The following is a 71,601-nucleotide window of genomic DNA, read 5'->3' as shown; positions in this document are numbered from 1 at the left end:
ACACCTGGCGACGAAAACTCGCTAATGATAAATAAACGAGCTGTTTGGGAGGAGGAGTCCAGTTGCCGTATAATGAAGACTGCACCTGGTCTTTCTCTCTGATTTCTGGCTTTAAAAACGGTGGGAATTTCTTGAGCGATGGGGCCTGCCTGTTATGCTAATTAGGTGCCTCCTGGTGACACCCCCTTGGCTTCATGATAGCAGCCATCCTTAGAGAGCCAGGCATAGGACTAGTGGGTGGAACCCTGGGCTGTCTAACTTCTGGGAAGCTAGTCCAGTCCCATGGCCAAAGATGGGAGACATCATGGAGGTGCCTCAGGACTTCCTGATTGGCAGGCGTGATGGTTTATATTGATCGTCAGCCTGACAGGATCTAGGGTGCCCTAAGAGATGGGCCTCTGGGTGTGTCTCTGGGGAAGTGTCCAGATTGGGTTAATTGAGGTAGGAAGATACAGCCAAGCACGGGGGCTCCGTGATCTGGGGTCCAGCACTGAATAAAAAAGGAGAAAATAAGCTGAGCGACAGCATTCCCTTCTCTGTGCTTCCAGACTGCGGACACGGTCCTGCCGCCATGCCTTCCCCACGTAGCATAAACCAGAGAAGCCCTTCGTTCCTTCATCGGACTTTGTCACAGTGCTGACAAAGTAACTAATGTAACAGATGACACTCCAGGGGCCAGGAGGCTCTGTCTTCCACTCCTGAGTTCCCACTGTGTCTCTCCAGTCACCTGATCCTGAGCTGTGGCCACTGTGGTAAGATGGTTGCAGAGAGATCAACTTGACACAAGCCTAGACACACATGGAAAGAGAGAACCTCAGCCGAGGAACCGCCTCCTTCAGATTGGCTTACAGTCCAGTCTGTGGGGGCATTTTCTTGATTAATGATTAACGTGGGAGGGCCCAGTCCACTGTGGGAAGCGCCACCCCTGCACAGGTGGTCCCAGCTTGTGTAAGCAAGCAGGCTGAGCAGGTTCCTCCACAGTCTCTGCTTCAGCTCTTGAGCCTAGGTTCCTGCCTAGGTTTTCTTTAATGCTAAACTATAGGAACCTGCCAGCTGAGATAAACCCTTTCCTCCTCAAGTTCCTTTGGCTCAGTGTTTGCCTCGGTGTGGCACTTTGAATAAGAATGGCCCCCAGGCTCATATATTTGAATGTTTGCCCTGTAGCTGGCCAAACTGGGAAGGACTGCAAGTGGCCTGGTCGGAGGAGGTGGGTGTGTCACTTGGGGTTGGGCCTTGAGGTTTCAGAAGTCCCACGTTGTTTTATAATATCTCTCTCTGCCTCCTGCCTGTGGATCAGATACGAGCTTTCAGCTCCGTCTCCAATGCCACGCCTTCCCGCCTGCTGCCGTACTCCCCAACAAGACGATAATGCTCTCACCCTCTGAACCGAAGCAAGTCCCCAATTAAATGCTTGCTTCTCTAAGCTGCCTTGGTCATGGTGCCTCTTCACAGCCATAGAACAGTAACTAAGATACATAGCAAACTGAGAATCAAAGTAGAGACAGAGCCTTCCTGATATCCCGGCGAAGTGGGCCCCGAGTAGGGAAGTGTGGGAGACTCTGAGCTCACAGCTCACTGGTCAGAACCACAGGGGTTCTGAGACCCAGCGGCCAGGGTATGAGGTACGGACAGCCTTAAGGAGAGTTTGAACAACTGAGCAACCTGACACCAAGGCAGAGGAAGGCAGGGTCAGAGCTGTGCTATAGATCATGGGACAAGTCATTCAAGTGGAGAAATGATATGACTTGAGGAAAAATACGACCCTAGATCAGTGTGAGAGGACATGATTTCAAAGGGCTGAGATCTTGAAACCCCAGACACTGTGACACAGGGAAGAAATTTTAGTGTCATTTCCTGGCATACCAAAATTTGTAGACTCTCCAAACCCATGAATGTCTGTCTGTATGTTAATGAACTAACTGGTGGTGGGGCTGATACATAGCCTTAAAATAGGGCTGGTGCTCCGTCTTAGAAGGTGGAATTTTCAGCTCAATACTGACCACTACTCTCATTGTTCTCTGTAGACTTTTCCTGCTCTCTAAAGGCTCCTTGTTGAAAACTTGGTCCCCTGTGTGAGGTGAGGTGAGGGAGGGAGGAACCTTGGAGAGGTGGAGCCTAGTAGGAGTTCTTCATGTCATTGGGAGCCCTGCACTCAAAGGGGATTATGGGAAGCAAGTCTCTCCCTCTTTCTCTCTTGCTTTCCCTTCCCAGCTGTGAGGTGAGGGAAGTGGGCAGCCCTGCTTCCCACGTGTTCCACTGTGCTGTGCTAGCTCACCACAGGCCTAAAGCAATGGGCGAACCGATCGCAGATGGACACCTTTAAGACTGTGAACCGAAATCCAAACTGGCTTAGCCCCAGGGCATATTTGTTACTTAGTAACAGCTGACTAACACATGTGCCTAAAGCTAGACTGCACCAGCCCTGTAGGGGCAGAAGCTCCCGTGCTGGGAGCCCTCCTCGCACCTTATCTCGGAAAGTACTTTATAATAAGGCAGAACCAGTAAAGTCCTTGACTGCCGCTCCTGTAATGACGTCACCTGGGAAGCATAGTGTGGTCCCGATGTTAGAAGCCACAGCGTAGCCTGAGCTGCAGTAGGCCTCTGCAATGCAGAGGGGACACTCTTTGGAACAAGGTCTCTAGCCTGCAGTGTCTGACACAGTCACCACATCAGCAGTGTGAGACTGGAGCTGCACTGTAGGATGCCAGGCTAATGCCTGCTGGATACCAGGTTGTCATGGGGGAGGCAGATGTGTCGACAGACAGGCTTAAGAAGGTGAGAGTGCGGAGTAAGAATTCAGCAGAGGAGAAAATGGTGCTTTTCCTCAGAGCTGAGCAGTCAATACGATAAAAGTGGAGGGGCCCCGTCAGCAGTGTAGACATTGACGTTATGGGAGATAGCTGCTATGGTCTGGGAATGGGGGGGGGCTGGTTTTATGGAGGACGAACATATGTAATAAAGTACACGCTCCGCTCTGTGTGTGGGTCTTGAAGTGCTGAAAAGCTGGAGAGTCTCATTCAAAATACAAATGATCAACATGGATGAAGAAAAGACTGGAAGGCAGGCCAGACTCATGAGCTGTGAAAGAACTCCATGCATTTGTCCAGCAGCTAAAATGGCCTGTGACAGCTCTGAAGTTTCGGCTGGTAGTACTGTCATCCAGTAATTCTGAGCGGCTATGTTTGTGAACCCCTCTCTGGCCAGGAGAGTCTGGATTCATTGTCTGTTGGTGGCCAGACCATCATTTTCGTTCTCTCCAAAGGTGTGGGAGACACACTAGAACGCACCCTCACTATAAAAAAGCAAAGGGGGCAGTACCACGTTAGAGAACTTGGAGCCTGATTCTAAGGTGAGGAGAGGGGGGGGGGGCGGGGAGAGGGAGAGGGGGGGGGTGTCTTAGTTCGGCCACAGAAATAGAACATGGAAGTTCATGAGTTGCACACTGGAAGAAGTAACTTGCGTGGGGGACGAAAAAGTTTTTCCTCCAAGAAATAAAAAGTACTAGTCTAGAATAAAAAACAAAACCTGATTATTTTTAAAGATGAGGTGGGGCTGGGGGTTGGATAAGAAAGAATAAAGGCCAACACAGCCCTGCCCTTCAGCGGAGCTTCCTCTGAAAGGTGGGGCAGCCATCGCTGTGGCTTTGTTATCAGAGCTGCTCCGTGCTCCCGAAGCTCCTGAGCTGAGGCCTCTGCGCAGTGGATTTCTTGGCTTAAACCTCAGCTCTGTGGTCATTATCTCATTTTGCTTGCATTTCCTTTTGATAAACAGCAATGTTGTGGGAGATTTTTGCCTACTGATATCCCAACTAAGGTTTAAAAATATTTTTGATTAGATGTTAACTCTTTTCATCCCGGAAGAGGAGGAGACAGAGATGATACCAGCCAGAGAATGTGGCATGTTGGCCTCTGTGTGGGAAGCCTTGGCCGTGATTCTAGAAACAGCCTTGGGTGTCTTTGTCTCTCACACTTGGGGACAGGTCATAAGCGCAGATCTTTGGTGAATCTCATCTTCTAGAAAGCAGCTGTTTCTCTCGGTAAGAAGTCAGCTTGGTATTCAAACAGATCTGACAGGGAAACCACCCCAGGGCCTTCCTGAGGCTACGGCCAGCTTACCTTCTCTGTACAAGTTACTGTCAGCATCTTAGCACTCTGCCTATGTATATGGAGGTCTGCCGGACCCCTCTAAGACAACACTGGGTCTTCTTTGGCACTCAGGTGGCCAACATGACACCTGAGAGGAGAAGAGCCCCACCACCCCCCCATTCCTGGTCCATCCCACTGTCTGTCCTTTTCTGTTTCTTGCTTGAATATTCACAGGGAAGATGGAGTCTGAGGTCTTGGGACGTGGTAGGGAAAGCAGGTGGCATCTCCAGGCATATTCTCACAGGAGCCATCGTCTCAACCCTGGGATTTCCCACCTCCGGGTTTGAACTGGTTAAGAAGAGAGTCATCTTTGTGTGCGACACCTCTGTCTGGATGATGACAAGAGCAAACATCTACTCGCCCCAGACAGTGGCGGACCAAAGTAGCACCAGTAGTGTTCACGTGAGCTTTAAGCCTCACACAATGAAGGAGTGGGTGGTGTCGGGAGCTCGCATTTCACTTAACAATATTTGTGAGCATATTTCCATATAAGAGTCTACATCTTAATTGCCAGTGCCTAATTGAGTAATTAATTTAATTCCCTATGCAAAATCAGGTATTCTTTTTTTTTTAATCCAGCCTGGAAAAGCAACCTCAAGTCAGCAGCCATCATGTTAAAATCCAGCGGAACAAGGAATAAAATACAATCTTGGTTTCCATCATTCTTATTTAACATTTTCCAACCACCTCAACTACATATGCACCAGTGATAAGAGGTATAATTCTTCTAAGTGAAGATACAAAATCATAATTATTATAAACGATATGTTTATATGTCTATATTTCCCAAGAGTATCGAAGAAAAATAGCTGGAATTAATTAAGAGGCTTCAATCTGAGAGAGTTTTCCTCAAGTACCTGGCTTCCCTATGCAGTGCCGGCATCCGCTACCATCGAGAAAGATCTCATTTGCACAGGGACAGAAAATATTAAATCCTCAGAAAGTGCTCTCACAGAAAATTGTGAACAATGCTGTAAGGAAATGTACTATGTGTTTTGCTGGAGAAGATAAACGGAGGACTTTAATTCCGGCTATATTAAAAGAGGTATTGTGACAGCTAAGCCTAGGAAAAGATCTCAACAGCGTTTGTCATTGGGAATGCAAACTGAAACAGTGTAATTCGCAGGTGGGTTAGACTGGCTACAATCCAGAACACTGGCACTGGCGCACAGGGAGTGGAAAGGAGGTGGAAGAGGGTGGGGGGCAGGTAGGGGGTGGAACTGAAATGAATGGGCCTTAGCTGCTAGTGGGACTCGAAGTGGTGTGCGCACTCTCAAGTCAGTTTGGCCATTTCGGGCAAAGGCTAAGTATATTGTCACTATACAGGCTGCAGTTTGTACTCCCAGGGATCTGCCCAAATTACCGGAAGGCTTCCACACACACAAACTTGCTCATAGATGTTCATAGCGTCCTTATTCTTAATCAGCAAACCTTAGGACCATCTGAGAGCCCTTCAATGGATGAAAGGGTGAAGTGAGGTTCAAATGATACTGTGGTATATTATTATTAATTATTATTAATATTAATCATGTGCACAGGAGAGAGGGAGGGAGGGAGAGACAGGGAGAGGAGGGGAGAGGAGAGGAGAGGAAACAGAGAATTCTACATGCACTTGTGTCAATGGCTTGCTCAGCTTGCTTTCTTATAAAGCCCACGTCCCCCTGCCCAGGGATTGGCACCGCCCACAGTGGGCTGGGCCCTCCTACATCAATCAGACAGCCCCACTGACTTACCCAATGACAAGCTGGTAGAGGCACTTCCTCAACTGAGGTTCCTTCTTCCCAGGTGACTCTAGTTTGTGTCAAGTTGACAAACACTAACCTGTGTGGCCCTATTGTGAAATATTATTAAAAAGTAAAAAGAAATTAACTATCAAGCCACAAAAAGGCATTAAGAGCTGGATGTCATGGCACGTGGGAAGGTGGCCAGTTTAAGGCCAGCCTACGCAGCAAGAGCTTGCTTCTAAGTAAACAAATAACTTCAGTCACCATGTAACTCACTAACAACATAGGAATTAATATTTTAACTACTTCTTATTCTTATTGCACGTGTGTTGGTGGTTTTCCTGCAAGTATGTCTACACGTCATGAGCATGCAGTACCTGTGGAGGCCATGAGAGGGTCTGGGTTTTCTAGAACAGGAGTCATGTGTTGTAAGCCACCATGTGGGTGCTAGGAACTAAACTCAAGTCCTCTGGAAGAACAGTCAGTGCTCTTAACCACCGGGCCATCTCTCTAGTGCCTCAAAAACTGTCTTAAATGTTGAAATGAAAGTGAAAGAACTTAGTCTGAAAAGACATGATTCACAGGACTCCAGCCCTATGACAAGCATGCAGAGGGAAGAATGCAGAAGCTCCTTAGGGCAGTGACAGTATTCCATCTGACACGTCAGTGGTGCACACTACAGAATGTACAGGACAAGAGACTGTTGATGTCAACCATGAGCTTTCATTAGATATAAAGTGTGCAGCTTCAATCACTCATTACAGTGGAGGTACATAATGCTACAAGGTATTGATGATAGGGGAATCATAAGAATGGGGCTTCTGTGCAAATGCTATCTGCTCTGTCCAGTTTTTCTGTAATCTTAAAACTAATAACACACACACATACACAAACACTTGCATAAAAAGTAAAATCCATTAATTAAGAGGGGGAAAAAAGAGACCATATCAAGCCAAGCCACCAAAAGCTGTGGATAAATTTTAATTGTTAGGTGAAAGAGCCAGACAAGAAAAAGTTACACACTATCTGAGTCCAATTATGCAACATTCTGAAAAAGGCAAAGCCGCAGAGATGTTTGAAAATCAAGCCTCAGGGGCAGGTTGAACAGATGAAGCATGGCACCGTGGTGGAGCTCTCTTGTGTGCTTCCGTAGGGGGACACGTGACACTCTCACTTGTTCAAACCCATGCAGCTTGACAGCAGCGGGAGAGAACGTTAACATATTCAAACTTAAAAATTATTCAGGAGGTAGAAGGATTCCAATGCAGAAGGCAAAAGGGGGCCAAAGAGCCCACCTGTTTTATACAGATGTGAGCAACTCCACAGCAGGGTGTAGAGGGCACAAGGCCCTCAGGACACAGTGTAAGGGCAAAGAAATGCCCCAGCCCAAGGGGCTGTTCCTGAAGCATTGTGTTCTGAGGGAGAGATCTCCTGTATGGCATGGCTGAACATGTGTCTTGAGAATCACAAACCATGTTAACAAAATGTGCATGGCAGGGTGCCAGGTTTCTCATGGAAGCAGGAGGAAGAGGTGCTGACACAGCAGGCCATGGACCAGGGCTGGAGCCATCAGTGTGGGCTCATGTGCAGCAAGACGTAGATAGTCATGGACGGAAGTTACACACATGCAACTAGGTAAAGAGTGAATCGGTAGATTGGATGGTAGGATGGCAGGATGGATGAACAAGGTGAGAAGATAGAAATATAAAAGGTGATGGATATATATGATTGATAAAGATGGTAGGTAAATGGATGCCACATAATAGATGATTGACAGATGACAGGTGGTAGATAATAGAAGAACTGGTTGAATAGATCAGTAAATGGGTACATGGTGAGTTAGGTAAATACTAGAGAGCAAGTATAGATGGTGGCACACACACACACACACACACACAGAGAGAGAGAGAGAGAGAGAGAGAGAGAGAGAGAGAGAGAGAGAGAGAGAGAGAATTTAAAAATAAACAAAATAGATATCAATGCCTTGGCCAATTGACTAATTTTAACTTAAATCACCAGTATGTCATTTTTCCCGTACCTTGATGAAGGAGCAACTAAGGAAGGAAGGACAGCTTTTATAGCTTATGTCAAAGCACAGCCTTGAGCTCATGGTTCTGACGCAAAAGTGGACTGAGGGGTGGAGCCTTTGACCGAGCACTTACTCAAATGACCTCGGCAAAGGTGACCACTCTGAAAGGCCAAGAGAGGAAGAGAATGCCATGTCTGCAGACATGCTCATCCTCATCCTCAGTCTGTGGCTGGCTCGCCTTATCGCTGTGCAAGGCTCTTTCTGATGGTGTTTTATGCCCCTATTCCCTCCCTCTCTCTCTCTCCATTGCTGTGACAAAATGCTTGAGTATAGCATCTTAAGGAGACAGGGTATATTTAGGCTCATGGCTTGAGGGTACAGTCCAGCATGTCGGCGGGAGCATGAGGCAGCCAGTCTCGTGGCATCCTCACTCAGGAGGCAGAGAGAGATGAACGCTGGTGCTCGGCCTGGGGTTCCAGCCCATGGGAGTTGCTGCCCACATGCAGGATGAGTCTTCCCATCTGAATTAACATAACTTAGAAACTCCCTCACAGATATACCCAAAGGCTTGTTTCCATGGTGATTTCCGGCCTCATCTATTTTGCAATCAAGATTAATCATCACAGTTACCTTCTGCAAATACATCGATGTATTGCCAAGCAATTGGGAACACTTTCTGAGATACGCTTTTGTCGACGTGGAAACATCATGGAATGACAGCTACAAGGTCACCAGGAGGCAGACTCTCATGACAGTCCTTTGGTCTGTTGTTGACTGACATGCTGAATTAAGCTTGCATAAATATATGACTAGGTGGATTGTGCTTCTTCCCTTCCCCCACTAGGATGTGCCTCACCACCACCCCACCCAGCCACACACTGTTGTGCTTACTCTGTGTCAGATGCTCTGGCTTCATGGCCGCCATGTTTATCCCTCCATTCCTCTGATAAAGAATATATAGCCTTCTTGGTTCCCAAAATAGCAAGATGTCAGGCCCTGCTTGGCTGTGTTTCTGTGAAAACCTGACTTCCCCTGGGACTGGTTAGCACTGGAGTAGCTGCTGGGCCACTGGACCACTGGGCCGCTGGACCACTGGGCACATGCTATGCTTTGACTCATCACTGGCTTGTTCTTCAGCATGCCTAGAGTCATACTCCAGCTGGAAGAGCCCAGGACATCCCCTCCCCCTTCCCCTGTATCTCCCTAACACTGGTTGTAGTTACATTTCTGTTATTGTGATAAAATACCATGACCAAGACAGTTCTAGAGGGGTTCAGCTTACAATTCCAGAACATGATATACCATAATGGCAGGCAGGGACAGTATGTCATCAGGTGGCAGGTATGGTGGCTAGAACCACGATCATAAAGCAGAGAGAGCAAACCGGAAGTGGCATGAATTTTTAACCTTGGGTACTTCCTGTACCATAGCTGAACCTCCCCAATCCCTCTAAACAGAGCCACCAATTGGGGACCAAGTATTCAAACACCTGAGTGAATGGGCGTTCTTGCTGTTCTGACGGATTTGTAGGGCACACTTCAGTGTCATTGCTGGGAAGTCTGACATCATTTCATGCTCACAGTTCTGGCTGCCCTCTCAGTGGACTCCCATTCAATTCTGCTGCCTCTTGCTCATTCCTCATTGGCTTTTGAGAGTCCTCGTGCATTCCACAGACCTATTGGCCTCACCGTGTTAAGTCACAGGTTGTGGCTTGCTTAAGATAATTTGAGATAGCTACAGCTACCCTCAAAAGCATCCCTCCTTAGCCTCTCTTCCATGGTCTTGTCACCATCTGCTTAGGACATGCATTCTCAGGTCTGCAAGCACCACCAGTTGCTCCTGGAGTCTCCTCTGCTTTCAGTGTGGGCGTTATAGCCCTTTTCCCCTCACTTTCTCTCTCTCTGGAACCTCATGGATGCTCTCTTGGGAAGCCATGGTCCCATGCTAATTTGACATCTTACCTAGAGCCAGAAGACAGCATGCAACATACCAATTTTCCAAAGAAGAAAAATTTTGGAGAAAACATTTAAATACTTTTTATGTGTATGTGTTGAAAGTATATTAAAGCCTTTTCCAGGGAAAACATGTAATTATTGTGTTTGCCACATCTAGCAGCTGAAAGCTGCTCTTCCTGCTTTCTCCAAGTCCTCATCATTTTCTTGGTTGGGGGCAGACCAAATTACCACTCAGCAGCCCTCACATGATGTTTGTAACACTAAATAGAATGCAGAGTCGCAGCAACAGCTCGATAGCATTTCACCACAGGCTTGGAATGAGATTTGAATCTGAGTGGAAGGAAGCTCAACCAGCTCCCACACGCCCTGACCTGCGGCTCATTCCTTTGGGGAGGACATCTGCCCACCATGGCCACACTCCAGCGGGAGCCATGGAGGAAAGGGGCTAGTGCCCGTGCTTTGTTGTTTTATCTATCTATCTTTCTATCTATCTATCTATCTATCTATCTATCTATCTATCTATCTATCATCTATCTATGTCTGTGTGTGCATCTATTTAGATATATACACACATGTAGTTGCAGTGCCTGTGGTGGCCAGAAGAGGGCAACAGATCAGATTCCTCAGAGCTTGAGTTACATGGCATTTGTGAGCCCACTGATGTAGGAGCTCCTATCTATTCTTGTGATAGAATACCATGTGCTCCTAACTACTGAGCCATCCCTCCAGCCCTGCAACTATGGTTTTGATTGTTATGGTTGTGAGTCTAGCCTTTAACAGCTGAGGCATCTCTCCAGCTCTTGTCTATGTTTTTAATGCCTCAGGTGGTGCTAAGGGCAGCCCAGATGACTGAACCCCAGCATACCCCCCCCCCAATTATAGTGTTCCACTTCCTGGCTCTGTTTGCAAAGCTTCTGGTTAAATGTTGTGGAGCACTGCCTGGTCACAAGGTACCTAAACTGGTTGTTCATTCATGGACTTCCATGCCTTCCTTTAGAACGAAGGGCTCTTTACTTTCTTTCTTTTTTAAAAATTTATTTATTTATTGTATATGAGTACTTTATCTGCAGAAGAGGACATCCGATCACATTACAGATGGTTGTGAGCCACCATTTGGTTGCTGGGAATTGAACACAGGACCTTTGGAAGAGCAAGCAGCACTCTTAACCACTGAGCCATCTCTCCAGCCCCCTTTCTTTCTAAAGATGTATTTATTTTGTGTATATGAGTGTTCTGTCTTCATGCACACTAGAAGAGGGATTTAGATTCTATTACAGATGGTTGTGAGCCACCGTGTGGTTGCTGGGAATTGAACTCAGGACCTCTGGAAGAGCAGCCAGTGCTCTTAACCACTGAGCCATCTCTCCAGCCCCATCTTTGCTTTCTTTAAGACAATGTTTTAAAGTTCTTTTTTGAGGAGTTAGATGGAGCTCTACTTTTTCTGCAGAGTTTAAAAAATAAATTCTTGCCTTCAGCTTCTCTCCCGAGCCTCAGCTGGCACAGAACTCCCACTGACACTGTCTTCTCTACACACACTGAAGATCTGTTGACACGGCCAATAAGAAATCTCTGTCAACTGATTAACTGTTTTCAGACAATATATCTCTCTGCCATGGCTGCTTTTTGCTGGTTCTCGCTGCCTCCTGTGTTTGGCAGGTTCACCCACACAAGCTTGGGTGTGAAGTTATTTATTTTTATCCTTTCTGCAAATTTCCATTCTTCTCCGTGCACTCTTGCTTTCTCTCAGTTCCAGAGGGTTTTCACTGCGTTCTGTGAATGGTGCCTCTCCACCCACTAAGTGTGTATGGGACCCTCCTGGCTGCTCCCCTACACCACAGCCTCCTTTCTGTCACCTCTTCTCTGTCTAGCCGTCTGTCTTGCATTAGAATTCTTTATGTTTAAGCTGTTTTTTTTTTATTTAAACTTCAATCATACTGAACTTTCCATGCCACAAGAAGTTTGTAGTGGAAGGGTGCTCTGTAGCGCTAGCCATTTGATTGACACAAACACACACACAACATGCACACAGAGAGACACACACACATAGAAGGGCATTTATCTATGTGTGCCTGTATGTTCATTGTATATGTACATGCATAGATCCATGTACTTGTAGGGGCCAGAGACAGTTAATGATAGGTGCCCTCAAAAGCATCCTTCCCTAGCTCTCTTCTGTGCCCTTGCCGCCATCTGCCTAGGACATGCATTCTCGGGTTTACAAGCACCATCAGTTGCTCCTGGAGTCTCCACTGCTTTTAGTGTGGGTGTTATAGCCCCCCCCCCCGACTCCCTACTGCCTGTGGATCAGGCCTCAGAGCTCCCAGCTACCCGTGCCTGCTGCACACTCCCTACCATGGTGACCATGGACTCACCCTCTGAAGCTGTGAGCAACCCTCCTGTTAAATGCTTTCTTTTATAAGAGTTGCCGTGGCCATGGCGTCTCTTCACAGCAACAGAGCAGTGGCTAAAACAGAGAGGATTGTGGGGCTCTGTTCTGACTCTCTGCCTTTCTGTCTGGCTATGTGAGCTTTTCTTAAAGATTTGACACCAACAATAAGAAGTCTCTGTCAATTGTACAGCTGTTTTCAGATATGTCTCTAGGCTCCTGTTCCTGCCACTGCGTGCGCACGTGCACATGCGTGCGTGCACACACACACACACTCACAGGCACATATGCGCGCACACACACCACAATGTGGTCACTTGCCCTGATTCCTGCACTCACGGTTCCAGCCATGACAAGCCCCTAGTTAGGGACAAAGCTGGCACCATGTTCTTTGGACTTTCAACCTACAATAGTGTGAGCTATGAAAACTTTTTCTCTTTATAATGTTAGCTGACCAAAGTACTGTGTTGTAGTAATTAATACAAAGCTAGCTAATACAGGGTGAGGAAGACTTTTCAGAGGACTAAAGCAATAATGAAACAGTTATGAATAAAACTGTAAGCAAATAATATTAATTACAGTTTTAATTCAAGTAATGTTGTCATGAATGTGAAAACAAAAAGGCCTTAGTTTATTGGAAAACAATAGGTATTAATTATAATTTTATAAGTATATTCAAGTGATATTGTCATGAATAAGATGACTAAGAAGGGTTGGAGAGGTGGCTCAGCCACTGGGAGCACTTGTTCTTACAGAGGACCAGGATTTGAGTGTGGCTCAAAACCATCATTAACCCCAGTGTCCTGGCCACACTAAATAAAGAAATGTGAGCAAATACATTAATTAAATGATATAAAAATGAGAAAGAAGACTGAAAAAAGTTTGGTTTCTAATTGAATCCAAATGTTCCCTCAGGTTGGTGTCTCACTCTTTCATGGGTAATAGGAAATGAGGTGCGCTGGATTCTGGGGTCTGAAGTAAGAGTGGGGTGCACATCCTGGTTCTGCCTCACAGTCTATGGGCACTTGATTACCCAAAGTCCTCAGATGCTTTAGCTGAAGAATGAGAATGTTGACGGAAATGCTGGGAAAATGGAATGTGTGAATGCAGGGTTAGGACTGAGAGGCCATGTCTGGCACACACAGGGCTGGCAGCGAGCAAACCAGAGTCACTGTGAGCTGCGAGAGGCCTCTGGCCTGCTTCTCTGCCTAACCCACCTGTTGCTCTGTCAAAACCATACTCTTTGTTTGTTTCTTTGAGACAGAATTTCTCTATGTAGCTTTGGCTGTCCTCAACTAGATCTGTAGACCAGGCTGGCCTCGAACTCACAGAGATCCACCTGCCTCTGCCTCCCTGAGGGCTGGGATCACAGGTGTGAACCACTGAGACCTGCGAAAACCGTACTCTTGCCTTCTGGAATTGGTCTGCGGTGGTCTGAATGAGAACTTCCCCCACAGGCCCATGTGTTTGAATACTTTGTGCCCAGTTGGTGGCGCTGTTTGGGAGGATTGGCCTGGAGGGAGTGCCACTACTAGTAGGCTTTAGAAGTTTAAAGAATCTAAGCTACCCCCGCAACAGCAGCAATGTCGGTGACGCACGCCTTTAATCCCAGCACTCCAGAGGCAGAGGCAGGTGGATCTCTGTGAGTTTGAGGTCAGCCTGGTCTACAGAGTGAGTTCCAGGAAAGCCAAGGCTACATCAGAGAAATCCTTGAGGCGGGTGGGGAGAGGAGAGAGAGAAAGACACTTAAAGAATCTGCGACATTTCCAGTTCCCTTTCTTGACTTCAGGCTCGTGGTTCAAAACATGAGTTCTCAGTCTCCTGTTCCTGTCGCCATGCCCATCACTTCCCTGAGAGCAGAGCTTAAAGTAAAAGGCAATTAAGATGGGCGCTGGAGAGATGGCTCAGCGGCCCAGAGCACGTGTTGCTCTTGCAGAGGACTTGGGTTCAGTTCCCAGAACACGCATGGTGGCTCACAACTACCATGTGGAACTCCAGTTTCAGGAGCTCTAACGCCCTCTGTAGACCTGCAAGGGCACCAGGCATGCAACATGGTACACATACGTGCATCAGGCAAAACACTAATACACACAAAATAAATCTAAACGTTTTATTTATATTTTCATTAAAGAAATCTTTTTTATTACTAAATATTTTTACACATACATTTATGTTATTACACACATATACAATAAACTACCTACAGAAAATCTAAATATTTTAAAGGGGGCAGCGCGTTAAGAAAGTAGCGCTGAGAAGGATGCAGACTGTAGAAGCTCCACTCAAGAGGTTTCAGGGGCAACAATAACTTTTATCCCTCGGGAATCATAAAGCCCAAACAAACCCTTCCTTCTGTAAGTGGCCTTGGTCATGGGTGTTTCATCACAGCAACGGAAAAGTGACTAACTCAAGGTCCAACCCAGTAGTGTAAAGTGGTCTACCTTACATGGATTGATTTTGAAAAGTGGACTTAATTTTTCATGTAAAATTTAAAAACAATTTCATGAAAAAGAATAAAGTAGCATTGGTTTCAACGAATGGTGTTAGAATAAATTAGAAGAAGTCTGTGGGGTTTTTTGTTTGTTTGTTTGTTTGTTTGTTTTTGTTTTGTTTTATGTCAAACGATCGCTGAGCTAAAGGTAACACTTGCAGAGACCTTTTGTTTGCTTGTTCCCTTTGAGACAGAGTCTTGCTGTGTAGCCTTGAACTGGTGTTCTTTCTCACTCAGCCTAAGTGCTGGCCTTCCGGGCACACGCCATCACTCTTCTTGGCTTTGCAGTAGGTATAAAAATATCTCTTAGGTGGGACACACTGAAACCCACAAAACTCACACTGTGAACTGCCATCAGGGACGGACTTTCAGGGCTCCATGACAGTCCAGTGGTACAGGGTCAAAAGGTTGAGCTCAGCAAGGGGAAAAAAAAGTAATTCAAGATCACGTGAAAACCCAGGGAGGATGGTGGGGGGGGGTGGCGGGCTGGAACCAAACAAAACAGAAAGCCCCATGGTGAATGGGGCAGGAACACTATGGCAACACTAGCTGGCAACAGCAGCAGGAGGGCTCCCAGAAGCCAGCTGAGATCTGAGCTGCAAAGCAGCAGGGTAGAACCCTGAGCATGAAGGTACCCAGACTCTTGCTGAAGTGAACGCCAACTCCCAGATTGCCACGCCCTTTTACAGCCCACCACACCTTTGGTCGCATGGCCGCAGCAAGCAGACTGGCCATCATCCTGACAGCCAGCTGCCTATGGCCTCGTGGCTGCTGTGGCAGCCGTGAGAGGAATAAAGCATCCTGCCCCAGCTGATGGAACCCATCCAAGAACTCCTGAAGGCAGGAGCCTGCTTGAGCGCCCAGAGCCATGACTGCAGGGCTCTAGTCAGTCTGGAAAGCAGAGTCTGGCTCCTGAATATGTGGTCAGGCTCCTGGTGCACAAACAGTTGCTTTGGCCCAGAGGCTACTTGAGCGAGAACCGATAGGAAAACTGTGTGTTGGAGGAGGAGTCCCTGATTTTCTCTTTCTACTTTCCCCACTCTGTTGCAACCTTGAGGAAGGAGGAATGGGGACGGAACAGTCCAAATTGAGACCTAATTGAGAACATTTTTAAATTTCAGTGGGCTTTCTCAGCTCATTCCTGATTGGTCCGGTTTCATGCTTCATTTGCATGTACACGCACCCAGCCAATCACCGTCAATGGGCTCTATCTATTATGAAGCACACAGTCTTCCTCATTCCTGTGTCCTGTGAGAATGTTGCTCTCCTGGGTAGATGCTCCTAGGACTTTCCTTTCCTCATGGCAGACCCACTGGAAACTCACTACAGGCACACTGCCCTGTTCTTCCCAGGAAGGGAATTTGTTCTTAACTGGAGGGCTCGGGATTTGTTTGTTGTTTGTTTGTTTTTCCCCTGTCTCAGCTTTCGAGATCGCTGCTTTACTTGAAAGCAAGGGAACTCACTGCAGGGAACTTAGGCCTCTGGAGTCTGCCAAAGAGGGGGAGCCTGCTGGGTGCTTTCTGCAGACTTGCTCTGCAAGGGAGTGATCCAGGTCAGCATCCTAAGACCTTCCAGTCCCTCAGCTGGCTCCCTGACGCCTGAAGACAGCACAGAGACTAACACACAGTAATGTGTGATGTCTCGTTTGCTGCCACCGAGGCTCTCGGAGTTTCTACATTCTTGTTCAAGTTGTTATTTTTCTATTTGAGTCATTACTCCTTAATGGAAAGTAAAAAAGCCTCCGTAGTTTCTTCTGTCTGTCCTTCCTTCCTTCCTTCTTTCTTTCCTTCCTTCCTTTTAGACAGTCTCATTATGTATCCCTGACTGGCCTAGAACTCACTATCAAGCCCGGTCTGTGGCTCACAGGGATCTCTACCATCACCTCTGCCTCCCAGATGCTGGGATTAGAGAGGTGTGTCTTTAACTCGCTCCTGCTTAAAGGTTACCCTGGCTTTCCTGCCACTGTCAGCCCGGTCCATTCTTGGAGGGACTATGGGACAAGGACCAGGGTTGGTGGCTGTCACCATGGAGCACACAGGAACACGGCTTCCAATGAATAGCTTCCGTAGCCAGGTCTGGAGTCTTGGAACAGCCAGAGCCTTAACTACTGATTGCTAATAATGAGTTTAATAATGATAATAATTAGCTAAGTGTTTCAGGTAGGTGTTGGATTATAACATACAGTGCAGAATGCATATCCACAAGTCGATGCCAATGTAAGTGGCTGACTCCCCGGGGACAGCAGAGTGGCTTTCCAGACAGATCTTCTAACTTGGATACTTTAAACTCACAACAGGGGGTGACTTCCTCAAGTTACAGCATGGGGAACGCAGGGGGTTCTTGATGAGGGAGAGGCTTTGCTAGCCCTACCTCAGTCAGGTGACATGCAGCCTGGCTAGCATGGAACCTTGGGAAGGTGATGACAAAGTCCTCACATAAGCACAGTCCCCTCCCCGTCTATAAGAGAGGCACCAAGTGAATCCCATGCCAGAATAACCTCCCTAAGCCTGGCCACACTCACCATAGCCAAGGTCACCACACAAGGACAGCCTGAGAAACTGCCACAGACAGTGGGAGCCTCCACTAACCGCCATGGAGGTGGGGTGGGGGCGACTGTGGGATAGAAAAAGTATCAGTGAGTAAAAAGAGGAAAGCTGCCCAGATGGGGCACTGCCTTGACAGTGCCATCTCCACTGAGACTAGATCCACACTAACGTGGAATTGTTGATCAAAGAGCAAGGATTGTACATCAGCCTTTGGGGAAGGAACATAGAACCCCAGGAAGCCACTACACACACACACACACACACACACACACACACACACACACACACACACACACACGGAAGGCCAAAAAGACAAGATCAGGGGTGTGGTAGGCCATCTGCTATCCCAACACCACCTCAAGTTCCTCATCCATCCGGATTACAGAGCATCATACAAACAAACTTGGAAGGAAAGGAGTTAGGGGAAGGAAATTGAAGGAAGGAGGCAGAGAAAGAAAAGTAAAAACGGGGTGTCTTAGGGCTTTTGTTGCTGTGATAAACACCATGACCAAAAGCAACTTGGGGAGGAAAGGGTTTACTTGAGTTAAATTTCTGCATCCCATCATGGTGAGAAATCAAGGCAGGAACTGCAGCACAGACGATAGAGGAACACTGCCTACATGGTTTGATTCCCATGGCTTGCTCAGTATGATTTCTTACAAAACCTAGGACCACCTGCCCAGGGATCCACAGTGGGCTGGGCCCTCCTACATCAGTCAGTAATCAAGAAAATACACCACAGACTTGCCCTCAGGCCACTAGACAAAACAATCAACCAAACACCCCCCCCCCCAAAAAAAAACCAGGAGAGAAGGAAGGAGAGGGAGGGAGGGAGGGAGAAGGAGGGAGAGAGATTACAAAAGGAAGCAAACAATAAAGAAAATTGACAGATAAGAGCCAGCACTCGGGAGGCAGAGGAAGGTGGATCTCTGTGAGTTCAAAGCCAGCCTGGTCTACAAAGCGAGTTGGACAGCCAAGGCTACACAGAGAAACCCTGTCTTGAAAAACCAAAAAAAAAGGGGGGGGGGAAAAGGAGCCTGTTGTGTTCAATCTCCAGGACCCCAAAAGAAAAGAATAAGGAAAAAAAAAAAAAAAGGAACTTTGACTGTAGATGAGTTGGTTAGAATGCTTGCTTGGCATTCAGAGGCCCTGGATTGCCAGCGCTGCGTAAACAGGTGTCTTAGACAGGGTTCTATTGCTGTGAAGAGACACCATGACCAAGGCAACTCCTATAAAAGAAAGCATTCAATGAGGGATGGCTTACCGTTTCAGGGTTAGGCCATTATCATCATGGCAGGGAAGGATGACAGCAGGCACGGCGGGCAAGGTGCTGGAGAAGTGACTGAGAATTATATCTTGATCGATGAGGGGAGGAGAGAGATAGAGAGAGAGGGGAGAGGGAGGGAGAGAGAGGGACTGACTTAACTGTCATAGGCTTTTGAAACCTCAAAGCCTACCACCCCAGTGACACACGTCATTCACCTAGGCCACACCTCCTAATCCTTCTAATCCCATCAAAGAGTTCCATCTCTGGTGACTAAATAGATGAGCCTGGTGGGGGGGGGGGGCATCTTATTCAAACCACCACACTTGGCACATCTATAATCCCAGCAGGGGAGGTGGGAGCAGGGGATGAGAAGTTTCAAGTTATCCTCCATCACATAGTCAGGGCCATCCTGGGCTACATGAGCCCCTGGGGATGGGGCTGACTGAGGGAGGGGGAGAAGCAGCCCAGTTTAAAGCAATTGAAGGTGCAAGAACCTACTTTTCAAAGTCCCCGCGGTGATGCAAAGCAGCTGAGCTAATGCCAGAGCCGGGAAGGTTGGAAGGGCTGCAAAGGGCTGAGAGGCTCGTCTCAAGGTTGGGGGTTACCGGCATGTGTTTATCAAACCCACTGAACTGTGTGCTTAAATTTAAAGGCATATTTTATATTGAGAAATGTGTTTTAAAAAGTAAACAGCAAAGCAACGGAAGAAAGTCTAGTTGTAGGTTGGCATAGTGATGCTTGTATGTAATCCTAGCCACCGAGCCCAAGGGCGGGGACGTCTGGGCAGACCCCATCTCAACAAATTAGAATGTTTTTAAAGGGTTGAGAACATAGCTCAACGGAATACGTCTTCCAAGCGGTTTCTGATCCCCAGCACCACAAATTAAGTGAAAAAGCAAACGGAATCATTACTTAAACACTGATTTGAAAGGTATTTTTGAAGACAGCTTGAGTTTCTAACTACTTGCACTCTTTTCCCCCAACTCCAGAGCCTTTTGCTTTTGCTTCTTCCTGTTCAGGGATTGCTGAGGACTAACCCCGCCTCTTCCTATTGTGGGGGTGCTGAGGACTAACCCCGCCTCTTCCTATTGTGGGGTTGCTGAGGACTAACCCCGCCTCTTCCTATTGTGGGTTGCTGAGGACTAACCCCGCCTCTTCCTATTGTGGGGGTGCTGAGGACTAACTCCGCCTCTTCCTATTGTGGGGTTGCTGAGGACTAATCCCGCCTCTTCCTATTGTGGGGGTGCTGAGGACTAACTCCGCCTCTTCCTATTGTGGGGGTGCTGAGGACTAACCCCGCCTCTTCCTGTTGTTGGGGCGCTGAGGACTAACCCCGCCTCTTCCTGTTGTTGGGGCGCTGAGGACTAACCCGAGGGCCCTGTCACTCACCCTGTCCACAGGCTGCATGTTGCATTTCAGCGGGTCTCCAGCCCCGTCGGTTCCAGAGGCTGTTCCCGTCCCGTGAGGGGTTACCACACCTCTGCCTTTCCCCAGCAGGTAGGGGACCCAGCTCACAACCCCATCCTAGAACAGCCACTCCTTCCTTCCACTGTCTTTTTTTTTTTTTAATGTAATTATCTACCATGTGAATGTGTTTAATTAGGTGGGTGTTTGAGCGCCGCTGTACGTGAGAGGAGGTCAGAGAGCAAGCTTTGCCACCCACCACGTGGAACCCGCGCTTGAGCTCGGGATAGCAGGCTTGGCAGCACATGTCTTTATCCACTAGGCCGCCTCGCTCGTCCTCCTGCTGTGGATCCTCTGTGCCTGCAACCTGTAGGCCCCTGTCCTTCTTGCCGAAGGGGGCAGCCTGTAGCCTCGCCAGCCTTGGCCACTCTGCCTCCGCTTCCTTCTTCTGTCACCACCCACTGGCCTTCCAGAACTCTGGGTCCCTCAGCAGCTCCCTGAGTGACCAAGGCTCTAGAGTGCAGCCAGGAGGCCAGCTTCCAATCTCAATCTGAAAACTCCTCTGTCAGTGTCCAGCACTGTTCCACAGTCCCCAAGGCCCTTAGAATAGGGTGAGATGGGCACAGCCACCCCTCAGCCTGGCACTACGTCACTTCCTGGACTCAGTTTCCACCAAGTTCCGGCATGAGCCACAATCCTCCCTCTCTCTCTGGCCTTTCCTTCCCTTTCTCCCGTGGCCTGGCCCACCTGGAAAACCCTGCCCCTTTCAGCCCCCACATCCCTACCTGAGACCCTCGCAGCTAATGGGGGTCACCCTGTCACCCCCCCACACTCCTTCTGTATCTGGTCTTTGCTGCTTTGGGGGTTCTTCTTCCCACCTTTAATCCCCAGTTTCACCCACTAACACTAGATAGGAGAGAAAGAGGGGGGGGGGCGGAGAGATTAGAGCTCCCTAAATGTAATTTCTTTCCTTTTGCTTCTTCTTTGACCACGACTACTAACAAACCGCAACCAACCCACCCTGGGTGACCAACAACCCCCGACCTCGCTTTTTGGGGCCCTAGCATTTAGGTGCCCTCTGAAAAGGTTCCAGAATTCCAAAGGTCACACACTTGGGGAAATTACAGGCAGCTGGCAAACCATAGTCAGCTGCTGTTGGAAGCAGCCTCATATCCCCACACCTGGGATTAAAATGAAAACACATTCTTACAATATTTCCATTTTTTGAAAGACACCAGAATTCCAGAATTGTCACTACACCCTTCCCTTCTCTTCCCTTATTTCAGCTTACTATTTTCTGAGGGTGATTTGATTAACCCTCCCACCCAGCATTTACCTCAGTGAGTGGCTTCATTTGGGAGGGTCTGTTTGACAGGCTGAAGAGGGGCCCAATGAACCTGCAGAATCAAGCCTTGCCCCACCCAGCAGGGCTTGCCTGCTCCTGGAACCCTATAAGAGTAGGTGTTCTTCAAGTAGCAAGCCTGAGACCTCTAAGGATAGAGGTAACTTTGGCCTCAGCCTCAGGCTTTCAGCCAACGCTTCCTTTTCCAGAAGGCTCTCCAAGACTTCCAGGCAACGCCAGCCAACAAACAGCTTCACAGCTTCTCAGAGTCCGGCGTCAAGAGCGACACAAGAGGCCAGGTGTGCATTGTGGGCCAGGGAAGTGTTGGCCCAATATCAGATGAGGATAGAATCCGGGTGCAGAACTCTGCTCCCCAGTTTGTCCCAGCCCTATTCCCTCCTCCTGCCTCCCAGGTCCTCCACCCACCTGGCTAATTCTATTCCCGCTTTATCACAATAAGTCAACCGCTGTCTCTAACATCCTTGGAGATGGTTTAGGGATTGAAAGATCACAGATATGCAGTGTGCTGAGCCTAGGATGGGCTGCTCTGCCCAGATACCTGGCTGGCAGGCAGGCAGGCAGTGCTCACCTCAGGGACTGTGTGTGGCTTCGGCTCCTTGACTGTGTCACTCCCACTCCCTATGCAGAATCTGACCCCGAGACCTCATGGAGGAAGATCCACGTCAGAGACTGCTTCACGGTGAGACGTCCCGTCAAGGTATTGTCAACGCCCGTTGCTACTTTGAACTATTTTCCCAGGTTTGACTTGACTTGGGGCATTTCACAGCTTTCGACATCTGTGTATAGAGTGCACTGTGAATCACAGCTTCCCTTCCAACCCCCTACTTTCTCAGTTTCCCACACCTTAGAGCCAAACACATCTGTGTGAGTGGTTCTTTAAAAAAAAAAAAAAAGGGGAGGGAGGGGAGTTACACATGTACCACACAGCACGTGTAGGAAGTCAGAGGACAACTTGAGGCAGCTGGTTCTCTCCTCCTACGTCAGGTTTGGCAGAGAGTACCTTCACCTGTGGAACCCTCGCGCCAGGTTCCGCACTTTTCACCTGCTGGCCCTGATGCCTGCGCTGTTCTCACTCATCTTGGAGGCAAGGCGTCACTCTAGCCAAAGCTTATCTGGGGGTTCCAACCTGGCGTGGTCCTCCTGCCTCTTGTCTCCCCAGTGCTGGGACGATAGGAATGTGTTACCATGCCCGGCTCTATTCTTTCTTTGGTGGTGGAGGCTGCAGATAGGGTCTCTGCCAGCTGAGCTACATCCCCAGGCCTGCAGCCCCGTTCACTGAGTAACTCTTTGCATCTCAGACTTCTGCCGTCCAGTCTCCAGGACCCAGATACGTAGGTAGCGCCGCGTCACATCAGCATCGTCATCACCCTGCCCGCCCATGCCATGCGCTGGTTCTACAGAGCCCTGTGGTGCAGGAGAATCCCTCTCCGTAGCGCTCACTGCTCACCTAAGTTATTACAAGCTTGTTTATCTGTAGGCCACTCTCAGAACTTTCCGTGGATGTTCGGGTTAAAGCACAGGCAAGCTCGACATCTCCCCAAGCTCACCTCTTTAAGGCTGGCTCCGAACTTAGATGAGCCAGGTTGTGCCAGCCAGCGCTGCAGCTGCACCCGGGGGTGGGGGTGGGGGGTGGGGGGGTCTTCTTCACCACCATCTGGGAGAGCCCCTCCCCCCCCACTCACTTTGGATATTAACCCATTCCTTCCCCATACCGGTTTTTTACTTTCTTTTGTGTTTGTTTGTACTTTTACTGTTCACCAGCCTTCTAATTTAAAAAAAAAAAAAAGTATTATAAAAGGAATTCATTTAGTTAGGCCTGATAGCATATGCCTGTAATTTCAGCTCTTGGGAAATGGACTTAGAACGGCTGAAGGTTGAGTGCTGGTGTAGGTGGCCTACATGGTGAAACATGAACTTAAGAGAAGGGGAGAGGGGTTGTTTCACAACGCGTATATCTGAACACGTTTCTGTTCGACTGTTCTTAGGTCCCAGGGCTAGTCTGGCTGGGTATTGAATTTAGGTCAGAAATCTACTTCCCTTGAAGTGTTGGAGATGTTTTCTGTTCAAGATTCTAATCTTGCTTTTGAGATTTTTTTTTTTAGTGACCCCCTCCCCCACACTTTAGGATACTATCCACTCCCTGATTTTCTGGTATTATGCCTTGGCCATGATACACCTCTGATTTTCTTACACTTTATTCCCTTTTTTTCATCATCTTGGGGTTCTGTTCTTTCTGGGGAGATCACCTCAATCTTAACTTCTAAGATTTCCATGGAGATTTTAATTTCTGCTTTCCTGATTTTAATTTCAAAAAGCTCTTTCCCCCCCCCCCCCCTTGGATGTTCCTTGTGAAAGTGGCCTGTAATTGATTCATGGGGGTAATTCTTCTGTGTCTGAAGGTATTCATTATAGGTTGGGGAGGATCACCTGTAGTATCTTGGTATGCATTATAATTTGGAGGAGGGCTCAGCTGTGGCATCTTTTCCTGTTTCGTTGCCTTGTTTCTGCTCTGATGCTTGGCCGCTTCTCCGTGTGTTGAGGCCATGGGCAGGATTTGTGCCCTGTGGGTTCCCTTGGATTTAAATGGTTGGATTATCAAGTGGGGAGTTTTTCTAGAGAGACTTAACACTTGACGGTTTCTACTAAGTTCCCCTGAACGGCTGCCTTCACACACGGTCCTTCATCTTTTTAGTCTTTATCTGAGGTTATTTTGTATACATAGCCAGCATCTCAGATGCAAATGCACCATATGTTTTTACCCTGTTGTGAACTTAATTGCCTATGTTTTTTAAAGTGATTTTTAAAAAATTCATATGTGTGTATCTATGCGAGTGTATGTTGCATGGGGGTTCCCTTGGAGGCCAGGTTTCCCTGGAGCTAGAGTTACCTCAGTTACCCCGATGTGGCTTCTGGGAGTCAAACTTGGGTGCTCTTAACCATTAAGCCCTCTCTAGCTCCATGTCTGTGTGCTCCATCTGGTTGTACACCTTCCTCACAGTGAGTTTTAAGTGTTCTGGGGAGGTGGTTCACACAGCAGCATGAAATTGCAAGGGGTGCTCCCATCCTCGGTGTTTTCACCCACCACTCTGGTATCTAGCCATTGTGTCCTGCAGATCGCTGAACCCCTAAACCTCCAGCCTCTGCCATAGCTGAGATGCTCTACTTTGCTGTCCACAATGAGCTGAGACTGGGGTTGAAAAGGTGATGCGTGAGGGACTGGAAAGTCATGTGAGTCAAAAAGTTCTCACCTGTGATGGCCACTGTGTGTGCCCAGCTACTTCTTGAAGCTCTCGGTGTGTGTGTGTTCTGCATCCTTGTCCTGTTTCGCCTGTCCCTGACTGAAAGTGGGGTCAGAGAAACTGCCAACAGGACTGTTAATATGCCATAATACATGAGGCCATCACAGAGCGCTTCCTACTTCCCATCATCCCCTGCAGATTATCTGCAGACGAACCTCAGATAATTCATACAGGTTGGAGTTTTCCTTTTCCTAACCACAGACTGGGAGACCCTTTACTTATGAGGTGAACTGTTTCTTCAGCTGTTTTTAACAATTGTTGAGTGTTCACAGAAACACCTGTGCATGAGTTCTGTGGTAACGGTTAGCTTCTGGGCATGGATGTCCTGCTTCCGACGTGCCTGGGTCAGCCTTGTGGAAAGCTCAGGCCAGCCCTACTCTGGCTGCTCTCACTGTGTCTCCTCTTCTCTCATGCCCTCTGCCCCACCCTGCGTTGAACGCCCCCCCCCTGGAATTCTCAGAGATAGTCTAGTCTTTCCACAGCTGACCCCAGTGGCTCTATCTGTTCAGCTAGCATTGCCACCCAGGACTCCACAGTGTTATCTATTAGGTGGGCGCTGGTCTCAGGCTCTGTCTCTTCATCGTGGGTCACACGTACCCACCCAAGCATTCCCTCCCTGCTTGGCCTGGCTTCCCACCACCACCACTACACACACACACACACACACACACACACACACACACACACAGACAGAGAGAGAGAGAGAGAGAGAGAGAGAGAGAGAGAGAGCGTGCCCAGGAAACAGACCTCATAGAGTTCTAGGTGCTGAGCTATTGGATGCCCATATACCTCAGTTGCAAACCTAATATTGAATGAATGTTTTTACCTTAGCTTTACCTTGGGGACAGGGATCCCCAGGCCTCCCTCCCACCCGTCCTGTGCCAGCAGGTTGCTTGGAACTGCTCATGGCAGTGATAGAGGTGTCTCTGCTGTCTCTGTTCCCAATAGCTTTTCTGGACCGTGCTGTCCTCGGGCACCGTCGTGCCTGCCTCTTGCATGCCTTCTTCTCTCCGGCCTCCATTCTGAAGGTCAGGGGCTCCCTCTGAGCTCAGGATAGCAAAACTGGCTTATCTTAGGGTTGCCTCTTTAAGAACTGCCCCTCCCTCGCTGAGCTATTGTTTCTACTGTTGGGCAGCTACACTGTGACTGTGCCCACTTTTATAAAGGAAAACATTTAAGTGAGGCTGGCTGACAGGCTCAGAGGTTTAGCCCATTATTGATTGACAAGGTGGGCGAGCATGGCGGCATGCAGGCAGACATGGAACTGGAGAAAGAGAGTTCTGCAGCTGGATCCAGTGGGCAGCAAGAAGAGAGAATGAGCCACTGGGCCTGGCTTGAGCTTCTGAAACCCAGAGGCCACCCACAGTGACAAGGCCACACCTACTCCAACAAGGCCACAATCCTTTCAAATAATGTCACTCCCTATGAGCCTGTGAGCGCCATTTTCATTCAAATTACCACAGCTACCCTACTGCCATTCTTAGCTCTTTGCATTCTGGGGCGTTCTTGGCCTTTCCCAGGAGCTTTCTCAGCGACTCCCGGGGTGGGGGGGGGGGACTTTTGCAGCCACCCAACTGTCTTCTAACTTCCAGGACTGTGCCTATGCAGTGCCCATCACCATGGTGATATGGACCATGTTAACTCCTAACAATCATTCTGGTATAAAGGTGAGGAGGCTTTTCTGGCCTGGCACCAGTCTAGACACCTTGCCTGTTGTGGCTCAGTCCTTCTAACAATCAGGAGTTCTTAGAAAAAGGAAACAGAGCTTGGTGGCACACACCTGTAATCCCAGCACTCAGGGAGGCAAAGGCAAGCCAATCTCTGTGAGTTCGAGGCCAGCCTGGTCTACAAAGCTAGTCCAGAACAATCAAGGCTACACAGAGAAGCCTCGTCTCAAAAAGCAAACAAACAAAAGACACACACACAAAGGAAACAGTCCCAGAGGCATGAAATAAATCCCAAGCCTTCCAGTTCAGAGCATCTTCTCTGTGCTGCTGCTAATCTGCCACCTCCCACTGAGTGACAGCCCTTAGTGTGATTGTGTGTGTGTGCGTGTGTGCGTGCACGTGCGTGGCTTCCTCCTTCTGACATCTAAGCTCTTAGGAAAGATGCACCATGTCAAACTCAGTCTTCCTACTGAGCTTCAGATTCAGTTTATCCACCAGTAAAATGGGGCTATGCTGTCCCAGCCACAGGTTGTGAGGAGGACCTGGGCAAGACCTGTTCTCACTGTATTGTTTCTCCCCAGACTCAGATGAGCAACCCGGAGAGCAAAGCTGTCCCTGTGTGGAGCCTAAAGACCCCGAGGAAGTAGATGAGCCTAAAGGGCCAGGCCAGCCTCCCAAACCCATTGCTCATGTAAGACCCATGAGGTGTGAGGCCTCTGAGCCCACAGAGCCATCCGAAGCTGCAGGACATCACGCTGGGAGAAGAATTGGCCAAGTGCAAAGAGCTCACTCTAGGAGGTGGAGGCACAGGCCGAGGCACAGGCAGTGGCAGAGGACAGAGGGAGGCAGCCACTGGCCGGCAGCTTTCTGGGAGTGGCAGGGATACTTTAATGGCAGTGAAGGACCATACCCAGACCTGGGCACTGATGCTGGGCTGAGCCTGTCCACCTTCATGCCAATGGGCCTAGTGCCAGTAGGAGTGGTCCAGCAGCCACCCATGGTTTATGGGAACTGGGTCGTCATGGGACATCAGGTTTTCATCACTTACTACTACCTCATTCCCATGGCTGGCACAGTCTCATACTTCATGCAACCCTCTTTCAGGCTCTGTGTGTACAGAGTCCCTGGGTTCCTTACCTTCCCTGTTCAGTGACTGGTGTCACCCAGTGTCAGAGCTACCTGTCTACACTTGTTTATCCTGGAAAAAAAAATAGAAGCTGATTTTATTCTTTCTCACAGTTTAGATTACAGTTCATCACAGGCAGGAAGTCAGGGTACCAGGCACCTACAGCTGGGCAAATCACATCTACAGTCAGAAGCATGAACTCATCCAGGGCTTCTAGATAATTCTATATTTGGTCAGACTTCTCTTCTCACCTGGCATTTATTATTTGACAGTTACATACACACACCCACACACATGCGTATTACACACCTGCACATTACACACACATCCATCTTGATCACACTCTTTCCTAGACTCCCTAACATCTCTACTTAAAAAAAGACAATCTGTCACGCAGCCCGCGCATGCATGAATGTGGGGTCATCCACTGGAGTATGGATAACCTACTGCAGAAAGTGACTCGTCCTCCGCTAGCAGCCGTCAGTCACACTGGTAACTCCCAGCTGGGCGTGAAGCCTCCTGAGCCCTCCCCATCCAGGCTGCAGTGGCACTGGCTTGATCTTGCAGCGTGAGACTTCCCCAGGAATGTAATACCCTCGGAGCAATGGAGTGACACTAGACCCCTGAAACCACGTATGTGTCTATGGAAAGAGCCAGTTACAGACTTCACATGGAAAATGGCCACTGGGATACAAGATAACAACGGATGGGACTGAGGGACACATCAGAACACTGTGGATAGAGGCAGCCCTGGACTATAGCGTATAAGGTCACTGTTCTCTAAAACAGGACATCCTGGTGTGGAACCGTTGCAGTGTGAGGGCAGCAGGACTACCCTGTTCTGAGACTTTTTTTTTTATTATGACATTTTATCGTGTGCATCTGTGTGGACATGCATGTGTCACAGCGTGTCTACAGAGGCCAGAGGACACCTTGCAGAGCCAGCTCTTTTCCTTTTACCCTGTTCAGACCTGAGACTTGAACCCAGGCCTGCAAGCTTGGCAGAGTGCTAACCTGGGGCACCATCTCACCTCAGCCTGAGGACCCCAAGTGAGTTAAAAGGAAATCTAAAATTCAAAATATATTGAGGCATGACTGAATCAAAGAAAATTGGATGAATCGACTAAAGGCACAGGGATTTATGGAAGGAAACAAGGAGAGAACAAGCCACATTTAAAATACAGGCTGGGCAGTCGAGGTGAATGCCTTTAATCCTAGCACTTGGGAGACAGAGGCAGGGGGATCTGAATTCAAGGCCAATGTGGTCTATGTAGTGAGTTTCAGATCAGCTAGAGCTACAAAATGAGACCCTGTCTTCAAAAAAAAGGGGGGGGGCGGGGCAAGGAATAGGTTGATAATAGCCTCTTGGCCTCAGTGAGAATATTTTAATGTTTTAAAAAAATTTTTTTAAATCACTAATGGAAATTTGCTGCCAGGTTTTTTCATGGACATCTCTGATCAAGTTAAAGTGCCCCCTGTCTTCTGCACTTCATGAAAGGTGAATTTTAAATTGGACTTTGTACTTATGTAGGTTTTTGACCTGTTCGTTTTAAGATTTGTTTCTAAGAGAAAATGTCCCAGGAAGAGTTTTATTCTAAAATTGTTTTGTGTGTAGTCAACTATTCTTCTAAATAAATCCTTCTCATGGGCTTTGGTTGTACTGAGTTCATTTTTGTAAAATTTCACAAATTACCAAGACAAGATGTGTTTTGCAATTTCAGGAGAGCTTTTCTAAAGACACCAGGTTTGGTCCCTCCGTCCTTGTTATTTTCCTGTAACTATGCAAGCCTGTTCAACATGTGTGTGCTCTCCCAGCATGTGTGTGCTCTAACAAACATCTCTCCTGTAGGTTGACTTCACACACAGAGTGTTCCATCCATGTTAGTCACACTTTTGTTGTTGCTGAGATTAAATGCCTGACAGGAATCAGTTTCAGGACATTGATCTTGGTTCACAGTTTGAGAGGGTACATTCTGTGATGATGGGGAATGCGGAAGTGGGAACTGCCTGGTCACATTGCACCTGCTGTCAGAGGTCAGAAAGGAGGTGGGCAGGGCTGTAAAACCTCAATCCTCACCCCTGGTGTCGCACTTTGTCCAGAGTCTCCACCTCCAGAAAGTTCACAGGCTTTTATTTCCAAATAACACTGCTACATGGGTACTGAGTGTTGAAACATATGAACCTGTCGGGGGACCCTTCACATCCAGACCTTGGCCACCAGCTTCCAGAATCATCCGGAAGCAAGCTCAGGGATCAGGCACGTGTCACAGGTGTGCCAGGTGCATTGGGAACTGTCCCTTTGGATCCCACAGCTCCTCAATCTGGTCTCGAAAGCAGTGGGGAACACTTGGATAGGTCTGAGGTGGTTCCCTGGTGTGTCATTACCTCAAGTGAGACTGGGGGGTGTCATCTCAGAACCCTTCCACATGTACCTCCCTTTCTGTTCCCCAGCCTTTCTACACAGGATGTACCAGCCCTGGCTATGCCGTTTCTAAGGCAGTCCCATGGCCACCAGGCCTTGCCACATGTTTACACACAGATCTCTTGTTTTGAGACAGGGTTTCTCTGTGTAGACCAGGCTATTCTCCTATTCACGGGGATCTGCCTGCCTCTGACTCCCAAATGCTGGGGTCAAAGATGTGGCTCCTCCACCACCACCCAGTTGACACACAAATCTTAATGGCCAGTCTGCCTTTTTTTTTTTTTTTTAAATAAAACGACTTATCAAACTTAGACCCCCCATGTCAAATGGTATGGTCTATTTTATTTTAACAGATGCTAAGAAACTGCATCCAGATTAAGCTCTCACTAATGCCAGCTCTCACAAGCTGCGCATGATGTAAGGCAGGCCACACTGGGGCTCTGGAATTTTTGGCAATATTTTAGATTAAAAAAAAAAACCAAACCATGTTATCTTGTTTTTGTTCTAATTAGAATTGCCTTGGCTATTAGCAAGGTTCCAGATCTTTCTTATTTTTGTTTATCTACCTGTTCTTATTTCTTTGTTCAAGGTCAGCATATCTCCCCTGCACGTGCTCTGTGGGGCTCTATGACTTTGTCTCCTATAGGAATCTGTTGGAAGCAGGAAACCTGGGGGTTTCTCCCCACACCTCCTTTTCCTCCTTTCCCCAGGCTGCCTTGCTGGTGCTGTGAGGCTCAGCGCCATCACCTTTTAGTTCACCCAGGGGCCACCCCATCACCAGGGCAGTCTCACCACCCCTTACAGGTCCCACGTAGTCTGTGATGTTGAACTTCAGGCTCACTCAGTGGGGTCAAGCCACACTCAGACATCATAGGGTATTATAGAAGTCCCTGGACTGGCCTACAGAGAGTGGACACCTGCAGGCTCTCCCAGGCCTCTGTTGGCCTCTGACTCTCCTGCCTGAGGCACCTGTTTCCTGGCATTCCAATTGCTAGCTTGGGTTAGCTGAGCTGCTCTGGGTGAATCAGGCCTAGAAACATCTGGGACTCTCCTGCCTTTGGCTATGTGGGACCCTATGCCTGTCTGCTTCATGGTCATTGGCTAGGATGCTACCCAAGACCAGATATGATTAGAGCTGGGAGAAAGTCTTGTGTTTCTTGGATTGGTCACCTCTTTCTTATGTCACTCAGTCTGGCTCCAGAGGAATGCACCCCAGACTTCTTTTGGGAGCCTCTACTCAGGACAGACACTCCCACCTTCCTCCTGCTGTCCAGACTCCTTGGGATTTCTCTTTTCTTTTTTTGTTGAGTCAGGGTCTTATAACCCAGGCGGAACCTGGATTTGCTCAAGGAGGTCTTGAGCTTCGTGTCTGCCTACTTCCACCTCCTAAGTCCCGAACTCACAGCCTGTACTGCCCCACCCAGTTGATATGTTGCCGAGGTTCGAACCCAGGGCCTTGTGCTTATCCCGTCGAGGCCCGGTCCCAGAGCTTTGGATTTTTGTAGTAAAAACAGGATTTTATTTTGGTGGTTTGAATTACCTAAACAAGAGTCGAAGGGGCTCCTCCAGGGAGCTAACCCTTCACATAATGTCAGAGTTCAAGTACCCAAAGGTCACACAACTCATGGAATAGTTGAGATGGCATATGAAAGGAGGTGGGCAACTTAGGATCTGTTGACATGAGTCTGTGAATGACATTTACTAATATAGTTGTTGACCTGCGTGCTTGTTCTTTACCCCAGCTCTTTCCTTATGCACAGACCCAACCGTCCAGTGCCAGGTTTGTGGCTCAGTGGAAGGCAGAATAACAACCTGGTGGTGGTGTCAGAGTGTTTCCCAAGTGTGTATGGTTTACTTCATTGTAAATACTGGTGAACAGCAGTCAACAGCTTCATAGTTCTTTTTTTAAAAATTAATTAATGAATAAATATAGAAGCTGGAGAGATGGCTTAGTAGTTAAGAGTCGACAGCGTTCTTCCAAGAAAACCCGAGTTTAGGTCTCAGCGCTCCCACATCAGGTGGTTCACAATTGCTTGTAATTCTAGCTGTAGGTGTATCTGACATCCTTTTCTGGCCTCTGAGAGCAACTGAACACACACACGCACACGCGCGCGCGCACACGCACGCACACACACACACACACACACACACACACACACACACACACACACACACACTTAAAAATAACTGGCAAGAGAGATGGCTCAGTGTGTAAGAGCACTTGTGGCTCTGGCAGAGGATCTGGGTTTGGTTCCTGCCATTCATATGGTAGCTCACATCCATCTGTAATTTTAGTTACCTGGGATCTGACATCTTCTTCTGGCCTCTGCAAGCACCAGGTATAAACACGGAGCACATATATACATGCAAGCAAACACTCATACAAATAAAAATAAACTAAGTAGAAAATGTTCAATAAATAAATATAACAAGCTGACATGCTAGCCACCACTCTTGGGCTCCCACACCCCAAGTCTTTTTTCACCTTGGTCTTTCTCGCTTTGGCTTCTGACTCCCCTTCCCCCCGCCCCCCAAACCGCAGCTCAGCCTTTGGCTGAGAAATTGGCTTCATCCTCCTGCCATTGCCACCTGCTTCCGAAGGTAGGTCCCCAGGCACGGGGACTCTTGTCCTGCATGGGCTCACTCTGTGTAGGAACGTCACAGGTGTTTGGAGCATTCACCCTGTGGGCACAGAAAGCCCAATGGACCTTATTAAACTCTTACAGAGACCCTGACTTCCCAGCAGTCTTGAGTGGGCCCATTGCTGCTGTCATGTGAAGGTTCCTCCCTATGGAATCTGGAGTTCACTCTTCTCTGGTGACAAAGCTGAGCTGAGGGGCCATGGCGGGGATTCAGGCTCAAGCTCCTTCAGTGACAGTACAGGCACGTGTTACCCCTGGCTTCTGACACCTTGCTCTCATTCCATTGTTCCGTAGTCTGGCTTACTTTCTTATATCCATGTTGGATTTAGTGGTGTTTCTAGTACATTTAATTAGCTCTTTCATTTAGGCTTAATTGTGTCGTTCCCCCCCCCCCCCCAAACGTAAAGGCAGAGGCCAGTGAACAAGTCTTGGGAACCTGTTCTCTCTTTCTACCACTTGGGGCCCTGGGATCGAACTTAGGTCATCAGCCTTGGTGGCAAGTTCCTTTCGTTATTGAGCTATCTTGCCGGCCCCTAAACCTGCTATTATGGGAGGGGTCATTTGATCTGTATTTCTGACTTAGAAGGTTCATTTGGGGGCTGGAAGGGAGCTGTGTTTGGCAGGCCTGAGATGCTGGGTCCATCCCTATCACCAAGGGCAAAAGGGCTCATTTTATTTTGTAGCATTCTCATTTTCTAAGGTCTCCCCGTCTTTGGTAAGCGGTTCCCAGATGAGTGAGTCACTCCTACTAAACTCAGTGTCTACATCTGCAGGCCCTCCAGTGTGTTCTGCAGCCCAAGCCAGGTATTATTGCCCACTGGGGTCTGCATCGCTGACGTGCTCTTCGACTGTGGCTTTGTTTAGGTTCTGTGCTGAGGGAGGCATGGTGTACCACAACCACACGAGTGAATCTTTGCCAGCTTCTCACTTAAGGTCCCCTCAGTATAAGGAAGTTTAAGGTAGAGATAGGGCATGGTTCGGTCCTTGCTTAATGATTCTGCCCCTCACGGGGTCATGGAAGAGCAAGGCCCCCTCTCAGCAAGTGAAAAAGGTCAGTTATTCCTTCCACCATGGATTCTAGAAGCCACCCATTACCTATGGGCCCGTTGCCTCGTCTCTTCTCACTGCACGTGCCATAGAGCTCAGCCCTGGGCCTGTGGAGCCATAGTGAGAAGCTACCGTGTCTTCTACACTTGGCTTCCAGCTTGGCTCTGACACCTTGGCCATGTTTTTTATTTCTTCCATCGATGCTGTTCCTGGCCCTGCATGAGCAGGGAAGGATCTCTCTCAGCCTCTGGGGCTGGCTGGCCTGGGCTCCAATCCTGGGTCCCCCACCTACCAGCTGAACAGCTACATCCACGTCCTTCGAGCTCCTCAGGCCTCCGTTCCCCCAGCTGTAATATGAACGTCAATGAATGCCAGCCTAGTGGACTGGCACATGGCTTGATCTAACCTGGGCATCAGGAGTGGCAGTTGTGAGCTAGAAGACACTTGGTGGACAGAGCAGATTCTTACTTCAAAACAGGGCAGAGTGGTTCTACCTCACCCAGAGAGCTGGGCGTTGCTCAGAACTTCTGCCTGACACGTCCTCTGCCATGCGTATGGGTCATGGGATAAACCCTACGCTCTAAACTTCCGAACACTGGCTCTATTTGCAGGGAGAAAGGTACTGAATTACTTTTAGAGGGTCATGGCCTGAACTATAGAAGGGAAAAAAAATTGGGTCTTTTTTTAAAGATTTCTTTTTATTTTTAATTATGCTTATGTGCACATGCATGCAAGCGAGTGCAACACCTCAGGGACCAGAAGAAGGCATCAGATCTCCTGGAGCTAGCCTTGGAGGCAACACCTCAGGGACCAGAAGAAGGCATCAGATCTCCTGGAACTAGCCTTGGAGGCAACACCTCAGGGACCAGAAGAAGGCATCAGATCTCCTGGAACTAGCCTTGGAGGCAGTTGTGATCCACCCAACATACGTTCTGGGAACCAAACTCAGAAAGCTCACCAAGAGCTTTCAACTACTACACCGTCTCTCCATGCCCTGTATTTGCTTTTAATCATGTGTATGTATGGGTTTGTGTATGTGCATGTAGTCCCCTCCTCAGAGGCCAGAAGAGGGTGTTGGGCTCCCTGAAGTTACAGGGGGTTGTGCACAATGAAAACAAGAGTAGCATGTAGTCTTCCGACCCCCATGAAAGGACCTATGGAGTCCTCTTGTCGAGAGTGGTGTCTTAGCCCATTTTCTGCCTCTGTGATGGGAAGCCACAAGCTGTGATGTATAGACAATGGAAGGGTAACACGATGCACAGTCCTAGAGGCTGAAAAGCCTCATGGCTACTGCCAGGGAAAGGTGGGAAGACCAGGAGGATGAGAGCCAGCCAGTAAGCGTGGCTAAAGTCTCCAGGCTAGATTCCTATTGTACATAATCAGCCCTGTGAGTCTCTTAAGGTCTCATTTCTTAACGTCACAACAGCAATTAGATATCAACATGAGTGTCAGGGCTATGGAACCACAGCATGCATAGGGCAAACCGCCCAGAAGCTTGGTCTTGCCATATCATTGATGCTCCACGCAATGTCTGCTCAGGTGGCCAAGATTGCCTGCCATTTTCTGAGGTAGCTTCCCCGCACATGCTTTTGGTATTAATTGGTTTATGGCTGAGCCTGTGTGTAGGCCCTCTGTTGTCATTGTGTGTGTGCGAACAACTTACTCATCTCCACGTAGATGAGCTTTGGGCCCAGGGCCGTGGCTTGGGTGTGAAGTGTCTCCCAAAAGACTCACGTGTCAAAGGCATGGTCCTCAGCTGGTGGTGATGCTGAGAGGGGATCAGTGGGTTAATGCATAGATGACTTTGTAGATTGAGGAATAGGGACCAATTCCAGAAAGTAGGTCACATTGTATAAAGAATACGATTTCTCTTCAGTCCCAGTCTCTGTCTTGACTTCTGCACCTCAGGGAGATGAACAGCTTTCCCATACAGTCTGGCTGCCATGACAGTTCAGCATCCCCAGAGGCCCAGTGCAATGAATTGAAACTCCAAAAACCATGAGTCAGAGTAACTCCTTCCCCAACTTTATGCTTCATTTGGCTTTGATCAGATATTTTGTCATCGTAATAACCACAGGCTCTTTCCGGAATCTTCTCTGTTATGCAGTATGGCTGTCAACATTGTTGGGCTCGTTTTTGGGTAGATACATGCAAGGCTTTGTCGTGGGCATATATCAGGAGGTCACCACCCTGCTGGGTTGCAGGGGATGCTTCTGGCCAGTCTGTGTTGTGACAGAGGAGCAGCCATCACCAGCCACGTGGGAGGACTCTGCTTCACACGCACTGTCTATATCATTAGACTTGTTACTGTGAAGAGGAGATAAACATGTTTCTGTGTTGATCCCGAGTGTGGGATGGGGAACAGACTAGTGAGAGAGCAGGATATTTATCCCCTTAGAAGTCGAACCACTTCATGGGGGAGCTTGGATGTTGCCAGCTGAAAACATCCTAGTAGAGATTCTGAGAGGATATATATATCCACAACAAGAGGCTGGAGAGAGAGGACTTGGGATTGTTTTGGCTGTTCATCTCTGCATTTTGAGAGATGCTCCTAGAGAGAACTGCTCCGGGGAAAGCTTCAAGGCTTTGGACTCCAGCTGAGGCTTCAGGTTTGGTTGCTCCAGGTTCCAGCAGCGACTTTGGTGGGATTGCTGGTTGCTGAGGTCCTGCTGATTACGCCAGGAGACTCGTTCCTCAGAACTAATATCCTTAAGGTTTCATTACTGTGTTCTTTAATCTCCTTTTCCTATTGTTTGAGTTAGTCATGTTGTAAGGGAGGTAGGCTCATTTAAAAGGTTCATAATAAAGTGTAATTATTAAGAAAATTGAGCCTACACTACTATTTTGCCAATAAAATGGAATCTTGCGGCTTGTGTCTACAGCAGCAATGCTACTGCCTCTCAGGGCGCCAGCAACACTCCTTGCTTGGAGTAACCACTGCTTAATCTTTACCCACTGCAGTTTGTGTTTGTTTGTTTGTTTTGTTTTGTATGTGTGTGTGTTTGTTTTTTTGGTTTTTTGGTTTTTTTTGGTTTCTTAGGATTTGGATGTCTACCCCATCTTGATGCCTCTTTGTCAGCAGCTTACTTTGAAAGAGCCTTCCCACACTTCGGCCTTTTTACTTCATCTGAATTGTTCTCTGATTTTCAGAAGGTCATAGTGTTTTCAAACGTTGTCACCTCTCCCTTTACTTGAGAGCCTTTTCTACTTTAAGAAACCCTGCATTGCCTGGAGATCAGAAATCTTCTCCTATGCTTTCTTCTCCTCATTTGAGTTCTTGCTTCTGACGCTTGCTCTGCTGTAGTTCTTAATCCGTTTTGAGCAGAGCAGGGTGCGTCCTGCGCAGAGGGAGCAGAAAGCCAATTCTTCCAGGTGTGACTATTAAAGAGGCCTCTTCCCTCCCCACTCGCTGGTAATTCAGCGTGACGGGCTGTGCCCACCCGAGACCCTGTTAGACCGATATGATTCTGTTGGGGGAGGGCTCTGCTTGCCCCTGCACTGACACCACACACAGTACTCATTGCTAAAACCCTGCAATAAATTTCCATGTCTGGCACAGCAAATCCGCCTTTCTTTTCAGAGCTGTCTCAGAGCGTCTCTCCAATGTTAATTTTAACATCGAATTGTCAGTTTCTGCAAAAGACCCCATTGAGTTTTGATTGGCATATTGTGTAATCATCTCATAAATTTGAGATGATTATATCAGAATATTAAACTTTCCAATTCATAAACACTGGATACCTTCTCATTTATTTAGGTCATAATATCCTTCAGGGAAATTCTCCTGATTTCTACATGGGGTCTTTACAACGTTATGTAGGCTCATTTCCCATTTGTGTTTGCTGTTTGTGTTGCCGATTAGTTGTAGCATCATTTCTAAGTTTCTCAGTGCCAAATGGACACTCAGGTGACTTCGGTGGAGTCATATTTGGATATGGAGCTCATATTTGGATATGAGCTACATGGTTTAGCTAGCCTATTGTTGTTACTTATTTGTCTCTAGTTGGGTTTTTTGTTTGTTTGTTTTTGTTTTTTCTCACCTTAATTCACTCTCTAGGATCTTTAATAAAATGTGGAATCACAGTAATGGCTTTAATCATTTTGATATGTCTGATTTTAAAGCAGACTATGTGAATGGACTTCCTGTGCCGTCCCAATGGCCTCAAGCACATGTATGTGCCACTTCAGTAGAGCTGACAAGTCCTCAAGTTAATCTGTCTTTTTCTCTCCAGGACCTCAGAACCATGAAGCGCACTAAGACACTGAAGCTTTACATAGGAATCTGTCCTGGCCTCTCAGGCAAGTGTCACTGTCCTCACAGAATGTGCTTCTCCTGGAGCCTTCTCTGTGTCTGTCAAGGTGCGATGAATTTAACATTTGACCTCTGACCTTGGCACCAGACACTGAGCCCCGAGTGTAACACAACAAATTACTATCTTGGCTTTGTTCCCAGTTCCTTGCTCTAAGATTCTTGGGGTTTCGTGAGTCATAAGTGTCAAAAGGATTATTTTTGCTTCCTTCATAGCAATCATTTTATTCGTTTTGTTCTTGGTTTTTCCAGACTGCATTTCTCTGTGCAATAGCCCTGGCTGTCCTGGACTCACTTTATAAGCCAGGCTGGCCTTGAACTCACAGAGATCTGCCTATCTCTGCCTCCTGAGTGCTGAGATTAAAGATGTGTGCCACCACGCCTGGCACATAACAATTATTTTTAAAAAATATATCTTAACTTTATACTTATAAGACAAATAGCCACAGACTATTTAAGTGGGTGCTACTAGTTGTTACGGTAACTAGCCATGTAAATAGAGGGTTGGAGCTCTGGCAGCCTTCCTGGACCATGAAAAAGAAAAGACTGATGGCCATCACCCTGGCCAGGGTTGTAGTTAATCACGCCTATCTAATGGAACCTCCAGAGAAACCCTGACTCAAGAGGTTCAGAGGTTGTAGAAAATGGGACACCCCAAATGCCATAGGCACAGAGCTTGGGAGCCTTCCTGCACTTGGCTCTGTGCCTCTTCAGACTGCCCATTTCCATCCTTGTCAGCAACTCAGTCTACAACAAGTGTCCCCTGAGTTCTCTGAACATTCTAGAAAGTCGCCTGGTGTGAACAGGGGCTGCAGGCTCCTGCTCAACACTCGGATCAGTAGATGCCTAGGGAGCTGAGACCTGCAGTTGGTACCTGAAGTGAGGCAGTCTTGTGAGACGGAGCAGAGAATTCATGAGATCTGTGTTCACTCTAGGGAGTCACAGCTAGACCCGAGTTAAGTTGTGAGCTCCGTGGCTCAGCAACACAGTGAATACAGACTCCCTTTAGGACTTGTCCCTAGTCTGCTTCCTTATTGCTACGATAGACACCATGACGAAAAACAACCCAAGAAGGAGTTTATTTGGCTTACATGTCCTGATCGCAGTCCATCACTGAGGGAAACTGAGGCAGGAACACAAGCAGGTGCAGAGTCAAGAATTGAAGCAGGCACCATGGAGGAACAGTGTGCTCACTGCCCCATGCTTGCTCATGACATGGGTTCTCTCACATCAATCATTAATCAAGAAAATGCCCCACAGATTTGCCTACGGCTCAATATCATGGTGGCATTTCCCCAGTTGAGACGCCTTCTTCTTAGACGACTCCAGCTTGTGTCAAGGTGACAAAACTAACCAGTACAGATATATATATCCCCTGAACCTTGCTATGCCCCTTTAGTGCCCAAGAGAACGTTACCTCAAGATTCACCTGTCTGCTCCCACCTCGCCTCTGTTCATTCCTCCCAAACATCTTGAGTCAGAGCCAGGGCTACAGCAAAGGCCCCTAACAAGTCTTCTTCCTTGGACTTTGACTTCTGCCAGGTCTTCTCCATCTTTGGTTGAGGCTTGATTGCTAAAATTCATAGAAGTTCAGATGTTGGCCCTCCCTAAAAGCCTTCAGTGGCTTCCTGTTGACCTACAAGTTGTCCATGAGAATCCTCACTGTGCCTCACCACCAGCTTCTTCAGCCCTTTCCCCACAGGCTCCCCTGTGCAGCTTAGCCATTCGGTTCTAACCTGGATGGTGCCGGTACCATAGCAACTTCCATGTAGCAGGCACCCTGAGGGCCACAGACTGATGGCGGCTCAGATGATAAAAGATGCAGGCAAAGGGTTGAGCATCCAGATATGGCCTTGTTTCCTCGGATCCTAGGGCGAGGCCAGCTGTTTTCAGCAGGGTGTTGCTGAGGTGACTTTGGGGAAGGGAGAGAAGACATTTGGAGGGGGGTGATGTGAAGGTAAAAATCTCAGATAGAAAACAACAGCATGGTTCCCTCCCTTCTCTCCAGAGATACTTGGAGAATGAGGAAGCCTTGGCTAAGATCTCCTCGGAGATACCTTCTGGGGCCCGGGGACAGGCAAGGAGAGCTTGTTCCTGTCCCTTTCCTGTTGCCCCTCTTTAGTTGTCAAGGATGGGATGACGTCAGACTTCTGCTGGGCGGGGCTACCTTTACTAAGGGGTCCCAGGCACTGCCCTATAGCTCCTTCCACCCCTGTGTCCCATCTGGATTGTAGGCTGTTGTGAAGGCCCAGGACGGCAACAGGAGGGGAGGAGGGAGCCCCTTCCTGGCATAGTGTCATCTCTCAGGAGGGGGCAGATTCCAGGGCTGGTTCTGTCATTGACTCCCCTGCATGATCCCTGCTGCTGCTGCTGCTGCTGCTCTGCCCCAGCTGTCCCTCATTATGATGTCTGCTGCCCAGGGCAGCACCTGCCTCCTCTCCTCACTGTCTGCTCCGGTGTCTGCTCGCTGAAGTGGGCAGGCTGGATTATTAATAGCCACATTAATAACCCACATTTATTGGACACTTAGGATGTGCTTGGCGCTGTGCTGAGCATCTTAAATGCATTATCTCAATTGATCTGCTCCAAGCGGCTGCCTTCCCACTTGTTTCTTGTGCCTCTCTGGAATTCACCAGACTCTTAGGTTTATAACACTTGAGCAGACTGAGCCCCTTAGAGAAAGCACGTGACTGCAGAGGTCACCCAGCACCTTGATGGTCAGCAGTGGGCAGTGACTCCTCATGCTGAGATCTCATCACCAGCCCAGCGCTTAAGTGAAGGGACGCAGGGAGCAGTGGCTCGGACTCCAGGCACCTCTCTGTCCATTCATGGGACTCGTGAGACCAAGGCCCTCTGCTCCAGGCCGTCTGAAGGGACATGGCAGCAGTGGGTGCAGTGTGAGGCCATAGCCAAGGTCAAGGTCAAGTTCATACCTCATCATGTAGGTTGGGTCAGCCTAGTGCTGGGAGTCAGTGTTGTCAGTGAAAAGTCAGTGTGGACTGGGGTCAGAGGTCAGGTATGCCTGAGCTCAATGTGAGGGTGCAGCTAGGGTCAGAGGTCAGTACAGATGTGGATCCAGGCAGTCTCAGGAGGCTAGGTAGAGCATTAGCCAGGGTCAATGCTCCTTAGGAAGCTGAGCTCATTCTGTGGAGAAGCAGGCTCTGGCCCCAGTGGCCTCAGCTGTGTGTGAGCCTGGGTCCCCAAAGGGATATAAAATGAGAGAACACTGGGTCTGATGTGAGCTGAAGCCCCTGGAAGCCCCAGGCCCAGCCCAGTCAGGGAGGAGTTAGAGTTATGCTCAGCAGTAAATAAAAAAGGAGTTTCTGGGGTGACTCTGTCCTGCCCCATGTTCTGCTCTCTCCCTCAGTCTCCCACTAGTAGGCCCCACAGTCTCAGTGCTGGCAGAACCACCCACCTCTGCTTTCCCACTTGAGGCCATCCCTGAGGTGCTGTGTTTCCAGTGGTGGTATAATTCTCCGACCTCATCATGGCCTGCCTTAGGGCCTCAGGCCCCCATCCTGCTGAAGGAGCTGCCTGCGTTCCTCCCCTGTCCACCCTGCCTGTGTGGTTCCCTCCAGGAGCAGCAGGCCTGTGAGGTCACCATCGCTGTAGCTCTGATGTCCCAGCTGGGTGGCATTCACTGGGCCACATGAGGCAGTGCATGTGGTGTGTGCACTGCACAGCAGAGAGTCCCTAGGAAGAAAGTCTGGGAGAAGGGCCCAGGGACGCTGCTGTCTCTGCCCTAGAATCATGTTCCTAAGAAAGAGAAGGTATTTAGGCAACACGGATAAGACTCGGTTCAGGAGGGCCCCAGTTCCAAGCACTGGAGTCTGAGCAGGTGGCCAACTCCAGCCCCACACCTTGCCGACTAAGAAGCTGGCCTTACCTTAGGCACAGTTTATTTTTCAGCTAATCCTGTTCCTGCTGTGGTTGATGCTGCTTCTCTGTGAGCGAGGCAGAATTTCCTTTTTAAAACACAGGGGCTGGGGTGGGGGCCCACTTACCTCCCAGAGTCCTGACAGGGCCTTATCGCCTGTGTGAGAGTGGACTCATTAAAAATAATTGCCTGGCCAGAGCCATTAGCCCTGCACATTCCTGTCCTAAAGGCTTCGCTGGCTCCTGGTCAGGCATCCTCCCCCCTTCCAGGGCCCTGTGCTGCCAAGAATCAGAAGATTGGGCCCTAGGGACCCAACCCCTGGGAGGAGAGGAAGGACACTCGGTGAGATTAGAGCCTTATAACAATAAAGAGTTTGTGTACGGTGCCCCGAGCACCCATGGGCATCGGCACTAAGAACTTCAGCACAGTTCTGTGGCAGAACTCCTATATCCTGTGTATGGGGACAAGGCTCAATGTCAGGGGCTTTGCTGGGTAGGCAGCCAGTAAGGTCACAGCAGTGTTTGGGGGGGTGGGGGTGGCCGTCCTGCCACTGTCTGGCTACATTCAGGTACATTCAGTGACAGAGTCCCTGAGTCTGACCAGGTCAGGGCTTCTGGTCACTGTCCTTGGACCATGAGCTAGATGGCTGGACTGCGGCCCAGCAAGTTCGCCGTGTCAGGGCTGTCGTGGCAGGACTCCTCACAGAAACAACTTAAGGGATAGAAAGATTAATGACAGCTCATGGTTCCTGGACACCTCAGTTCATTATGGTGGGGGAGGCACCAGGAGGTGACTCCATTTGCCACAGTGGGAGTGTGAAGAGGAGACCGCTCACACTGCAGTGGGCCACAGAGCAGTGTGCGGGGGGCCAGGGCAGGTAAGACTTTCCGATGCCTGCCCCAGTGACCTACTTCTGCCAGCCAGGCCTCACCTGCTAGAGGCCCCGCAGCCCTCACAATGGTGATATAAGCTGGAAGCTGAGCATATGGGCTGCACAGTGGAAAGACACTAGAAATTCAAACAACACTGACATAGAAGCCTAGTATGGGGCAGCCAGTGCTCTCAGAACCTAATGGATGTCCAATGGTAGCATCCCTACAGGCCTGAAAATAACCCCCTATCCCAGAGTCAAGCGCTGTAGCATCTGCACAGGCAGGGCCACCTGTTAAGTGTAACTCCAGGAAGGGCAAACCCACAGCCAGACTGAGTGACTGCCTGAGTTCATATGTAGAACCACAACCCACAATGGTTACAAAAGTCACTGAAGTCAGAAGGGTGGGGCCCTGACCCCACAGGGTTAGTGTCTCTGTAAGGGGAGACGCCAGATAGCACCTTCACCTCAAGGCACACCTACACAAAGATGCTCACGTGAGATGGCGATGCAACTTCCAGGGATGAATAAGATGACCCAAAGGGCAACATTCTGATTATTTGATTTGATTTTTATTTATTTATTTTTGGTCAACTTGACATAAACTAAATTTTCTGGAAAGAGGGAAACATGGTTGAGAAAATGTTTCCAATCAGACTGTAAGCAAGTCCATGGGGCTTTTTTTTTTTTAATTTATGATTTATGTGGGAGGGTCCAGCCTACTGTGAGCTAGGCCACCCCTAGGCAGGGGAGCCCTAGGTTGTGTAAGTAAGCAGGCTGAGCAAGCCAGGCTGAGCCAAGTGTTCGTCCATGGCCTTTGCTTCAGTTCCTGTCTCCAGGTCCCTTCGCTGACCCACCTTCTTGATGGACTGTAAATTGTCCAGCGAAATAAACCCTTTCCTCTCCAAGTTGCTTTGGTTGTGGTGGTGCTTATCACAGCAGTAGAAAGCAAACTAGGACAGGAAAGAAGGTGGGAAAGTGTCAGGAGACCACAGTCTCTGTACAAGGCCCTAGCCACTGCTGTCTGGAGACTCAGTTTCTTTTTTCCTCTTTGTATCTGTCTATCTGTCTATCTATGTATGTATTGGTTTTTCGAGACAGGGTTTCTCTGTGCAGCCTGGCTGTCCTGGAACTCTCTGTGTAGATCAGTCTGGCCTTGAACTCAGAGACCTACCTGCCTCTGTGTCCCCCTCCAACCTCACCCCCACGCCCCACCCGGCTCAATTTCTTTTCTATAAAGCAGGATGGGCCTTGGGAATGACTCAGTCAGTAGGGGAGAGTGAAACAGCATTCCTGTGGCTGGGAAGAAGCTGGGATCAGCAGAGGTGGCAGCCTTGCTCATGCCTCGCCTTCTAGGTGGAAAGCCATCATCCGGGAGAAGGACCCTTCCCTAGGACAAGGATAAAGGGTCGGACTCATTGGCCCATTCCTAAGGCCACATTCCAAATCTGGCTGCCCAGCTCAGATACCTACACGCCCCAGTTCTTTCTGTTCTTGGTGGCCCGTGTGGCCCTGACTGATTCAGAGCTCAGGGTTCCCTAGAGGGTTGGATGTAGCGAGTGACAGTTGCTAGCTGGCCACTTGGCCACTGCTGACTTCATGTGTGTGTGCTTTGTACACTCAGTGTCCCCTTCTAAGTTCTTTAACTAGTTTTTGTTTCTAAATCTCTAACCAGATCTTTATAACAGCTATTTCATAGTTTTGCAGCAATATTTTCATCTTCTTTATATTGGTCTCTGTCAGTAAGTGTCTCCTTTAGTTCAACACGCCGCTTTCTTCAATGACCACAGCTCCCCTCTTAGGGGCATCACAGAACATTCCAGAACATACCTGACTCTCAGGGAGATAGTTTCCCTTTACCCAAGCCATTTGTTCTTCCTTCTCCCAGGGGAATCAGCACGTTTTCTGCCTCATCTAGTACTGTTCTCGTTTTGAAGTGTGTATGTCTTAGGCTGTTTTGGCATTCACTAAAATCACTTTTTTTTTTTTTTTAATTGCTGGGCATGGATCTCAAGGCTCCAGTCATACCAGGCTGGCACTATACCCCGCAAGTCACTGTGGATTCCATTCGGAGAAGAGGATTATGCTGCAGCCTCAGCCTTTTGTGAAGGGTCAGTGGTGGCTTCAAGGCTGCGGTGCCATGACAGGCGCCTCTCATTCTCAGGGTGAAGTTGGTTCCACACCTGTGGAGTCTGTCAGCAGCAGATGGCACACATCTGGAGACGGTTTGCATCCGTACAGAGAGGGTCCAGCCCTGTGTCTTGTTCCCTTTGCCATGCAGTGCGGGTCTGGACCGTCTCTGCACAGATGCACACCCATGACCTGGAGTGTTTGCTTTCGAGTATTGAATAGAACCTAGAGGCCGTTTAAGGACATGGGGCTCCTTGTGCTCAGGCTCCACAGAAATGTTGTGCCCTGTTGTTTGGGGGACCCCCAAGCATCACAGATACTTGTGTCTTCAGGGGTCCTGGAATCAATGCCCTGTACACCAGGGAACCCCAGCTTTTCTATAGCACACACATGTGGATGCATCAGCTGCAATTTCAGTGGCGGTTGGTGCTCAGAGGAAAGCTGTTGGTTTATTCCCTGTGTTAGACCACTTGACTGAAGACCTTCAATTAATTACAAGTACCTATTCCCTTCTCTGTATGGGGCCAACAGCTGTCAATTAGGAGTCAAGTAGCCCCGCCCCCAATATTTTTTTTGCATATTCATAGGAAAACAAACACCAGGAGTGCTTATACTAAGCTTATTTACATTCGTGTGGGTTTTAACAGATTGTGACCGCCACTCTTGGTGCTCAACCCCTGTCCAGCCCCCCAGGGAGAGGCGGCCCCATCATGTGTCGTGTGTCTTCTGGCAGGTGTGCATCTGTTGGACTGCTCTTCCATATTAGAAACTGGAGATGAGGTGGCAGGTGTGGGAGAAGGCAGGAGCCCCAGAGAGAAGGCACTGGAGGACACACACAGGGGCACAGGCAGAGCCTGGGCTGACAGCCACAACACACTGTGCCACTGTCCTTTGGCATGTGCCCTCTCCTGAGGCATGTCGAACCCTGGGCAAGCCTAAGGCCAGACTGGTATGGAATGGGTAGATTTACTTATCAGAAGCCAAAGCTGAGGGTTCCACACTTACCCCCCACCCGCTCTGCCCTTCTTTCTGCACAGCATGAGGTGCTTAGGTTCTGTCTCTCTTTCTCCACCCCATCCCCATCCCTTCCCTGCCCTTCTGGCCAGCATGAGATGGTCAGAAGGTCCTGGTGAGATTCCGTTCCTTGAACCTGCCAATCTCAGTACTGTATGCCCCATGAGTTTTTCTGCTCATTGGGCCCAGTTGGGTCCTGGAGTTCTGTTACTCTTGAAGGTGGACCAGGACCAGAGCCACCAATGCAGAGCTTCTGCTGAGACAGGAACTCAGGTGGCATGAATCCAGAGAAAGACTGTCGAGTTTGATGGAGGCAGGTCTGTGGGAGAATGCCAGCAGCAAGGCCGAGTATCTCTGGATGGCCATGCTGCAGGTTGTGGGTACACAGCACTGGTGCTGCCAGGTCCACCACTCTAACCCAGCTAGCCTCCCACGCTGGCTCTGCTAAAGAACAGGTGGGAACGATGTTAAAAACCAGGAAGCCATCACTTACTGAGGTCCTCTGAGCACCTGCGCGAGGCAAAGTGCTGCCGATTCAGAACTCTGGGCTGGCTCTTTGTACAGAAGGATCCAGGAGAAAACACCTGGGGAAAGAGATGTGTGCATGATGGAAAGGCCTCTCTGACAATGTCACAAAAGTATCCCTATGTGAAAGAAAGGGGCAGAGGGATGGAGGGATGGAGGGACAGAGGGAGGGAAGGGGGAAGGCTAGAAAGAGAACCCTTAACACAAAAGCTAAAGCAAAAACAGTGAGTCTGGTGAAACTTTATGAATGCGGCACACACACAAAATCCCCATTTACCTAAAAAATAATTAGCCTTTTAAAAAGGAAGATTGTGGGGGTTTTCTTATGGACTGAGTGGCAGGTTAAAGAGTTCAATCAGTAGGTGGGTTCAGTGACGAATATGGCATTTGCATGTGTGGCTGGGGGACTAAATTGGCATAACCTTTGGGTAGAGCGGATTTCCAAATTGCAATTGAATTTCAGATGTCTGCTCCCTCCTGTCCCCCCATTCTCTTCCTGCCCAGTGTGAATTGTTACTGAGACAGGCAATTTGCAGATGCCAAGGCTTTGAATACCTCCAGTGGGAGGCAATTGAGGGGTGGAAATTTTGGAGCCTGGTGCTTTGTTGGGGGAGAAGATAGCCCCGGGTTTGACTACACAGGGGTCATCTAGTCCAGTGATCTCAGTGAAGAACACAGGGCCCGGAGACGCCTAGAGGGCAGAACTTGCCAATGGTCAGCAAGGGGACCCCCTCCATAGTTGGGTACTAGGGGCTGGCAGGAAGGATGCTCTGTTATGAGGGGGTAAAGGAGGAGACAAAGACCCAGGCAGAAAGGAGCTGCAGTATGGGATATAGGAGAAGAGGCTCCGCCATGCTGAGGTACTGCTGGCTGTCCTGGGTGAGAGCTAGAGACTCAGACTTCCTCCCAGAAATCCAGGAGCTGGAGCTGATCTCTGCAATCCTGTGAAGCCCACCAAAGGCAGGAAAGACTTGTTCTAGCTCTGATCCATGGCTCCTTTCTGCAGCTCCAGGACGCTAGGCAGTTGCTATGACAACCACAGGCAGCCTCACAAAGGCCAGAGAGACAGATGAGAATGAGGTGCTCACAGGCCCTACCTGGAAGACTCCTCCCCTCCTATGAGGACTCCCTCCACAGGGCACTGTGGCATCTCTGTTTCTGTTTGGGTCCTGATGGTATCCCCCTAGTCATGGCTTATCATAAAAATGCCTGAGGTTCTGGCTACCTGGGCAGAGATGCCTAGGTGTGAACTGTGGCCTCAGCACTTAGACCATGATGTCATTCCACGGCCTGTCTAGGAATGGAAGATACAGACTGTACTGTCCACTTGGAGCTAGGTTAAGGATGGTCCATAACACTACCCCAACCCCACAAACACAAAGGTGGAGCTTCTGCTGTGAGTGGGAGGCCTCGTAGTCTGTAAGCCTTGTGTCAGGGTAGCCATTGGAAAGATCAGAGGGAGCCAGGCATGGTGGTGCACCCCTTTAATCCCAGCACTCAGGGAGGCAGAGGTAGGTGGTTATCTGTGAGTTCAAGGCCAGCTTGGTCTACAAAGCAAGTCTAGGACATCCAGGGCTATCACAGAGAAACTCTGTTTTTAAAAAACAAAAAAACCAAACCATCACTACCACCACCAACAACAACAAAAGAGGAGGAGGAAGAGGAGGAAAAGGAGGGGAGAGAAGAAAAGAGGAGAAAAGAAGGAAGGAAGGAGAGAGAGGGAGGGAGGGAGGGAGGGAGAGAGAGAGAGAGAGAGAGAGAGAGAGAGAGAGAGAGAGAGAGAGAGATCGATCAGAGGGACATACAGAGAGTGCCAACCATAGTGACCTCAGGTCACAGTAAAAAAGACATGATTCTCCACCTCACAGGTCAGGATGCACATGAAAGTATTGTAAAAAAAAAAAATAGTGGAGCTGGAATGTGGCTTGCTTGATAGTGTTCACCTAACTTGCAAAATCCAAGCACTGTGGCGGGGGGGGGTGGGGGGTGGGGTGGGAGGGGTGCTTTGTGGCTGGGCTGTAATGGAAGTACCTTAGGATGAGAGGGCAAGGGGCAAGGAGCTACAGAGACATTCTGGCAGCAGGGCTAGGTTCCCAGCAGAGCAATGCTGTGGCCCCGAGATGGGAGAAAGTGTGTGGTAAGGCACTGGGGATGGAGGGAACGGAGCCCCTCGTCATGTGCAGGACTGGGACCCCAGCAGGATTGAGAAGAGATGATGCTAGGGGCCTGCGGGGCTAGGGCATGGCCTCCTGATGGGAGCCTGGGAGCCACTGAAACCAGTAAGCCAAGCGTTTCTAGAACAGTGCCGGGGCTGGCAAGAGTGGGAGGGACTGGAGTACTCAGAGAGCTCAGGAGCCAGATCAGAGACAAGATAGTGGCGAGCAAGACTGACTGGGGCAGGTGGAGGGACAGATGTGGGCAAGAAGAGCGCTGGGCCTGGCGCTGGGACGAAGGAAGTGAGATTGGCAGCTGTGAAGGAAGTGAGGTCAGGGCTACACTTGTGACAGCTGGGATAAGAGCTGCCCTGCTTAGGATAAGGCTGTGTAGCACCCGGAAGAGTGGAGGAGCCTTGCTCTCGTAAGCCCAGCCTCTCCAAATGAACGCTTCTCCCATTGTCCTACTTCAAAATTAAATTCTGTTCGCTTTGGATCTGCACATCATACTGTTAAAGTGCAAAGCGGTGTTAAAGCGGAGATATTGGCCTACAGTACAGTGAGCCCCACAAAGGATGCCCCACCCACTTGGAATGTAGAATGATAGCCCATGGGGTGTGGGAGTAATGACTGGTGGGGTCCCTGGAGCAGAGAACAGTATAACAAACCCATATGCACCCCCCCCCAGGCCAAAAGAAGAAAACCACTCAGTGGATTGCTCAGTTAATTCTGCCTGTTGCTCCGAGAGCAAAGCAAGACCATGATAAAGAAAGAAAAAGGACCATCCCCACCTGGCCCTGCCCCTGTCCTCACCCTGCTGACCAACATGCCCTGGGTCTGAGGACTTTGCTGCATGTTTTCTCAGCATCGGAGCCCTCAGTCCCCAGGGGAGGCAGCTGCAGATGTCATGGGGGAACAGGCAAGAAAACTTGATTTTGGTATTCCCAGGAAGCCCCGAGGGGGCTGTGGTGGAGGGACAAGGGACATCCCGGCTCTGTATGGCCTGTGCGCCATCCGTCTTCTGCTGAGTGGTCACTCCCAACTCTCGGCCACTGGGGCTCGCATCCTCCCTGCTGACCTCTAGTTCTCTGACTCCAGCTTCTAGTGAGGTGGATCCCAGGGTCAGAGGGTGGCCCTCATGTTTTCACTCACCCTCAGGGTCAGATCGAAGAGAGTCTCTGGAGCTGGTGAGACGGCTCGGTGGAGAAAACTGCTTGCTGCAGAACATGGCGACCCAAGTCCCATCCCTGGGGCCTCCATGGTGGAAAGGTAGACCCAACTCTCCCAGGTTGCCCTCTGACTCCAAAAAACAAACAAACAAATATAAAACAGTTTTTAAAGGCAGCTCTGATTCTGCAGCTATGTGTAAGCTCAAGGACTCTTCCTGACTGTCCATTTCTTGCTGGGGTGTCTTCAGGGACCTTCCGTGCTGCTGGGCCTCCTACCTGGGAAATGAGGTATTGCCAGCTTGCTGTGTACACGCTATCAGCTCTCTGATCTAAGCGTTCCAAGGTGGTCCTATCAGCTGCTCCCAGCTCCTCACAGGATCTGAGTAGCTTCACCTTGCAGGGTGCCTTGACAGCTCTAGGACCTGTCTAGCTATCGAGTGTGTCTACATATTTAATGTGTAGAAGCCCCCATCAGTCAGCAAGGGCTGAACACTCCAAGCCTCCCCCCACCCCCCAGCCATGAGCCAGTTCTAATGCCTGGCGCATCCATCGTTTTAATATTTTGACAAGCCAGTGGACTAAAGTCATCCCTGGTTGCTTTGCACTTTGCCCCAATAAGCCATGTTCTCCCTTCCCATTTGCTGGCTTCTGGGGTTTTATCTTTCTGTCTGCTCCAGCCTTCTGACGCCTTCCTTAAGAGCACTATGCTCCTTTTACTTGTGACTCTGCAGAGCTGTGTCTGCAGGGGACATATTGGATGGTAGACACAAGTCTTTTCCACTTCAGGTGCCAGAAGTGTCTGGCTCCAGTCTGCCCCAACAGCAGTCTTTCACTTCAGGAGAAGCAACTTACCTCTGTTCCCCAGTGATTTTCACTTTGGGGAAGAGCAGTTCTCCCCGCTCTGGACCACGTTCCCCCACGTCATCTCCCATGCATTGGCCACGGGCAGGCACTTTCGTCAGGGTCTGTGCTATAAACCGTCCCCCGGGACTTTTTGCTTCAGAGGCCATCCCAGAGACACACAGGAAGCAGCTCAGGTCGCTCACTTGTTCACTTCACTCTTTTCAGTCACCAAGGACAAGAACTGTGATACTCAGTTCTCCAAGGGGAGGTGTCCTCACTCACTATTTTTTTCCCCTCAAAGTGGTCACATCACTGTATCATTTTAATTTCCAGCAGTAATAGTGGAAGTTCAGAAGTTGTATTTTTTAAAATATTTTTTTCTTTTTTCAGGTAGAATGTTATTCTTTGATGAGTTCGTACATCTAAACAATATGTCTCCATCATATCCACTCCCAAATATCCTCCCCCTCCCCCTCCCCACTCCCTCCAGTGTCCCCAGCCCATCCCCCTCCCTCTTTGTGTCCTTCTGTCCTTTTGGTTTTTCAAGACAGGGTTTCTCTGTGTAGCCTTGGCTGTCCTGGATTCACTTTGTAGACCAGGCTGGCCTCGAACTCACAGTGATCCGCCTGCCTCTGCCTCCATGATTCCTGGGTTTACAGGAATGCACCCTGTGCCTGGCTCCTCACCCCTTTTTTAAAAGTAGCCCATTTATTGCTGCTGGCCGGCATGTTGACTGATCTTAGGGGTTTGCTCTTACGGTCTGATGCAGCTCCTGTAACTGCTGGAAAATCACCCGAGCAGTGGCCATGCCATGTCTCTATATTCTCTGTATGTACAGGTGGAAGCCTAGATATTTCAAATAACTCAAACTTGTTGATTGGATTAGTAAGCTGTTTTAGGCTAATCCTGTAATAATCAGGGGCCAGTGAGTTCTCCAGGGAAACAGAATTAAGAGACAGAGACAGGGGGAGGGAGGGGGGGACAGGGGGCAGAGAGGAGGCCGGAGAGAGAGACAGAGACAGACGGAGAGAGACAGAGACAGGGAGAGAGAGACAGAGAGAGAGAGAAAAAAGAAAAGAAAAGAAGAAGAGGAGGAGGAGGAAGAAGAAGAAGAAAGAGAGAAAACACTTTAGTTCACAATGTACCACATACATCACAGTATCTACCATTCAGTACACCACTGAGCTTTGGGGTATAATAGGCCCATTCATCTGGGCCTGGGTAAGTACACCCACCCTAGGAGGTTCACACAATGACAAAAATCACCTGCCACATTCCCCATCACTAAGCAATACTGCTGTGTATACTGAAAGAAATTAGCTAATAGTTACAAAGGAGAGCACATTCCATGACCTGCGGGTGTGTCTGTGAGTAGCCGCTCAAGACCCAGAAAGAAAGTGGTCAAGCTAGGCCGACCCAGATGAGGTGTCTTAGTTAAACCCAATGGCAGGGAAAAGCCAGTGTCACAGTTTAAAGATAGCCAGAAATCTTCTCTCATCCTCGGGGTCCTCAGTTGATGTGCTGAGACCCACGCATAGAGTGGAGGGCAAAGACTTTGCTCAGCCCATTAACTTAAAGGTAAGTTTCATCTGAAAACATCTTCAAGGAAACAGCCAGAATTAGACTTAGCAGGACCTGCACACCTTATACCCAGTCAGGCTGACACACAATCCCAGGGTCTAAGGCCCACGCAGAAAAGCCAGTTAATGGAATATCACTGCCTGACATATAGGGATAGAAGGAAGACTGAAAAGAACAGTAGCTCAGTGATTGGGTAATGGGCTGTTCAACACAGAATGAAAGTAAGCATGGGTCCTTGTCCTGGGGGCCTGGTTCACAACTCACAAAACCCTGGCACCGGAAGTGTGAGCTGTATTCTCTTCTATGCTAATGAGATGTTGATGAAGGGAGTCCCCACGTAGATTCAGGGTCAGGGGCTGGTCACCAGGAGGACTGAGGTATGAATACAGTGGGTTAGTATTGCCAATCTAGCCCGGGCCTTGGGAAGGGCGAGCCAAGAATGCTAACCGCTCTTGCCTAGTCAATGAAGCTTTCTTTCTCCCTGAGCAGCAGGGCTTGGAGAATATGACAGTAGAGTGCTGAAGGCTTGCTTGCCTGCCTGCCTTGCTATTACAAAGGGAGCGCATCCTTTAGGGCGGAAGTTAGGTCACTGGATCTGTGGTCTTGAAGGGAGTAGTGGGGCCCTGGGTCCTTCTGTACTGCCAACTTCCATCCTGCTATGGAGGACCAGCTTTGCTCTGCTGAGCGCGCCCTGCCTTGGCGCTCTGCCCCACCCTGCACTCAAAGCAACGGGGCCAAGAGACCACAGACGGAAGCTTCTGAACCCTTAAGCCAAAGAAATGTTCTTCATGGCTGCCTCAGGCATTTTGTCACAGTGACGGGAAGCCGGCTGACACAGAGAGCTTCCATGGTCGACACCAGAAGTCCTGGTAAGGTAGCATGCCTCGAAGTTTGGGACCCCTCCCCCACGCCCTGCCACTTCCATGTCTTGGCCTTTCCAGAGTCCTTTGAGTCATATTACTAAGTAGTTGAAACTGAGGAGGAACATTAGGGGAGCTCCTTCCCCCCACCCCCAGTTTATAGGAAGCCATCAGAAGTGTAGGTATCCCAGGCTCCCACCAGCTGCCATCTGAAGGAAAGGCAGGCTTTGGAGTTGGCGTCTTCAAAGCTGTGGAGTCCGATGCCGACCCTGGTGGTTAGCGTGAGGCCTGCAGTGAATTGTTGGCACTCGGTTGGAGTTGGAGGGTCAGAGTCTGTATATTAAGAAAAAAACCTTCAAGGACTTCTAACGTCCTCTGCTCTCCCTCTGAAGTGGTAGGTGAGGTAACAGGACAAGAGAAAAAACAGCCCATATTACAGAGAGAGAGAGAGAGAGAGAGAGAGAGAGAGAGAGAGAGAGAGAGAGAGAGAGAGAGAAATCTATAAAATTAAAAGAAGCAACATTCAAATTTAGGCACTGGCTCAGTGGGTAAAGACACCTACTGCCGGATGACCACGGTTTCCCTGGAACCTGTAATGATGGAAGAAGAAGAGTCCACAAGTCATCTCCTGACCCCCACAGCATGACACCTACTCCCTCCCAACACTAATAAATACCCATTAAATATTAAAGATGATTAAAGTCAAAGCAAACACCCAAGCCGCAGAAGGAACGAGGCGTACCAAGTGTTCCTAACTAGTGCAGGGTGAGCCGCTGGCTTTTGAGAGGGAGGTGCCACAGCTCGGGAGGAAGAAGAGAAAGGCGGGTTAGAAGATGAGCAAAGGCGACGAGACAGCGACCAAGAGGAGGTGACGTGTAAGGGGCAAGCATGAGGCGAGGCTGGGGCGGCGGCTCGCTGAGCATAGCTCTCGCCATGGAGGTTTGAGGGTGTAAGTTTCAGGGCTCAGAACCAATGTCAGACTGGGTGTGGGAGTGGGCACCTGTCATCTCAGCGCACCTGTGGGCAGGTAGGAGCCAGAGCCAGAGATGTCACTGGAAACTCTCTGGCCAGCTAGCCTGCACCACACTGAGGAAAGGACCAAGAGATCCTGTCTCCAAATGCTCTCACACCAACACATGACACGGCTACATATGTGTACACTCAGACACACAAAATAAGACAACAGCAACAACAATAACGAAATATCGGGAAATGTACTTCGAAATGACAAAGAGGTGGCTCGGTGGTTAAGAGGGCTTGCTGCTCTTGAAGAGGACTCCAGTTCAGTCCCCAGCACCCACGTCAAACAGTTCACCACTAACGATAACCCAGTGCCAGGGGTTCTGACCCCATCTTCTGGCACTATAGTCATATGCACAGACACATGTACCTATATGTAACATGACAGGCTGCTACTCCAGACGCATCATTTCCACAACGATGGACACAGTGGAGGGGAGCGACAGGGACATCTACCTCAGCCGCCCAGGTGTTCGCCAACAGGGAGCTGGTTCTCCACTCATCAAGCCAGGCACCTCACAGAGCTGGGAAGCAGTCGTGAGCTTACCAAGGAGGTTGGATCTCAGGAACATGTGGATGGGAAAACAGTTACCAACTGAGATTTAGGGTGTGATAACAGAAACTTTAACATGTGCCAAACAAGTCTACATGCGACCGAGAGACACACGCAAGGGTGGCGTAGCGGAGACGTGAGGAGCTGATGAGAGGAATGGGAGCCCCCCCCCCCACTACATGCTGGTGTCGGCGTGGTGGGCTACGAGCCTGTTTAACTTCCCTCGTTACCTGGGTAGGTACTTATTATCTTGTTCTCAGTGCTTTTCAACAGTTTTGAGATACTTCATAATAAAAAGTAAAATTGGTAACCAAGCCAGGAAATCTAAATTCTAGGAAAAGAGCAATCAAAACAAATAATAAAATAAAATAAAATAAATAAAACAAAAAGACCCAAAACCTGAAGATAAGGGAAATTAATACATTGAAAAGCAGAAATCACTTTGTATTTTTAAATGTTTTTCATTAGTATTTATCAATAAAATAATTTCCCCTCCCCATGAGATTCACAAAGTTGGCTACTGGCCAATGCTTGAAAGAAAGTGAGAAGGCAAGGAGGGAGGGAGCACGTGAATGCATGCCACAGAGAAATGGGGTTTAACTTCTAAAGAGATTTTTAAATCGTGAGACCGTGCCGCACATAATTATGCTCATTATTCTCTGAATGCTTAATGAAACGGGCAACTTTCTAGGAAAAAATATAAATAATAAAAGCAGCCTAGGAAAGAAGAAGAGCTAGCTCACGGAGCTTTGAAGAAAGTAGAAGTGTCACCAACCGCCACTCTGCAGAGGGCTCCTGGCACGAGAAGGTTCTGGATGAACTCCACCAGATGGACTCAACGCAGCTTGGATGAGAGTGTGCAATGTGGGGCACACCCAAAGCTAGCAGTGGCCAATGCCATTTGACCACACGAGCAACGGCAGGGTGCAGAGGGTGGCCTAGGCCCGACGGCACAGCTGGGGGAACTTGTCAGTCACTTGTCTTGGCACTTCTTGTCACGGACAGTACCAGCAGTTCCCATTTGTATCATAAAACGGCACGAAGCTAAACTGAGCCCACAAACATTGGCACTGGGAGATAGTTGCAGCTAATTTCATCAAGCGAATGCACAAGGGACGATCTCTGTGGGGCCGTGGCATGAAGTGAGGCCTCTGAGCGGGATGGAGGGGCTCCAGGTGGGAGTGGAACGGTGTCTCAATAATGCTCTGCAGAAAGCTCTGGGCCCAGATGGTTTTGTAGATTCTTTACAACACTGTAAGAGGCCAGAGCCGTGTGAAACAGTCTTGACATCTTCCAGGCAGGGCTGGGGCTTCAGGGCACCTTGGGTCCTCACTGAGTAGTGTCAGCATCAGCAGAGAACTTGCTAGACAGTCACAAAGCAACCCCCTGTCTCAGACCTGCAGACCGAGAAAACTTTCAGTGTGTGTGTGTGTGTGTGTGTGTGTGTGTGTGTGTGTGTGTGTGTTTTTCAGCTCTCTGTGTGTTGCCACAAGCGCTCCGGGCTATGTGATACGCTGAAAATGCTTGGGGCTGGACGATGCCTCTCCACTGGTGCTGTATTCATTACTTTTAAAATATTTAATTGTGTTTGTGAGTCAGTTGCACATGTCATGGTGTGCATGTGGAGATGAGAAGACAACGGGGGTGGGTGGGGGTGGGGTCAGTTCTTTCCTTTCACCATATGGGTCCTGGGGCTTGTCCGCAGGTGGTTAGCCATGGCAGCAAGCACCTTTACCCACCGAGCTATGTCCTTGGCCCTGTGACAAAACACCTGACAGAAAACACCTAGCTGAGAAAGGATTTGTTTTGTTCATGGTTCAGAAGGGTCAGTTCACACAGCAAAGGGGGGGGGGGGGTCAGGAAAACTGAGCAGCTAAACATAAGGATGGTAACGAGTAAAGAAAAGATTGGGGGTGTGGGGGGGACACGACAGCCCTAATGTCATGCCTCAGAGACCCACTCTTCCAACCAGGCTCACCTTCTCCCAGTAGGGTGACTGCTGGGAGTTATCAGACAGAGCCCCAGGGATCCGCTGTCCCTGGAAACACCCTCACAGACTCAAATCACGGGTGACCTAGCCAGGTTGACACGGTCAAGCCTAATGAGACCCTTAAGTTTTGACCCATCCTTCCCCACCCGTCACAGATTCAAACGCTGTCTCTTACAGCTGGCTTTGTCACCTTCTGCCGAACACCTTATTATTCACCAAACAGAAGCTTCCGGGCTTTTATCTGCTCTTTCTTCAGTTCCTATTTTAAATAACAGGATCCTTATCAGATAATTTATCTTCTATTACCACACTAATAGATCTTTGCTATCAAAAAGCAGAAAATGTGTACGCATATAATTGCAAAACATAATCTCCTATTGTTCTAGCCCTCGGGGGTCACCGTGTCACCACTGGGGCATGCACAGCTCAGACCTACTTTTATGCACAGTCTTTCCAGCACCCGCTCAGTCAACTTGCCTAAACTGCATGGTAACTCGCTTTTCTCGTTTCATAATATATCGTGAGCAATTTTCCTTGTTAATCAATAAACTTTTATTACATTTTTCTCAAAAAAACCTCTCACTGTATAATTTTCTGAACTGGTCTCCTATTGTTGGAATATTGCTCATTGATTAAAATGTGTTCCAATTGGAAAACAGGGGGGAATGGTGCCTGGTCATTACTATATAAATAATTGGCTTCAAAACATATTAGTTAAAAGCTACACTGTTAGGAGACAGTTTTCTGGATCCAGCCATCTCAGGAACAAGTTCCATCTTGCTGGCAGGGTCAAAACTGAGTTCATATTCCCAGACCTGGAATGCAACTCCTCCCCTGCTTCAGGTGTTTCATGTTTGTCCGTTAGCCAGTAAAGGATGCAAGAGGGAAGTGGCCATTGTTCGTTATCTGAACTAAGGCACACAGGCTGTAAATGTGTTGCCTTGACTTAAAGCTTGCCCGCTACATTCCAGACCAAAGTCCAAGGGAGGACGTGACCCAAAAAGCTGAGTCCAGGGTCCTGAAACCGGGTGACCTGGAAAGGCCCAGTCACCCACTTTTACTTCCTTGCTCAATGCCAAAATATGATTGGTCAATACAACACCCCACCCAGCTCCTGTTCCCATCCTTTCAAACTGTTGTACAATCTGCCTTGGGGGGGGGGGGGAGGAGGTGTTCAGACCAGAAACTGGCCACCTCCCTGTGCACACAGAAAATAAAGCTTGCATTTTAAGCTTCTGTCTCTGAAGTGAGTTTTCTCGGCTTCCACCTCCAAACCCAACAGCGTGAATGCAGGAGAAACTGGCAAACCCAGAGTCATCGCAAAAGATGCATTTAGAAACACCCACTGCTTGGAGCAGCCCTAATCAGGAGTCCACAAGCAACTGGGGGAGATGCGAAGGTTATCTCAGCTTAACAACCAGAAAGGAGGCCCAGGAGTGCCTCGCTCTAAGATCGCATCCACCTCCTTTCCCTAGCAGCTGGATACTGGAGGAACCAGAGAGGTCTACACCCTGGCAGAGCCCCCTTCTCCCTATGTCCAGGGGCCCTGCTGGTCTAGGGCGCCTTCCAAGCCTCCTGGCTGTTTCTAACACTGGCTCTGCAGGCCAAAAGACGGCCTCACTGAGGAAACTCAAACCCAGACTCGCCTGTGGTAATCAAAACTCCTCGAGGGCCCTAGGACGTGGCAGGTGGGATAGATCACCCACCTGATGCACTGACCCTGTCTCTCTGTCCCTCCCTTGAGTTCCTGGAAGGGCCTGTCCCCTCCACTGGTGGCTGGGCAGCTAGGTTCCCCACTGCTCTAGACCCTCTTAATCCCACTGGGCGAGGATAAGACCACTATCACAATTTTGAAGCAAATTTAAAGCAAGCTTGATTTTATTAGGGGTGCAACTACCTCTTAAATAAGGGCCAGGCAGGGGTTCAGGTGGTCTCAAAAATCAAGTCAAGGTCATGGGTTAGGGCAGGGCAGGCTTCAGGAAACAGACTTAAAACCAGCAACTCGGTTCTTACAGTAAATTGAAATATTTCAAACAAAATATCGTAATGGCTCCTGCCTTCAGACTGGAGTCAGGCGGGTTCCTCATTACCCGGCAGAACTACCCAGCTCCTGCGCCCTAACCTCAGACTTGATTTCTTTCTACAGACTCCAAAGACAAGATCGGTTTCTGTCCGGGCCTCCCTTGGGTCTGTCTGCCTTTGTTTCTGGAAAAACAAATGGCTGGACCCTTCCCCCACCCTCTTCAAGCCATTCAAAATCACCCCCAAGAGGCCAGGCCTGCCTTCGTCACGTGGCTTTTTTTTTTTTTTTTTTTTTTTGCTTCCCACTCTAGCATAAAAGCACCCGCGTAGTGTAGGGCCCAATGGCAGACTGCTGGAAACTACTGGGCGGCCCACAGGTGTGACTGCTGTCTCCGTTGGAGTGAGTGGGGAGAAGGCGGGAGCTTCGTGGCCACCCAAGAACCTCCTCGGCTTTTTCCGTCCAGTACACTTCAGGATCCGGTGTGTATGGTCCTAAGCTTGTTAACAGCAGACCACAGTTTAGTTCTAGCGAGGGCGAGCCAGCCTCCCTGCATTTCGCCTCCTCCCTGGCACCAGAGGTTGTAATGAGCTGCTTCTGCCCCGAGCCCCCAGGACCCCTCCCTCTCCAGCTGTCCCTTCCTTATTTAGTAAGTAAACCTTCCTGTTCCTTTACCCACCTCTCCGCAGCTGCCAGCCCTAACATCACGCCCCCTCTACAACCATCTTTTCTCTCGGGCCTCCCAGCATCAGGTAAGGATGTTGGGGACAAGGATGTCGGTTTGGGACCTGGGACTCTTTCCTTTCTGTCTTACACCCCTGCTATCAGTTCCCTGGTTTGACCTGCCTCCCTCCTCCCGCCCTCCCCCAATTCCCAGGCTCCAGGGTCCCAGCTCCCTTTTATTTCAGCCCCTTTGCCGCTCTCAGATCCAAGCGGTCTAGGAGCCTGGCTCCCAGCCCAGCCACCTCCATCCTCCCCCAGGCTCCTGGCCTCCAGTGTTACCCTTAAGTGGCTCCCTTTCCATCCTAAATTTCGTCTCTTTGAAATTCATGTGGCCCAGTAGAAGCACCCTCAGGGCCAGAACTTGGCCAGGCCCTTCATTTAGATTACGGTTACAGATACACCCCTATGAAAATCACATCACCTTCCTCATCTCTTAGGTGCTCAGTGTTGACAATCTTGGCAGAGAATGAGAGCCCACCCTTTTGTTTAGCTTTTTAAAAGTTACTTTTGTTGGCATCTACTTTCATCTCCCCAAGTAACCTGTTGATGCAGACACCCTTCTCCACTGAGGGAGTCGACCGTGACCCCCAAACAGAGGCCTAGATGCAGCACTGCTGTGTTTTCCTACACACCCCACAGATCATCTTGCCGTGCATGGTCTGTAGCAGCCTCACCTGGGCGCTTTCTGCCCTTGTAACAACTTTCACCTTTTTCTTTTAAAGCACTCTACAGCTTTTCTCTGGCGTGTTCAAACTGCCAGCATAGCTGCTCTTGCTTTGGGAATCACAATTAACAAAAATAGGAGTCACTGTGATCTTGAGTCTAATGCTGAGATGGTTGTCCAGCAGGAGAGCAGCATATACAGTGTAGATACACTGGACCAAAGGATGAAGAACAGTCCAGGTGCGGCTGGGGGACACCTCACTGTGCTAGAGATCCCCTGAGTGGCTCTGGATACCTGGCTGGAGAGCCATTTATGAGAGGCAGGATGACGTGGGATTTTCTTCTTTTTTCTTTTCTTTTTCTTTTTTTTTTTTTTTGGGGGGGGGTGCTTTTCCAGACAGGGTTTCGCTGTGTAACAGCTCTGGCTGTCCTGGAACTCACTGTGTAGACCAGGCTGGCCTTGAACTCACAGAGATCCACCTGCCTCTGCCTCCCAAATGCTGGGATTAAAGGCTTGTGCCACCACTGCCCAGCGATATGGTTATTTTCTAACAGCTCAGCCATCTACTAATCTGCAATGAGATCCAAGGCTGACTTTATTTTGAAGAGTCTTTGAGGCAACTGCCTCTTACAGGTCTCACCTGGCCTTGCCTTTTAACAGTTCACAATGTGGAGGAAATTTCATCAATGGCATCTAAACCCTACATCCTAGCATGAGTACCCTGATACTTCACAATAATACACTTTGCCTGGGTCTGTTTTAATTTGCCTACGGCCCCACAGATAAGCCCCAGGCCCCTAGAGTGCTTCAGATTTTAGGGCATTTTCCTTTCTTTTCCTTTTTCTTTTCTTTTCTTTTTTTTCTTTCTTTCTTTCTTTTTTTCTTCAAGACAAGATTTCCCTGTGTGGCCTTGGCTGTCCTGGACTCGCTTTGTAGACCAGGCTGGCCTTGAACTCACAGCAATCCACCTATCTCTGCCTCCTGCGTGCTGGGATTAAAGGCGTGAGCCACCACTGCCCGGCTGACATTTTCTTGAAGTAGGTCTTTGGTGTGGTGAAATCTCCTCTACTTTCTGTCCTGTTATTTGGATATTAGACTTGTGGTTTGCCCTTTAATTTTTTTAATCTTCTCTCGTAATTGTCACCATTCTAACTTTGTGACATCTTCAGGGGGATTTCTTCAGCTTTGTCATTTGTCTTCAGGGTTTGGAAGCATACTGTCCTGAGTGCTCCTCCCCTTCCCCCCCTCCCCATCCTATTCTTATCTCGAAGTGTGCAGATCCTTATCTTTGAGATATCATAGCTGGTTTAGTAAATGCTTCATATTTGGCCAAGTTTTTTTTCTTCTTCCCCCAACTTTGCTGGCTACAGGCTTTCCTCTGAAGTCTATTGGAACACGGGGTTTGTTGGCTCATAGGTAAAAGCTGGATGCTAAGTAAGCGGGTGTGTTACCACTCCGCTAACTGGAGTCCTTGTGCTTGTCCCAGATAGAAGGGGGCTGGAGAGATGGCTCAGTGATTAAGAACGCCTGCTCTTCCAAAGGTCCTGAGTTCAATTCCCAGAAACCACATGGTGGCTCACAACCATCTATAATGTGATCTGATGCCCTCTTCTGGCCTGCAGGTGTACATGCAGGCAGAACACTGTATACATAATAATAAATAAATCTTAAAAAAAAAAAAAGCCTGTGGTGACAGACTGTAGAGCAGGCTAAAAAAAAAAAAAAGAAAAAAAAAAAGAAAGAAAGAAAGAAAAAGAAGTGAAGAAATAACTCCCTGAGGTACAGGCAGTCCCAGCCCTTGAGTGCCTGAGCCAGAGACTCCAGCTCAAGCCCTGAGAGAGAGAGCCGGTAGCCTGTTGCTCAAAGATTTAGAGGCAGGACTCTCAGTGCTCCAGGCTGGAGGCTAACTACCCCCACCCGCACCCCCAGCCCAGCCCTGGGCTTTAATGAGCAGTCCAGCACTGGGTTGCTATCGGTAACCCCCAGCTTCCAGGGGTAAGGAGAGGCAAGCAGGCTCTGCTAGTGTCACAGCTCCTGGCTGGGCCTCCGGCTTGAGCCCCTCAGCAGCTCCAGCACCTAGTGTTTCAGGCCAGGCTGCTTGGGACCTTATGGCTTACCATCTTCCTGGGAGCTTTTCTAGAGATCTGGACCAGTAGTTTCTACCCCTGGTTTCTCTCTCTCTCTCTCTCTCTCTCTCTCTCTCTCTCTCTCTCTCTCTCTCTCTCTCTCTCTCTCTCTCTCTTGCTGTCACCTCAGAGGGTCTCTTCTACCCTGCCCTCCATCATTTCTGCCATGCTGCTCTCTGGGACTCTTTAGCCTTCCTCTGCTACCACCTCTTAAGGCCGTGGCTACCTCTGCCTTCTGTGATGATGCTTCGGTCATCCCCTCTTTACAGTAAACTCAGTCCTCTACTGCTAACAAAGATAAAACGTAGGCAAAGGTAGACCGCTCAAGCCTGCTGACCCGCATAAACCAGGCAATACCTGCCGACAGGGTCGAGGGTTGTTCAACGGCAATCTGGGCAGCTTGCCCCTAGAGCCAGAAATAAGTGTTTCAACAAGCGTCTCTACAGCAAACACAGCAGTCCAACATGCATTTCTACCCATCGCAGTGCAGGCATACAAGTGGAGGAGCACGCTTGGGCCAATCACAGGATTTCTGGTGGGATTTTGCAGCTGCGAGAGCATTCGTTAGATTCATTTCCACATTTCTGTGTGTGCCCCAGGAAAATGAGGAGGTGAGGCAGGCCGAGGGACCCAGGACCCAGGACCCAAACACAGGAGAAAAAGGGAAGACAGGGAAGCTGGATCACAGGAAGGTGGGGCAGTAGCTGAGGGGCGTGGACTGGATGGTGGGGACAGAACCAGCTGGGGGGCACAGAGTGCTTGAGCAACTTGCGTTTTCTTGGGTTAAAGAAAGATGAGTGTCATGTCTGGTCACATCTCAGTGGCCTGCTAAGGAAGTCGAGTCTCTGCTCACAGAAGAGGTGCTGGGGGAGGCTTCCTTCTCACACCCCTTCGAGCTAGCCTCTCCTGTTCCTACTTCTGACACAGGAGTTCCAGATCTTTCTGGAATGTTCTACTTTCCATCTTCATGTCCCCTGATGTCTGTGGGGCTGGTTGCTAGTCTTCCAGGCTGGTTGTTGGAATGAGGGTGAGGGGTTTCCTGAGGCTCAGAGGAAAGAACTTTTCATTGATTTGGGATACTGTCTCATTGGCAGACTACATCGGGTCCAGGGTGTGGTTCAGTAACCAAGTGCTCACCGAGCATATGTGAGTCCCCAGGTTCCACTGTCACCCTCAAAGGAAAGAACATGCCCTCCTCATTCTCTGGTGTAAGCTGTCATGTGGTTGCCACCTTGTCCATTTAGCCCCTCCCCAGGTGGGCCTCACACTCCTCCTAGCTGCTCTTCTCTGATGTCATCCCCATCCACAGGGGTAGCCGTCAGTGAAGGCAACCAGACGTTCAGCCTGTGCATCGAGGTATAGATGCAGGAGGAACACAGCTCAGTCACAGAGAGAGCCATCACCCAAGAACAAGCTATGAGAAGAAATGTCCCCATCCAAGCATCTGGAGAAAGCCACGTGCCATCCATAGATGCCTCAGCCTATGCATTTGACCCTTGGCTTGTCTATGGTCTCTGGGATGGTGTGAGGAGTGGATTCCTAACTGACCCAGTTTTGAACATCAGTGCTCCTTCCTATGTCGTCTACCCCTCTGAAAACTTTCTGTCACAAGCCTACCCAGTCCCCAGTGCTTACACGTGGATGCCCTGGGGCAGTTGTCTGAGGCGGCTTCTTCATGTGCCCTCAGTGTGGTCAAGGGAGGCCACCAGCTTTTGTGACCAACTTGAGATCCTGTACCCAGCTGCTAACAGATCCAGTACATTTCCTTGTTTTCTGGGATTTGTATCCCCTCATGTCCAGTCTTTCTCACTCTTAAAAGTGCTATTTCCAGCCACTGTCCCCAGTGTGGAGACCAGACGCTAACAAGCTCTGTAGTGAAGAACCCATCACATCCCCTTATTTGATTTAGAAGGGGCATCAGGTGGTATGTGAGGCAAGGTGCCTACCAGCCCAGCCCTCAAATGTTTACCCTTCCCTTTTTTTCCACCCTAAACCTCAAGTCCCAACCCAGCAAGTCCCAACTGTCTCTGACTAAATGCCGAGTCCACCACTGCCTCTTTGAGAGCTAGTGACATGTTCAGAACCTGAGACACTCTGTCCCTAAGCCAGCGGCCAGCCTCTACTCTTTTCTTCCCTTCAGAACTCATTACTGGCACACTTTCTCCCCAGCTTTCCTCCTGGGCCAGCTCAAGTCATCCACCTGGGCAGATACGTTTTGTGTGTAAATGGGTTTTTGTTTGTTTGTTTTTAATTACTCAATTAATAGACTGAGAAACCTGTAAGCGATCCATCACCCACACTGAGCCCTCTCTTGCACTGAAACGGTGCTCACTGTTCAGGACCTGGGCACCCTGCGTTTCTACCCAGTCCCCTGTACTCACACATGGGTGTGCCAGGGCAGTTACCTGAGGCAGCGTCTTCCAGTGCCGCTCAGTGTGGTTAAGGGAGGCCACCAGTTATCAGCGCCAGCGTGAGAGCCAGTACCCAGCTGCCATGGATGCTGATGCATTTCCTTGTTTTGTGGGATGTGTACCCCCTAATTCCTTGTCTTTCCAAGCCTCCCTCCGCTCCCTGGCTGCCATGTGTAGCAGCTGAGTCCTCTGGAGCATCCTGGGAGCACAGAACCCAGCAGGTACCCTCTTGAACCTCTTCAAAGCCCTGCTTGGATGGACTTAACGGAGGAGACAGGAGCCTCTCTGCTTTCTGCACAGGTTCACTGTACACACACCATGTTGTCCCTTCTCTCCCCTGCTGTCAGCCGTTCACAGAGCTGGTGACACGGTCCTATAAGACAAGTGACTTATGTGTTTCTTAATATTAAATAAAATGATATCCTATCAATCGCATTTTTCTTATTTTCACCAGTTAATGTATTTTAAGACCCCAGCCTAACCTGCAAGTGTGACTAGTACATTTATATTTTTAACTTTATTGGAGTGAAAGTTCTCATGTACTTTCCTATTAGTTTTTATTGTCTATCGTATTCTAGGTTCTTTCCTAATGTTGACTATATTAAAGGAGGAAAGGGAAGTCTCACCATAGGCTGTGATTTGGGTCTTAAGTATTTACGCGGGGGCCCCTGTGTTGAAGGCTTGGGAGGTGATGGAGTCTTCATGAGGCAGGAAGGTCTCCAGGTCACTGGGAGTGTGCCCTTGCAGAAAATGATGAAGTTCCCATGCCCCTTCTTCTCTTTGCCAGCTATGAGGTGAACAGTTTCACTCCGCCACACTCCCTCCAGCGTGTGCCACACAGGCCCCAACAATCATGGCCCCGAACCCTCAGTTACTGTGAGCCAAGTAACCTTTTATCTATCTAAATGGTTGACCTTGGGCATTTGTTATAGTAACAGGATGCTGACAGATACACCATGGAGTTGTGTTTCAGCAGATTCTGTTTTGGCGTCGCTGATTCTCTGGTGCCCCATATCATCCACAGCTCCAACTCCATGTTTTATCTTCAAGGATAATTTCTGTCAGTTCATTTGCCTGAAGTCCCTGTGTCTGTTGAACATACCAATGCAAATATATGCCGTCCGTGATGGGTGCCCATTTTATTATCTTTGTAAATAAATATCATTTTTTAAGATGTATTTTATTTGTGTGACTGTTTTGCCTGCGTTTACGTATATGTACTGCTGAGTGTGCCCGGCGTACACAGAGGTTAGAAGAGCGTGTCGTATCCCCTGGAGCTAGAGTTATTGATGTTTGTGACACGTTTGGTGTGGGTGCTGGGAGTTAAACTCAGGTCCTCCGCAAGAGAGTATACACTGTCACCTGCTGCTCTGTCCCTTCAGCCCCGTATTCTTTATATTATTTTAAACAATCACTATTAAGCAGGGGTTGGGGAACCAAGTCAATTTTCTAATCGTCTTAAGACTCAACAGACCAATACTCGGTGGGAAAAGCTCCTGTTCCATCCCCAGGGGCACCAAGTCTCTTGAGTATCTCTCTCTCTCTCTCTCTCTCTCTCTCTCTTGAGATTGCAGTTAACGTCCTAATAGTCATGATTCCAGTCCTTGCTGCCTCGCGGACTAGTGAACACTCGTGTTTAAACAACAGAACATTCATGCGGAGGTTTACCACTTCCGGTATGGGAGACTAACTGCAGGTCCATGATCCCCAAACAACAGTTCACTGAGCAGCAAAGCTCGTTCTAGGATTGTAAAAGAGAGAGCATTAAAAATACATGGGGAAGGGTAAAAAAGGTCCCCAGGCTTCTTGGTATAGTTTTGGAATCTGAAATAATCGATTGTTAGACGGTCGAGCGAACTTGAAAAAAAAAAGAACTGCCAGAGTCTCTGCCCAGCAGCCTGTGGTGGGGCGTCTGCACAAGTTCCTACAGGGCTAGGGGTCTGCACCTGATGTGGGGCACCCCCAAGGCCTAGCTCGCCTGCTGAGGAGGTCTTGACCTGGAGTCGCTTTCCTTCTCAGGCAAGGAGGTCATCCTCCTGCACCCCGCAGGCTCTGCGGTAACGTCTTGAGCTACGCCAATTCTTTTTTTTTTTTTTTTTTTTTTTTAATGGCTGCATTTTCACTGCACAGCCCAGCCTTTGTTTGGGCTTCATGCAGCAGCTGGATGTATGCAGACTCCCTTCTGCCACACTGAAGACAAAGGTGTGGACAGACCTGCACTGGCAGCGGCACAGGACGGTCCCCAGAGGCCCCCAGAGGATATGGGGGTGGTGCTTGGTTTTCAGGTGTCCTAAAGACCGAACTAAGCAAGTAGGACCACCCCTTGGTTCCACTGAAGCCCATCACAGGCTGGATTCCGAAGGTCCCAGCAAAGCCCAGAGCCAGCTGTCACCAGGTTGGAACCTGCAGAAGGACTGCCTGCCTGGGAGGACACGGACCATAAAGAGGTCGCCTGTCACAGAACTGAGAGTGGCCCTTCTCTTCTGTCATTACCTTTTCTTAACAGATTTATTGCGGTCTAACTGGACTTTTTTATTTTTAAACAGAATCTCTGTGTAGCCCAAGTTGGCCTCGAACTCACAATCCTCCTGCCTCAGCCTCCTGAGGACTGAGATGACAGGTAGGCCATTTCCACGTTGTTATTTGAAGAATTTCAGTCATAAGAAATAGTAGGAGGAATGGATACCCTTATACTCTCTATCTAAATACGAAGGTGGCTAATCCCACCCTCCTTGCGTCTCATTGGTCTATTCAGAAACAAGCACAGTTACAAATGATAATACAACGAAAGTCCACACATCCATCTATCCATGTACCAGCTGTCTGTCGAGCTGATCGATTATTCCAACCTGAAATGCAGATGTCTCCAGGTCCTTGTACCCCCCAAGAAAGGGGGTTCGCCTATATTGCCTTCAATCATTAACACACAGGTCAAGATTAATACTCTCATGGAAAGTGCTCAAAATGCACCCAAATGTTCCCGGTGGCACCAACCATGTATTTTATAGCTTTGCAAAAAACCCAGGTAGGGAGAGCTGGAGAGATGGCTCAGAGGTTAAGAGCACCGCCTGCTCTTCCAAAGGTCCTAAGTTCAATTCCCAGCAACCACATGGTGGTTCACAACCATCTATAATGTGATCTGATGCCCTCTTCTGGCCTGCAGGTGTATGCAGGCAGAACATTGTATACATAATAAATAAATAAATAAATATTTATTAAAAAAAAAAAAACAAACAGGTAGAGCCCGGGGCTAGTCACATGTCTTATCTTGTGGCATGACCAGGTTTTTCTCCCTTTCTTCCAGGCTGGTGTGTGTGTGTGTGTGTGTGTGTGTGTGTGTGTGTGTGTGTGTGTGTGATAGTTTCCTGTATTATACACATGCATGTTTCTTCAAATGAAAGCATTACCTACACATTCCCTGTGGTCTCTCTCAGTACATGCTGATATGTGAGTGTGCTCACTTATTCAGATACATATGGAGGCCAAGGTTGATGTCAGTGTTTTCCTCTATCACTCTTTATCATATATATACTATATATAACATATATACATGAGCTGTTTCTCACTAATTCCCTAAGACCAGCTGTCCAGGGAGCCCTGGAGATCCTCCTGTCTAGCCAGTGTGAGGATTTCAGGCCCAAGCACCCTGCCTGGCTTTGTACCTGGGTGCTGGGGCTCTAACTCAGGTTAGTCACAGCAAGCACTTTGCCAACCTGACCATCTGTGTCCTCAGCCTCCTTTTTACTTTTCAAATGGCATCTGGTGGTCAACAGTTCTGAATTCTAAGAAGATCTAAATTATTAAAGCTTTCTCTTTGGTGCTTTGGAGGATGCACTTAATTGCTTTGTCTCCTTCAAGGTTGTGGGCATGTTCTCATATTTTTTTTCCCTTGAAGCTTTATTCTGTTACAGCATTTTATGTTTATATCTGTAGGTCATCTGACATTAATTTTGAAAGGTGGTAACGCCTCACTTTGGGCCTAACATCTGATACATTGGAAAATGTTTTTGCAAATTTTAAAATTCTTTGGTTGTAGGGTGTAATAGCCTATGCCATGTAGGTTAATCATTTTGTTGAAAACGTCCATACTAGTGACTTTATGTTGTCTTAACTACTTGAATGTAAATTCTTCTATTTCTCCTTTTAATTGACTTTTGCTTTATTTATTTATTTTTCGAGACAGGGTGTCTCTGTGTTAGCCTTGGCTGTCCTGGACTTGCTTTGTAGACCAGGCTGGCCTTGAACTCACAGTGATCTGCCTGCCTCTGCCTCCCAAGTGCTGGGATTAAAGGTGTGTGCCACCATGCCCGGCTTGCTTTATATTCTTAAACTTACATTATTTGGTATATATGCATTTAGGATAGTAATTTCTTCACAACAATGGGTCCTTTCTATCCTTATAAAACATCTCACTTAACATCTTTCAATGCTAGGGGCATAAAGTCTGTCTCTCAGATGCTGTGTCCTGCTCTGATTTCTGTCAGTTTTTGTCTTTGTGTTCAGCTGTGCCTCACATACAGTGGATGGAGGTCATAATTTCTAAATCTAGCCTGATTGGTCTTTGTCTTTTAGTTATATTAGTTTTTTTCCCCATTTATATTTAATGTGATCACTGTTGTCACTGATCTTTGTCCGCCATCTCTCTACCTTATTCTCTCTACTTCCTCTACTCTTTGTTAGTTAGTGCTTTTTTTTTTTTTCTTTCCTGGCACCTTTCACACATAATATTCACATGCGATCAGTCCACGCTCAGAGTGGTGTAGCTAAAAGCTCTTTCATAAGTCAACCAACATACATTTTTTTTTTTATGGCATGGCTCTCTCCTCCATTACTGTTTAATTATACAGTCTCTTATTCATTTGGTAATTACATTAGAAATTACAATATGTGCCCTCCATCCCCTAGTCTACTTTGTAGTGGTCTATTTTATTGCTTTCTAAACAGGTTGTGCCTTCCAGCTGTTCTAACTCCTATCTTCCCTCTGCCTTCCACCCCGTTGTTAGAACGTTACTGCAGTTCCTGCTGCATTAGTGCACACGGTCTTTATTGCCACCCCCCCCCCCCCCAGTTGTTTCTGTTTCCAGCCCTCTTCTCCTTCCTGCTTCTTCACACCTCCGCCTGGATTCATTTTCCTTCGACCTGGAGACCTTCCACAGTGTATCTGTGCCGTGTGAGATATTCCTTCCGTTTGTATCTGCCTGAGAGCATTTCCTCCCTGTTTCTTTTTATTACAATATCTGTACATATTTAAGAGGATATTAAACAGTCCAAAAAAAAAAAAAAAGCAAATGCTGGCTGGGGATACCGAGAAAGGGAACACTTCACACTGTTGGTAGGAGTGTTATTAGTGCAGCCACGACGGAAAACACTATGGAGAGGCCATTAAAAACTAAATATAGCACAAACGTATGATCTAGCAGGCTCTCTGCTGTGTGCACATCCACAGGAACAAAATTTTATCATCAGAGAGACACCTGCACCCCCAACATCTATTGAAGCATCAGTCTCAACAGCCAGCACAGACTCAACAGCAAGTCTGTTGATGATGAGTGGATAAGGAAAATGTGTGTGTGTGTACAGAGAAGAAGATACGTGTGAAAGTGCATCAGCCTCTTTTCTGAAAGTGAAAAATCTAAGCTTGGGGAGATGCAAACACTGGAAATCCTAGCACCTGGGAAGATCATGAGCATAAGACCAGTCTGGGATACACAGTGAGACCTGTCACAAAAGAGGAAGTAGAAAGGACACACACACACAGACACACATGCACACACACATACACACACACGGGTGCGCACGCACATGCACACACACACATGCATACACATGCTTGACTCATTCTGTTCCCTTTATGCCTCATTCTTTGTTTCATGGAGGTATTCTCTCTCAGAGCGAAGAGGCTATCTTCAAGAACAGAACTGCTCCTCAGCTATGTGATGGGGGCACCCGGTGCCCCAGAACACCGCTGTGATTATCTCAGATTACGAGCTGTAACTTGTTACCGCGTCTTGAGTACAAGGTACAGATAAGTCAGTTCTTTGTAATTTATTGCTCTGAGTCCAGTGAACTTTGGAAATTTATTCTGAAGTGTGTGCATTTGATGAAGGGGTTTATGTGCGTCCATTTGGCCAGATGGATAAAGCATGGCTCAAATCTTTCAGCTGCTTGCCTGTAATTCTTAATTGCTTGATCTCTGTGTTAGTCAAAGACTTGTGCAGAGTATAGGCTTATTAAGGTCTGTATTACTCCTTGTGGTTTTGAGAGCTTTACAGATTGCAAATGTATTAAAAACCCATTTAATGGTGCTGGAGAGATAGCTTAGCAGTTAAGAGCACTTGTTGCTCTTGTAGAGGACCCTGGGTTCAATTCCCAGCACCCACATGGTAGCTCACAAGCATCTTTAGCTCCCATTCCAGGGGATCTGACCCCCTCTTATGGCCTCTGCAGGTACTGTACGAGCACAGTGCACAAGCATAATGCAGGCAAGACAACCATACACATAGAATAAAATAATTTAAAAACTAACAACAAACTCCATCAGTCACTTTATGCGCCTCCTCAGCATCATTTTGCATGAATGACTTGTTACCTCCCACAGTCTACAGTGTACTGAGCTACACTGACTCATACTGGCCATGCTAAGATGAACTAAACTTAACAAAGATTTTTATTTTGTAACATATCTTCCATCATATTTGCTGGCATGCCATTTATAATATTTTATTTAATGTGAAAAGAATCTAGTTGTGTTTCCTTGCATTAATCTTACCAGTTTTGAATTTAAGGTAATATGGCTTCAAGAAATAACTTTAAAAAAAAAAACAAGTAAAAATTCACTTTTCTTCTTTTGAAAAAAAAAATCCCTAGAGGGTATTTATAAGAAAGTTTGGGAAATTAGCCTATAAAGCTGTCCATGGCTGGAATGTTGGAAGAATAGCAAGAGATTATGCATATTAGTCTTTGTCAACTTGATACAACCCAGAGTCGCTCAGGAAAAGAAAACCTCAATCCAGCAATTGGCTCCATTAGATTGGCCTGTAGGTGAGTTTGTGTGGTATTTCTTGATTAATTATTGATGTAGGAGGGCCCAACAGGGTATGAGTGGTGTCACCCTAGACAGGTGGTTTATGTAAGAATGCAGGCTGAGCAAGCCGTGAGGAGCAAGCCAGTAAGCAGCACTCCTCCATGGCCTCAGCATCAGGTCATGTCTCCAGGTTCCTCCTGGGATTCCAGCCCCAGCTTCTGTTGA

General features: G+C 48.6%; 2 long non-coding RNA genes across 2 annotated transcripts; both read left to right on the top strand.

The window, feature by feature from the left end:
- Nucleotides 1–21,433: 21,433 nt before the first annotated feature.
- Nucleotides 21,434–29,052, top strand: LOC311587900. Its single transcript, XR_014775993.1, has 3 exons — nt 21,434–21,588; nt 21,937–22,007; nt 26,858–29,052. It is a non-coding gene; the product is annotated as an uncharacterized lncRNA (long non-coding RNA).
- Nucleotides 29,053–58,742: 29,690 nt separating this feature from the next.
- LOC311588324 lies at nt 58,743–65,530 on the top strand. Its single transcript, XR_014776152.1, has 3 exons — nt 58,743–58,910; nt 59,118–59,180; nt 63,251–65,530. It is a non-coding gene; the product is annotated as an uncharacterized lncRNA (long non-coding RNA).
- The last annotated feature ends 6,071 nt before the right edge of the window (nt 65,531–71,601 follow it).

This window comes from Acomys minous (genome assembly GCF_964271855.1).
Source record: "Acomys minous genome assembly, chromosome: 17".
NCBI lineage: Eukaryota > Metazoa > Chordata > Mammalia > Rodentia > Muridae > Acomys > Acomys minous.
Note: the sequence above shows the minus strand (reverse complement) of the source record. Positions and strands in the feature narration are given on the sequence as shown.